Source organism: Glycine soja, chromosome 1 (assembly GCF_004193775.1).
Source record: "Glycine soja cultivar W05 chromosome 1, ASM419377v2, whole genome shotgun sequence".
Lineage (NCBI taxonomy): Eukaryota > Viridiplantae > Streptophyta > Magnoliopsida > Fabales > Fabaceae > Glycine > Glycine soja.
The window spans coordinates 27290410-27362498 of NC_041002.1; the positions used below are offsets into that span (position 1 = coordinate 27290410).

Here is a 72089-nt window from a genome sequence, read left to right on the forward strand (position 1 = left end):
CTCGTCAAATTTATTTGACAATAAAAATATACTACCCAAGTAATACATTGTAATGCTTAATTTAATTGCTACATATATAACTCAATTATATAGAAGACAAATGTTATAGCTTATAAGTTAAGTACATACATTGTTTTTAACATTTACTTTTTGTAATTGAGAAAAGTTTGTTAGCCACATTAAGCAGGCCTGTTTTTTATATAGTAAAATAATATAAACTTTTTCCATAATAAACATTGTATTAGTAACATTATATGTTAAGAAATATGCATTGTAGTAGGAATTGGCAGAATGACTTGCACCCTACTACCATATTTAAGGACCTTTGTTCTAGTATCATTCAAAACTTATGTTCTTCATTTAGGCTGCCATCCCCCCATTCTGCATGAATTGGCAGTTTTGCTTTGGTTTCTTTGAATGACACATTTGAACATTGAATGCAATGGTAACCAATACATTTTTGTCAATTTCTTCGAAAACATTCAGTTCAGGTCCCTTCCTTAATCCATCCATGGCTGTCTTAATAGCTACTTCATCATCTACTTTAGGCAACTAACCTGCTAAACATAAACTACCAGCTGCAGTGGCTATATAGTTGAAGTACGCTATAGTCGATACATATACATATATGAAATTTTGTGTTACAAATCATACCATTGACTGAGAATAGAGGTGACACATGCCTGTAAACATGTTGTATACTAAACCCCACCACAATCAGCACTTCCTAATGTGGAATTACTATTAGACATAGCAAACAAAAACACAGTTACTTTTATACACAATTTCTTCCTTAATGTGTTAATTTGAAAAGGCATATGCAGATGCTTTTGTGTCATATATTGAATTAGCTTACAGCCATATGTTGTATGTGTGTTTCAAATTTTCTGATTATTTAATAAATATGATGTACATTTCGGTGTGTGACAAATTTTGTTGTTTTGGTCCCTTAAAATGATCATTATAAAGTTCCGTATGAAAGTTTCAACTTGCTAACAATTTTATCCTTTGTACTTGTGAACTTCTAATAACTTCATCATTCAAGTTGAAAGGTGTAATACTAAAGTTATGGTTGCTTTGGTTAGTACATATTAGGGGTTTACCTTATAAATTAATTTTTTTACAAACTGTTGAGATCTCTTCTCTTAACTTACTGATCTGTAAGAAGCAATTGTTAATTGTCAGATAGAAGGAGCAGCAACTACAAACGGCAGAGGACCAAGTATATCGGACACCTACACTAAACAACAACCAGGTTAACACTCTGACTAAACAAAATAATTGGTTTGCATCACTATTTTGTCATATAATATCTTTGCTTTTAGAACATGTTTCAAAGCAAATTTAAGACTTTTTTTTTCTTTTATTGCATGGCATATGCTACTTCTGAAAAATGTAGATATGTTAAAGTTTTTAATTCAGTTTGCATCTTGACATGTTTCCTGATCACATGTAGCTTTTGATTTTACAATCCTTTGATAACCTTTCTATTTCTTTTTTCATCTTATTTTTTTTATAAGCATTTTGATTTCGTCTTATGATCATACACGACTATTAGTCCTGTTGCACTTTAATCAGGCATGTTTAATTTGGTATGCTTATGAATGTTGTCCTTATGATAATGTTGCCTTTTAGGCGCAAACTTTCTATAATAATTTAAATCTTTTGAATTAAATATATTTTTAATCCCTGTAAATTTATAATTTTTTTTTAAAATTTGGTTCTTATAAATTTTTATTTATTTTTTTAAGCTTGATATTTCATTCACAAAGAAAATGGTTGAAAGCCTTAGATAATAGGTTCTAACTGGTGAGGGATGTCCTTAATCCAAAATCTTTCTTTACACTCAAAAGAAAAATGAGCCATGAAATCTGTGACTCTATTAGTTGATTTGTGAACAAAAACCAGAGAATTGGAGAATCTAGAATTCACAAAACTAGAGCAATCCTTAACTACAATATCCAAATAATTATTCCCAACAACCTTTTCCCTCTACCAAAGCAATCAGATAAGAAAAATTCAGATTTATGAGTTTTCTTTTCACTTATCTATAGTGTTCAATTTTTCTATTTCTATTTGACGTGAAACCTTATCTCGCACTTATATTTTAACATGTTTGATAATTCGATTCAATTTGGAAGGAGAGAAAGGAAAGGTTAGGAACAGGCTCAGCAGCCCATCTGAACGCGATAGCTTCTGCAATGTGCAGATCGTAACAGTTACAAAAAATTCACCACAGTGATCCCACAAAACAAACCTTAAAATTAGCCTTTATGAAACCACCCCTTAAGAATCTGCTTGCCTTCTCCAGAGGATAATTCTTCTTTTAGAAAATACAATATGCTCCTCGTCAAGGAGTTACTTACAACCTACATTATTTTAAGATCAATCAGATTTGACTTAACCTATTCGGTAAAGAATTCATATTTTATTAATAAAAAATATTTATAGTAAAGTAGGCTAAACTATGGGCTTTTAGAAAAGTCCAAAGGGGTTAATAGACTAGCTTATTTAGAAATAATATAATTTATAATTGAAATATTAATAATAAATATATAATAAGGTTAATTATACTAAGTCTCTGGTAAGTTAATAAATTTTATTGAGTCACTAATTTTTTTTTTGCGTCCTTAATAAGGTTAATTATTTTGTCTTAATTCTTTAAATATATCTATTTTTATAATGTTTTGTTCATTTCTATGAGCTCCTTTGATAAATATTTAATATGGATTAATAAGAAATCATCGTCAAATTTTAGGGACAAAATTGCAAATATTAGAAGGATTAAAACAAAATAACAAAAATAAAAAATAATTTTTTATTTTATTAGAAACTTAACATAAAATATAAAATATATTAGGAAAGTAAAATCAATTTATTAATTCATTAGAGAAGGTACTTCAAGTATTACTTTTGGTTCATCCTACATTTTCCAGCAAAGTAAAACAATAATGATATAGACAAAAGGATCAGAACTAAAATGAAATTACACAGTAAACAATTGTGAGAGAATGTCCACATTTGAAACCTTTGATAAGATTTTATGCATGTGGTTGCACACATGGTTAGCATAACTTAAGTTTACCTCTTCAATATATATGAATTATGCATGACTATGGCACAATTTAGAAATCTATATTTACACATATTTCTTATAAGTAGGTATATCCTTTCTTAAAAACCTCAAAGTTTGTATCATCCATGAGTCTTTGACCACTTTGATGCTTCATGTTGCCACTCGTACCATAATGAAGTAATTCCCATATTTTGGTAATTCCCAGCCTTACATTGGTCCAATTCAGCCAAAAACTTCATATTATATGCCTGTTCTTTCAATCTCAGATATGAAGGCATCAATTTTTTGCTTAAACTCTACCTGAATTAGATCCCTGTCTGAGTCTCGCCTATCTTTTACTGCCCTATTTAGTTTATAAATGCCATGTATAGTAGTGAAACATGAAGACAAAGACCACTACTTTATTTACTCATCTGGAAGTGCTAAAACTGCATCCATATTGTCTTTCTTATTGTAGCTATCTCCAATCCATGAGAATGTGCAATAACTGGGTGTAAATCCAGCATCAACCATGCTGAACATTAACTCATTTGCCCTTTCTAGTTCATTCGTCTTGTAGAACCCATGAATTAATGCTTTATATGTAAATGGATCACGTTTTAGACCAGCTTCTAACAGCTTGTTCTTAAATTTCAAAGCTGATTTCAATTCTCCAAACTTGTAGTAAGCATTAATTAGTGTGTTGCATGTTCTGAGCTTCAATTTTACTTTCAGTCATCTCATTCAAGACTTTGTTTGCATCCCTTATCCTGCCATCTTGGGACAGCCTGCACAAAATTGATGGAAATGTAACAACTCCAGGGTACAATTAATCCCTTAGCCTCCATCAGTTTTATTAAATTTTAGTTACTAAATATACAATCAGTTTTTATCCTTGGCTTTTTTAAATTATAACTTTATAATAATTTTCTTTTTTTAAAAAAGAAATTTTATCTTAAGAATATATTTTATTAATTAGTTATTATATAATTGTTTTCATTTCTTGATTTTTTTTGTAAACTATAAAATCAATAGTAATCTTATATTTTGTTAGAAATATATAAATATTATATTTTATCAAATTTTAGTATAGACCATAATAAATAAAATATTTTTGCATGTGTAGTAAACAAACTAAGTTTTCATTTCTCCTTGTTTGAGAACAGGGAGAAGGAATACTTAGTGGTTGAAAGATAGTTTCAAAATACACTAAAAGATAGAGAAATGCCTGAATCTGGCAGAGAGATACATGAGAAGCAAAGCAAGCAAACATTCCTGACATGGTGGGGACAAAAGTTGACACAAGTCAATTTGTTTACATGAGCAAAGATGTACCCAACCATGAGTCAACAATAACAAATAAAATAATAAAACAACAAATCAAGCTCTTATTTCTCAACCAAAACTCATAGACAAAAGAGTATAAATTGAGTAAAAGTAGTAAGAAAGATCACAGTATTCACCCAAATAAATCTTATTATTATTACGCAAAATGATCAATCATTTAATTTTGATCCACCATAGATGTAAAACATTTCTACATTAAATGAGCCACATGATACTACCTATTGGGAACGATGATAGAAACATAGACTCCAAGAGAAACACCCTAGTTACAATAACGCAGGGATACTCATTCACTAATGACATTAACCAAACTTTAAAATTTCAACATTCAAAGCATAGCACAAAACTGCATATGTATCAGACTTGGTAGAAACTGACCTTGAAAGAGATATTGAATGTCGAGAGTGTTTTGGTTTCGGAGACCAACTGCATAAATTAAGACTTAGTCAATTCTTCGAAGCTACCAAAAATATAAACTGAATCATAGTTCACCAAGGCAACCAAAGTGAACCTTCTGCTCCTGTCACTATAGCTATGACTTCTGTTGCGGCTATGGCTGCGGCTTCGTGAGATATATGGACTACGGCTGAGGCTTCTAGAATAGCTCCTCCTTGAATCACGACTAGGACTTCTAGAATAACCTCAATCATATTCCCTCACCTGGACCAATCAGAGATGTACATTAACAAAAGCAACTAAAAAAATATTGAAAGCAGAATGTAGCCAAATATAATATCCACCCACCCGTATGAAAGCACGAGAAAAGGCATTGCGGAATTCTGAGTCATCAAGTTTCCTGATCTGTAACAGAATACAAAGTTAAAGAAGTAGAACAAAAGTACTAGTTAAAAAGACACCAAGGCAAGTAAAACACAGATCCTGATAACAATTACAAGATACAGGTTTAGTTGTTTAGAACACTTACAGCATATTTCATATCATCATAATTGGTATAATCAACTATCCCAATCATACCTGCATACAAATTATACTAAAGTTTAGAATTATGCTGTGAAATTAAAGGGAGCTGCAACAAAAGATATTTGTCATAATTTCCTAGACCTGTTGCTTCCAAGTTCCAAAATAAGTCATGCATCTACATCAATATCACCATTTGAAATTACCAGAAAAGTTAATTTTGTGATAAACATTTTAGTACATGTTTGGAATAGCTTATTTTGTGATAAAAAAAAGCTTATAATTAAAATACTGCATAGAGAACATTTGGATATAAACTCTCTTAAACTTAATTTAAACCAAACATGTGCTTTGTCTGAATGATTGGTTCTTATCACTATATAGCCCTTAGGAGTGCCCATCCATACATCAATTGCATCAACTTCCTGATGAACCCAATACTAAAGCCTTCTTATGTAAACCTTGGTTCTTAATAATCCAAGATCATAATAATAGTGCAGAAACTATCTCTGTACTTTTAAAAGTAAAGTATCCTAACTCTTACTTATAGATTTAAAAGCGATAACACTGAGAAACATGAAGAAAGAAAAGCTTTCCCTGTTCTACTTGTAATGTTATTCTCATTCTCCTTTAATCAAAGGACTGAAAGCACTGGCAGGTTGATATACTAATAGACGAACCTCATCTATCAAGGGAAGAAAATCACTGGCAGGTTGACAAAGGAAAGGAAAGGAGAGAAGAGGAAGTACATAATAAGAGCACGAAAATTTACTCTAACCAACTTCTGAATTAATATTGTACCTTGCCTTTGCATCTGCCGGTCACTATAGCAGTAGGGAAACACCTAGCAAGTTTCCTCATTGTTTTTCTCATCTGATACACACAACAAATTTTTACGTATAGATTTAGTATATAAGACATGAAAGCACGGTCAAATTCAAAAACATCAGTAAGTAATGAAACTAACCGAATCACACATGAAAGCACGGTCAGGGTCGTCGACTATAGGAGACAGCGTGCCATCATAGTCCAGAAACATGACAAATTGTTTTCCCTTTGACGCGTCAATAATTTTGTCAAACATGTCTAATGCTGATGGATGGTGAAGTTGTTTCATAATTTAAAAAAAAAACCACATTAATTAATTTGTGTGAAACATTCTCTGCCAAAGCAAACTACTACTAATGAACTGGATCTGGGGTTGACTGAGTTTGACGACATTAAGCTTCGCTAGGTCTAGTCTGGCCCCATATGGCAGAAGCCCTCTCCAACCGGCAACCACACCATCATTGATGCCTATGCTTATCCTCTCTTATCCTATCATTGAGATATTATTAATCAGTTGTGTTTCCTCTTTTGTTTTCTTGTTTAGGCTTCTGTTACTTGCCTGTACATTACAATGCTTGTGCTCTGATGTGAAGAAAGGTGCCATAGTATATGAATAATCATATTATAATGAACCAATTTTTTTTTTTTACATAGTGTTCTTGTTCTCTTTTTATGAATAATCATTTAGTTAAGATATTATTAATTTAATTTTACGATTAAGATGTTAGTATTTGAATTGGTATTACACTTATGTATAAAGCATACAATTTGGCACACCTTGTGAAGTTTTTACCATCTCATTCAGTTTTACCATTTGTTCCATCCCACTCTTGCCTTAACTATTATCAACAATTGTACTCTCTTTAGCTCCACCAAATCCATGCCCAAAAATCATTTCAAGTAAAACCCAAAACAGTAGAAATTACCTGTTATAGCGTTCAAAGACAAGGACAATTAAAGGGCTGGGATGGAAAGCAAAACTCTCCCACTCCAAACGGTTGATCTCTTCCACACACTTTTTTAAAGCCTGCTGATTTTTGTTTGGTTACTATTGTTCTTTGTTATGTACATTGACTATGTCTATAATAACTAACAAGAAATGACAAAGACATGGTAAATATACAGCATAATTAGCTAACACAAACAAGTCAATACCAAGTCATGTTATTTGCAATTTCATCTTACAAATCTCCTACCGTAAAAGTATGCACCTCTGTATATGGTTCAACACTTTATTATCATAAAATTTGTTTGTCAATTGAGTTAGCAATGTATGATTTTATTTAAATTTTCATCAACTGCTGATAAACGATGTATAATTTGTTGTGCTTCACAGCTGTCTACACATTGTTGTGGTTTCCGTGGCTACAATTTACGAGTTTTGTATTTGACAATTCAAACTTTGTTGGTTAACCCACGAGAAAATTGATAGTATTTGAAGCTTCCATTACCACAACCATCTATCTAGGTATGTAAGTTAATAGGAATTTTATTTGGATTGTAAGTTTGTTGTTCCATAAATTACTATTATTGTTCATAAAAAATATGTGCATTGTGAGTGAACCCTAATTTCCTGTTTGAGATTCCATACCATGATTAATACGGATAGTTTGGATTAGTTGTGGTATGGATTCTTGAATTGTCCGTTCGGGCAGTTTGGGAACTCTCTTTTTTTACTTCATTCATAGTTATAGGTTAAGTATGTTGTGGTATATTTGATTTGATTTTGGTTTATTGCGTATTGCTTTGTTCTCCGAGTGCATACTTGATTATGGTCAATTTAGGTGACCGCTTTCATTTTGTGTATTTGGAGACCAATGCGAAATGCTGCCAAAATTTCATCAAATTTAGCATAACATACTTAACTTGTACATATGAATGAAGCAAAAAAGATTGTTCCTGAATGGGATAGGACCCTACCTTCATATAAAAAAGTGAGACTGTCATGCATATGCCATAACTGACCCCCTCTTGTAGAACAAGAAACATGAATAGAAGTTGGATTCAAGCACCCCGCATAAGCGATGAGTATGAAAAGGGGGTTGAAGATTTCTTGAAGTTTGCAAAACAACATGCACCAACTGTGGGTGGAAAGTATTTCTGCCCGTGCGTAAACTGTGTGAATGGAAGGTGTCAGGCATTAGTTGTCATTAGATCACATCTAATTTGTGATGGCTTCATTCGGAGTTATACAAATTGGATATGGCATGGTGAATTGCCAGAGGTCTCATTACCTGCCGATAATGAGGCGGTACCGTTAGAAACCGGAGATCGAATGGAAGACATGATACGTGATCTTGGGCAAGAGGGATTTTTGGAAGCTCATGCACCCTATTATGAAGATTTGGAAACAGATTCCAAGTTACCGTTGTACTTGGGGTGCACAACCTTCACTCGGTTATCTGCAGTGCTAGCTTTGGTCAACTTGAAGGCTAGATTTGGGTGGAGTGACAAAAGTCTGACTGAGTTGCTTGTCTTATTGAAGAATATGCTTCCCAATGATAACAAGTTATCAAATAGTCACTACGAGGCTAAGAAGATATTATGTCCTGTGGGTCTAGAGTACAAGAAGATTCATGCTTGCCGTAATGATTGTGTGTTGTACAGAAAAGAGTTTGCCGAATTGCGGAATTGCCCAACATGTGGGGTATCACGATACAAACAAAATGACGGGGAATACACTGATGATGTAGCCACATCCAACCCTCGTCCAGCAAAGGTTTGTTGGTACCTTCCAATTATACCCAGGTTTAAGCGATTGTTTGCTACTGCACACGATGCTTCTAACCTTAAATGGCATGCAGTTGACAGAATAAATGATGGGTTTCTCCGACATCCAGCTGATTCTCCACAGTGGAAGACAATTGATCACTTGTATCCTGAATTTGGAGCCGAACCAAGAAACCTTCGACTTGGTCTTGCTTCGGATGGCATGAATCCATTTGGTAACTTGTCCACTAATCCCAGTTCATGGCCTGTGTTGCTAATGATTTACAACCTTCCTCCTTCGTTATGCATGAAGCGCAAATACATTATGTTGTCTATGATGATATCGGGTCCAAGACAGCCAGGAAACGATATTGATGTGTACCTTACTCCTTTGATTGAAGACATGCGCAAGTTGTGGGTAGACGGGGTTGATGTGTATGATGCAAATCAGGGTGAGACTTTTAGGTTGCAATCGATGATATTTTGCACCATCAATGACTTTCCAGCTTATGGGAATTTGAGTGGATATAGTGTGAAAGGTCACCAGGCTTGTCCTATTTGTGAGCAAAACACAAGTTTCATCCAACTTAAACATGGGAAGAAGACAGTTTATACACGGCATCGTAGGTTTTTAAAACATTATCACCCCTATCGATGATTGAAGAAAGCATTTAATGGTAGCCAAGAGACTGAAGAACCCCCAGAACCGTTAGCCCCCCATGAAGTGTATGATCGGGTGAAAGACATCGTAACTGTTTTTGGTAAGACACAACGGAAGGATCATGCTAACAAGAACATTTGGAAGAAAAGGTCAGTGTTCTTTGATCTTCCTCATTGGACCAATCTACATGTTCGGCATTGTCTCGACGTTATGCATGTGGAGAAGAATGTTTGTGATAGTTTACTTGGCACCCTTCTTAACATCAAAGGAAAGACAAAGGATGGTCTGAAATGTCGACAGGATTTGGTCATGTAGATGCAATTGGCTTTGATGTTTTGATGATGATCATGATGATGTGTTGTAATTGATGCAAATGGGCTTTTCAAGATTAAAATTCAAGACAATACTTCAAGATTACAAGTCACAACATCAAGATGATCACTAGAATATTAGGAAGGGAATTCCTAATTGAATTAGCAAAGGTTTGGCCAAGTGATTTAAAATAAAAAGTGTTTTTCAAAGGTTTTACTCTCTGATAATCGATTACCAGAGGATGTAATCGATTACCAGTGGCCAAATACGTTTTATAATAGCTATAAAAATTTGAATTCGAAATTTTAGACTGTGTAATCGATTACACAATTTTGGTAATCGATTACCAGCAGTTAGTAAACGTTTTAATTCAAATTTTAAAAGCTGTAATCGATTACACAATTACTGTAATCGATTACCAGACAGGAATTTCAGAAAAATAATTTCAAGAGTCACAACTTTTCAAAGGCTTTACTCATGACCACCAATGGTCTATATATATGTGACTAAAACACGAAATTGCTCAGAGATTTTCAGTACAACAAAGTGTTTATCCTCTCAAAGAGCAAATTCATTTTATCCTCTTAAGAATTCCTTGGCCGACTCAATTGCAATTCATTAAGGAATTATTTGAGTGCTCAATCTGTAAAATCCATCTCTTTCTAGAGAGATTTGTTCCTCTTCTTCTTCTCATTCTCTAAGGGATTAAGAGACTGTGAGTCTCTTGTTGTAAAGGATCTCTAAACACAAAGGAAGGATTGTCCTTGTGTGTTTAGAACTTGTAAAAGGAATTTACAAGATAGTGGAACTCTCAAGCGGGTTGCTTGGGGACTGGACGTAGGCACAAGGGTGTGGCCGAACCAGTATAAAACTGAGTTTGCATTTTCTCTTCCCTTAATCTCCTTTAGTTATTATTGCTTTATATTCATATTCAAGTTGCTTCATTTGAATTAATATTTAAGAAGATTGTCATTAAGGGAATTCATAACTTGAGTAAAAAGTGAAATAGATTTTTAATTAGGGGAAACAGTTTGGAATATCTTAATTCAACCCCCCCTTCTTAAGATATCTGAGGCCACTTGTCTAACACGTGGTATCAGAGCTTCATTCTTGTACAAAGTTTAGAAGCTTCAAGAAAAAGATGGCCTCAGCAAATTCCTTATTTCCAGAAGGGAATTCTATCAATAGACCTCCAATCTTTAATGGAGAAGGTTACCACTACTGGAAAACCCGAATGCAAATTTTTATCGAGGCAATAGATCTAAATATCTGGGAAGCCATTGAAATAGGGCCTTATATACCCACCACAGTTGAAAGAGTTTCAATAGATGGTAGTTCATCAAGTGAAAGCATAACCATAGAAAAACCTAGAGATAGATGGTCTGAAGAGGATAGAAAACGAGTACAATACAACCTAAAAGCCAAAAACATAATAACATCTGCCCTAGGAATGGATGAATATTTCAGAGTTTCAAATTGTAAGAGTGCTAAGGAAATGTGGAACACTCTTCGATTAACACATGAAGGAACTACAGATGTTAAAAGATCTAGGATAAATGCACTAACTCATGAGTATGAATTATTTAGAATGAATACAAATGAAAATATTCAGAGTATGCAAAAGAGATTTACACATATAGTAAATCATCTAGCAGCCTTAGGCAAAGAATTTCAAAATGAAGATCTTATAAACAAGGTGCTAAGATGTTTAAGTAGAGAATGGCAACCCAAAGTAACGGCTATTTCTGAATCAAGAGATTTGTCTAACATGTCTCTTGCCACTTTATTTGGTAAGTTGCAGGAACACGAGATGGAACTATTGAGATTGCACCAAAATGAAGAAAATGACAAGAAAAAGAAAGGAATTGCTCTTAAAGCATCATCCTCAATTCAAGAAGAAAGTGATCAGGATAATGATGCAGATGATGATGATGATCTAAGTTTCTTTGTAAAAAGATTCAACAAATTTCTTAAAGTAAGAGGAAATCAGAGGCGACCAAATTTTAAATCAAAGAGAAGAACAGAAAATTCATCCTCTACTCTAAAATGCTTTGAATGCAATCAACCTGGACATCTGAGGGTTGATTGTCCCATCTTCAAGAAAAAGATGGAAAAATCTGAAAAGAAAAATCATAGTGAGAAGAAACTAAAGAAAGCATACATCACATGGGATGAAAATGATTTGGAATCCTCTGATGATTCTGAAAATGAAGAGATAAATCTTTGCCTTATGGCAAAAAGTTACGAAAGTGATGAAGAGGTAACATCTTCAAACAACTTATCTATTTCTTTTGATGAATTGCAAGATGCATTTGCTGATTTGCATAAAGAATCAATTAAACTTGCAAAATTAGTTTCATCATCAAAGAAAACAATTTCAAATTTAGAAAATGAAATTTCAAAATTAAACAAAGAATTAGATCTTCTTAGAAATGAAGTCTCAATCTCTAAAACAAATGAAAAAGTTAATATCTCCACTATTAATGACAAGAAAATAACAGATTCTTGTAGTTGTTGTGATAAATATGTAAAAGAAATTAAAGAGTTAAAAAATTCACTTGCAAAATTTTCATATAGTAGAAATAATTTAGATGTTATATTAAGTAAACAAAGATATGTGTCTAATAAAAATGGACTAGGGTATAAATCTGAAAAACTACAAAAGGTTCATAAAAACTTTTCCACTTCCACACAAAAATGTAATTCTAATTCTATCACTTGTTTTTACTGTGGAAGAAGAGGACATGGCATATCAACTTGCTACTTCAAGAAAAATTACAGTAATATTAAAATGATATGGGTCCCAAAAGGATCCTCAGTTTATACTAACATGCAAGGACCCAATAAAATTTGGGTACCTAAGTCAAAAACTTGATTATGCAGGTATCTTTGAGAAAGAAGTGGTACATAGATAGCGGATGCTCAAAACATATGACTGGAGATGCATCAAATTTTACACACATATCTCCAAAGAAAAGCGGGCATGTAACATATGGTGACAACAACAAAGGTAGAATTCTTGGAGTGGGTAAAATAGGTACAAATTCTTCAAACTCCATTGAAAATGTTCTACTTGTTGAAGGCCTTAAGCATAGACTGCTTAGCGTTAGTCAACTATGTGACAAAGGCTATCTAGTATCATTTGATTCTCAGAAATGTCTTATAGAACATAAGCATGACATTAATATAAAGCATGTAGGACATAGAGTCAATAATGTTTACATGATAGACTTAAGCATAAAACAAGAAAACAATCATTGCTTTCTTAGTAAAGATGATGATCCATGGTTATGGCATAAAAGAATTGCTCACATAAACATGTATCACTTAAATAAATTAATTTCAAAAGATTTAGTAGTTGGTTTGCCTAAATTGAAATTTGAAAAAGATAAATTATGCGATGCATATCAAAAGGGCAAACAAACAAGAGTCTCATTAAAATCTAAAAATGTTGTTTCAACCACTCGACCATTACAGTTATTGCATATGGATCTATTTGGTCCATCTAGAACCATGAGTTTTGGAGGAAATTACTATGCTTTAGTTATAGTTGATGATTTCTCTAGATATACTTGGACATTATTTATTACACATAAAAGTGATTCATTCCATGCATTTAGGAAACTTGCTAAAGTCATACAAAACAAGAAAAATCTCAAGATTGCATCCATTAGAAGTGATCATGGGGGTGAATTTGAAAATAAAGATTTTGAATTATTTTGTGATGAACATGATATTGAACATAATTTTTCTGCACCAAGAACTCCTCAACAAAATGGAGTTGTTGAGAGGAAAAATAGGTCATTGGAAGAAATTGCAAGAACTTTATTAAATGATACTTCTCTTCCAAAGTATTTTTGGGCTGAAGCTGTCAATACTGCATGTTACATCATGAATAGAGCCTTGATAAGACCTATTTTAAAGAAAACCCCATATGAGTTATTTAACGGTAGAAAACCTAATATTTCTCATCTACATGTTTTTGGTTGCAAGTGCTTTGTACTTAATAATGGTAAAGATAATCTAGGAAAATTCGATGCAAAATCTGATGAAGGCATTTTTCTTGGATATTCTTTACAAAGCAAAGCATATATAATATATAATAAGAGAACTATGAATATAGAGGAATCCATTCATGTTACCTTTGATGAATCTAATGCTATATTGTCAACAAAGAATATGCTAGATGACATTGCAGATTCTTTAGAACATATGAACATTCATGAACAAGATTCCAAAGGAAATGACAAAGGAAACAATGAAGATCCTCCAGAAGAAGGCAAATCCAATGATGCACTCCCAAGAGAATGGAAAACTTCAAGAGATCATCCCCTCGACAACATTATTGGTGATATCTCAAAAGGGGTAACAACTAGACATTCTCTTAAAGATTTATGCAATAATATGGCTTTTGTATCTATGATTGAACCTAAAAATATAAAAGAAGCCATAGTAGATGATAATTGGATCATTGCCATGCAAGAAGAACTAAACCAATTTGAAAGAAACAATGTATGGAAATTAGTAGAAAAACCTAAAAATTATCCTGTCATTGGAACAAAATGGGTTTTTAGAAATAAATTAGATGAACATGGTATAATTATTAGAAATAAAGCCAGGTTAGTAGCAAAAGGGTATAATCAAGAAGAGGGGATAGACTATGAAGAAACATATGCTCCTGTTGCAAGATTAGAAGCCATTAGAATGCTTTTGGCATATGCATCCATAATGAACTTTAAACTTTATCAAATGGATGTTAAGAGTGCCTTTCTAAATGGCTTAATTCAAGAAGAGGTATATGTTGAACAACCCCCTGGTTTTGAAATTTCTGATAAACCAAACCATGTTTATAAATTACAAAAAGGCTCTTTATGGTTTGAAACAAGCCCCTAGGGCATGGTATGAACGATTAAGTAATTTTCTTCTTGAAAAAGAATTCTCCAGAGAATCATGATCTCTTCTTTATTTATCTGCTAGTAGACCTGATATTATGTTTAGTGTATGCATGTGTGCTAGGTTTCAATCCAACCCCAAACAATCACATCTAAGTGCAGTAAAGAGAATCATGAGATATCTATTAGGAACAATCAATTTAGGATTATGGTATCCTAAGAATTCAACATGTAACTTAATAGGATATTCTGATTCTGATTTTGCCGGATCTAAAACTGATAGAAAAAGTACAAGTGGAACTTGTCAATTTATTGGATCGGCTCTTGTCTCATGGCATAGTAAGAAACAAAACAGTGTTGCTTTATCTACTGCTGAAGCGGAGTATATCTCTGCCGGTAGTTGTTGTGCACAAATTTTATGGATGAAGCAACAATTATCTGACTATGGCATCATTCTTGATCGCATACCTATTAAGTGTGATAATACTAGTGCCATAAATCTATCCAAAAACCCAGTTCAACATTCAAGAACTAAACATATAGAGATTAGACACCACTTTCTTAGAGATCATGTCTTAAAGGGAGATTGTGTATTAGAATTTGTTGATACTAAGAATCAACTTGCTGATATTTTCACTAAACCTCTCCCCAAGGAAGTGTTTTTCTCTATTAGAAGAGAATTAGGTCTCTTAGATGTAAGAGATTTAGAAAAATAGGGATTGATTGGTTGATTGATTGGTTGATTTACTTTTTACTTTTTTGATTGTAGATTATTTTGTTTGATCTTGTTTGAATTCTTGTTTTTATGATAGAATTTATGATTTCTTGTGTATATAGTAATTGAATGATTGAATTTAGTGTATTAGTAGTGAAAATTAGTCATATAGGATGTATTTGAGCATAAATATAGATATTCTCTTAGAAACTAGCCTAGGATAGGCTCTGGTAATCGATTACCATCCAGTGTAATCGATTACACATGAACAGGCAGCCTGTAATCGATTACAACATCCTGTAATCGATTACCAGAAGGCTTATTGGGCCTGTAATCGATTACCAATACCTGTAATCGATTACAATGCGTCATCTTCTATAAATACTCACGAAATCAGAGCTGCTGCGCAGCCAAAGCTTCCTCCACGTTTTCCTCCATACCTAGAACTTCAAACCTTCGATTCTCACTCAATTCTTCACCAAATCACGTCCCGTAAAGCCCAATCTTCCTCTTTCACTTCCACCGATCAAAATCCAGAAAAACTTCATCAAATGGCAGAGCCATCAAAGAAGAGAAAGGGATCATCCTCCACCGCTACCGCTGCTGCCCATCGCCGTCACGGCCCATCCGGAGCACCCACAGCACCTATTCCTCCTTCTTTGTCATCTCCAAGATCATCAACACTGTTTTCATCCGATGATCAACGTCTACGGTACCTTTCTCAGTTTTCTTCTAGAATAATCTTAGACCCTAAGTACCTAGACGTAGAGTTCTTTAATGATGAAACGTTTGATTGTTATCAAGTGTTTCAAAATTCTGGTCTTGTTGATTTCATGTCATTAAAATTGCCATATTATCCTGAACTTGTAAAGGTCTTCTACTGCAATTTAAAAATTCAGGATGGTATTATTATGTCTGAGGTGCATGGTACTTCTATGGTCATTGATCAGTCACTTTTCTTTTTTTTGACTCATTTACCAAGTCAAGGTGCACCTTTTGAGGGCACCATTGTTGATGACTGGAAATTCGATTATTCGAGTCATGATGCTCGTCGCATGGTCTGCAATGATCAAGCTGACATGACCGGTAGATTGTTGGCCGGGTCATTAACTTTTGATAATCGCATCATGCATTATATCATTGTTAGAATTTTGCTTCCTCGGTCTTCAAATTTAGCACAAGCCTCTGAGGAGGATTTGATTCTTATGTGGGCTTTTCTAACCGGTCGTCAGATCGACTGGGCCCATTTGGTTCGGTACCGAATGCATAAGGCATTACGGGCCAATGCACCTTTTCCTTATCCACATTTGATTACTCTGTTTTTGCGTCATTTTCAAATTCCGCTTGATGATGAACCCTTTGTTCAAGTCAAGCGTTCCTTTGCAATTGGTGCTGGAGCAGTGACCTCCTTTGGGTATCGTAAAGATCGGAATGGACAATGGCTGAAGAAGGATGCACTCCCTCCTCAAGATGAACGTACTCCTTCACCTCCTCCTCAACGTGAAGATTCCGCACTCATGAATGAAGTCCTCTCCGAATTACGGGGTCTTCGTTCGTATGTTGGTGACCGCTTTGACTCGTTAGATTCACGCTTTGCCGGTATGGACATTCGTCTTACACAGCTTGAAGAGGATGTCGGATACATTCGTCAGAGTTTCGATCTTCCACCACCTCCTCCGTCTTCTTAGATTTTAGATTCTGATTATTTATCTTTTATAAGCCGTGTATTTTGGCTTTTAGTTTCTTAGAATTTACATTATTATGCTAAGTACTTTGCTTATTTATCTTGTGTTTTTAAATTTCAGTCTTGGATATTTTGTGGTTGTTGACATTTTATGTTATTTGAATTCTGGTTTGATTATTTCTTGATTATGAGTTTGGCTTATTGTATTTAATACTCTGATACTTATATCTTGCTACTCCATTGTTATAACTGTGTTGATTTCCGAGTTCTTTGGCTTTTTGATGTTGCCAAAGGGGGAGAAAAAGGTTGTAGCAAAAGCTTAAGAAAAAGCTTAACAAACTTAGAAATCAAGTGATCATGTATTCCGAAATATAGGGGGAGAAAACGGATGCACATTTTATCTATATACAATTGTTTGTTGCTTGCTTGAATCTTGATTTCAGGTATTGTATTGTCATCATCAAAAAGGGGGAGATTGTAGATGCAATTGGCTTTGATGTTTTGATGATGATCATGATGATGTGTTGTAATTGATGCAAATGGGTTTTTCAAGATTAAAATTCAAGACAATACTTCAAGATTACAAGTCACAACATCAAGATGATCACTAGAATATTAGGAAGGGAATTCCTAATTGAATTAGCAAAGGTTTGGCCAAGTGATTTAAAATAAAAAGTGTTTTTCAAAGGTTTTACTCTCTGATAATCGATTACCAGAGGATGTAATCGATTACCAGTGGCCAAATACGTTTTATAACAGCTATAAAAATTTGAATTCGAAATTTTAGACTGTGTAATCGATTACACAATTTTGGTAATCGATTACCAGCAGTTAGTAAACGTTTTAATTCAAATTTTAAAAGCTGTAATCGATTACACAATTACTGTAATCGATTACCAGACAGGAATTTCAGAAAAATAATTTCAAGAGTCACAACTTTTCAAAGGCTTTACTCATGACCACCAATGGTCTATATATATGTGACTAAAACACGAAATTGCTCAGAGATTTTCAGTACAACAAAGTGTTTATCCTCTCAAAGAGCAAATTCATTTTATCCTCTTAAGAATTCCTTGGCCGACTCAATTGCAATTCATTAAGGAATTATTTGAGTGCTCAATCTGTAAAATCCATCTCTTTCTAGAGAGATTTGTTCCTCTTCTTCTTCTCATTCTCTAAGGGATTAAGAGACTGTGAGTCTCTTGTTGTAAAGGATCTCTAAACACAAAGGAAGGATTGTCCTTGTGTGTTTAGAACTTGTAAAAGGAATTTACAAGATAGTGGAACTCTCAAGCGGGTTGCTTGGGGACTGGACGTAGGCACAAGGGTGTGGCCGAACCAGTATAAAACTGAGTTTGCATTTTCTCTTCCCTTAATCTCCTTTAGTTATTATTTCTTTATATTCATATTCAAGTTGCTTCATTTGAATTAATATTTAAGAAGATTGTCATTAAGGGAATTCATAACTTGAGTAAAAAGTGAAATAGATTTTTAATTAGGGGAAACAGTTTGGAATATCTTAATTCAACCCCCCCTTCTTAAGATATCTGAGGCCACTTGTCTAACAGGTCAATATGGGTATACGAGAACAGTTACATCCGCAATCACAAGGTCAGCGAACTTATTTGCCCCCAGCATGTTACACAATGTCAACTAAGGAGAAAAAACAATTTTGTCATTGTCTTAAAAATGTGAAAGTCCCACAAGGATACTCTTCCAATATCACGAGCCTTGTGTCAGTTAATGATTTGAAGTTGGTTGGCTTGAAATCTCATGATTGTCACGTGTTAATGCAACAATTGTTGCCAGTGGCTGTGCGTGGTATATTGCCTGAAAAGGTAAGGGTTGCAATCAGCCGCTTGTGCTTTTTCTTTAATGCAATCTGTCGTAAGGTCATTGACCCAAAACAATTGGATGATTTGGAGAACGAGGCAGCCATTATCCTATGTCAATTAGAAATGTACTTTCCTCCATCGTTTTTTGACATCATGGTTCACTTAATTGTTCATCTTGTACGTGAGATTCGGTTGTGTGGGCCCGTGTTTTTATGATGGATGTATCCAGTTGAACGTTACATGAAGGTGTTGAAAGGATATACAAAAAATCCATATCGACCAGAGGCTAGCATTGTTGAACGATACATTGCTGAGGAAGCTATTGAGTTTTGTTCACAATATATAGAAATGGCTACACCAGTGGGACTTCCTCAAAGTTGTCATGGCTCCACCATGGAAGGTAGGGGTACACGGGGGTTCAATGTTGTAACCATGGATCGCCAACAGCTGGCACAAGCTCATCTATATGTATTACACAACACAACTGAGGTAATCCCTTACATAGATGCTCACAAACAACATCTGTGTCGTATTCACCCAAAAATGAACATGATGAGGTTGTTGCAAGAGCACAATAGAACTTTCATATCGTGGTTAAGACAAACAATCTTCGCCGATGACAGTGCTTCAGACACATTAAGATTGCTAGCCGTGGGTCCAAATATGAATGTTCCAACTTGGAAGGGATATGATATCAATCAGTATTCTTTCTACACAAAGTCCCAGGATGATAAAAGTAGTGTGCAAAATAGCGGGGTCAGTGTTGATGGTCAATCAGAGCACTTTTGTAGTGCTGCTGACAATAATCCCATTGAAGCTTGCATGCCTTACTATGGAGTCATTAAAGAGATTTGGGAGGTTGATTACGGTGAATTTAGAGTACCTCTTTTCAAATGTAAATGGGTCAATGGAAACACAGGTGTGCGTAAAGACAAAATGGGATTCACTTTAGTAGACCTTAAAAAAGTTGGTTACAAGGACGACCCATTCATAATGGCAGTGCAAGCTTGACAGGTGTTTTATGTAGAAGATCCATGCGACTCTAGATGGGCAGTGGTTTTGCAAGGGAGAACAATTTGTATCGGTCACCATGTTGATGGATCAACACTTGATGTCACTGACATGCCATCTTTCTCCAAAGATATGCCTTCAAGTACTATTGAACAAGAAGAGGATGATGTATATGCAAATCGTACTGATCATGACGAGGGTTTATGGGAGAACATTCCTACGTAACTATGTAAGCACAACCATATAAGTATTACTTAACATTTCTAACATTTGTCATGCATAAATTGCTAAGTTGTTTTGAAAATCATGCACCCTATTACATCATTGAATTTGACATATTTATAACACTTGTTTTTTTCCGCAGGGCCATGGCAACACCACCACCGTCCCCGCCAAAATCAGAAAACCCTCCTGAGGTTACTTTGAAAAGGACAAGACAATCCACGAGGCTCAGAAGTTTGACGTCTAGATGCTTAGATGGCCCACGGCCAGTTGTGAACGTGAATCCGGCTACAGGTAGAGGGTCAGGGCCTCATAAAGAGAAATTTCACAGTTATTTAGGGGTTGTCGCAAGGGAAAAAGTTCCTATTGTACACGCGAATTGGAATGTTGTCCCCGACGATCTAAAGAGCTTAATATGGAAAGATATTTTGGTAAGTAATTCTAAATACACTTGTATTCATGATTTTGTTGTTAAGTTAATTTTAAAGGATTCATTTACATACTGTTACATAACTCCTTTTGTTGTGCAGCGCAAATTTGATATCCCTGAAGGTGAAAATGCAAAAAAAAAGGTGATGTCAATAGTTGCAGCAAGATGGAGACAATTTAAGTCTTCATTGACTTCAAAATTTGTCTTTGCTGACAATGAAGGTCAGCAAATATTTGATCCTGCAATCAAGTATGGCCTTGATCCAGAAACATGGGCGGAATTTGCAAAAAGCCACAAAACTCCTAATTGGCAGGTTTGTTTAAGTATTTCTGTATCTGCAATAATCGATTCAATTTTTGCTTTCGTTGTTTTGTAACATATATATGACTAGTACAAGCTTGTCTTTTTCAGGGTATACGAAAGAAGGCCCAGGAAATTCAAAAATTTAATGACTGCCCTCACGTACTGTCTTGTGGGGGGTATGAACTGCTTGACAAGAAACTTATGGAGGAGAAGAGCAAGCGTGGACATAAGGAACATTCGTGTACTGAAAGCCCAACGCTCAACATCGACCCACCATCCCCAGTTGCAAGACACTTGAAGTGGAAGATCGCCCGCACTAAGCGGCATGGCCAAATGACGTCTAAAGTGGCACAAGAAATTGCAGACAAAATTGTCAGTTCATATATTTTTTTGGTTACTGTCATTGGAAAATAATGGTTAGCTAACCTAGTCAAATTTGTTTTATTCAAATTCAACAATTGTATATGCATGCAGGATTCATTACAGGAACAAGCAACACAAGGGAGTTTTGTTCCGCATGGGCGACAAGACATACTCAACACGGCCCTTGGCCGACCTGAGCATCCAGGCCGTGTTCGCGTCGCAGGGACAGGTGTCACAATAAGCCAATACTTTGGCCAAGCCTCACGTGCTTCTAGCACATCGTCACCATCGATCAACCAACAACAATTGGCTGATATCATCGGTGTAATTAAGGATGACATAAGAAAGCAGCTACAAGATGAGATAAGAAAGGAGGTACAAGATGAGATAAGAAAGGAGGTACAACAAGAACACAAGCAGCAACAAGAGACTTGGATGAGGGCAGTTGAAGAAAAATAGTGGCAAAATTTGGAGATGATGAAGAAAGAGTTAAAAAAATCATTGAAAGTAGAGCTATCTCATATTGCATCACATCAGTCAGCCCCTATTAAGGCGCCAGAAATACAAGCTCTACTTGGGCGTGTTAGCACAAAGGGTAGCTGCGCTGGACCTGAAGGAAGCGGATTACTTAAAGAGCTTTTGAGTGGTGGTGACGATCTGATGGGCTTGTTCGTAGTTGTTGGGGAAAATACTGTGTTTGCGGGCTTGGGAAAAGTGTTTGAGAATTCATCCACCATACATAATGTTCATTATGAAAATGATGTTGTTAAGGTTCAGGTTGTCAGAACATACATGCCTCATGCTGAGGTCCCTATTCCTACATCAGAGGTTCATTATCTTGAGCAGACCGTTGGCACATTCGTCGCATGGCCGACCCATCTTGTTAGGGAAGTAACTAATGAGGTTAGTTTTTTTCTCCTATGAATTTGTTCTATTTGTTGACATGCTTCTTCATGCTGTACACTAACTTCAATTATCATAGGTGGTCGTAGGACCCGATAAGCCTCCATCAAAGTCTGTTGGACAGCTGAACAGGTTAACATCTGTGGCCACAGATGACCCATTGGGAGAATTGGTTAAGAAGTCATATGTGGTTTACACAAAGCCAATGGAGTTGGCATGGGACGAGGCGAAATTTGGGTTACCTAATGCCTCAAATGGTTTTTTCATTACACATGCAGATGTGACTGAAATAATTTTAGGTGACAAATGTTTAAACATATCTGTACTGCAGCTGTGGATGATGTAAGTAAATCATATTATTTGACTGGTTGTCATATCTTATTGTCCACTCCATATTTGTCTAAGAATATTGTTGATTGTGTTTAAAACAGGTTTATGAATGATTGGAGTACAAGCATTGGTTTTTTTCCAGTGTACGGTTTCCTTGAGCCCCAGTCTATACGCTGCACAAAGGACACGCGTAAAGAATGTCAAAAGTACATAGAAACGTGGGTCAAGGAGTCACATCGAGAAATCTACTTAGGACCTTACTTCAATCAGTAAGTCTATTCATGTGGTTGTTATCAATGTGTTTGCATCAGTTTGATGGTGAATTTCATGTTGTTCACTTCAGGGCACATTGGCAACTTCTTGTGTTGTGTCCACGAGAGAACATTATAGTATGGTTCTGTTCTGTACGAAGAAAGCCTGATGTTCACATTAAGTTTGCAGTGAACAAGTACTTCGCAACCTTATTCAATTTAGCATTGGTCATTACTTGTAGTTTACTACTCAAAACATTACATGTTAACTTCGGCTTTTGTTATTGTCAAATTTAGTGCAATGAAGAAAATATGCAGTAATCTCCAAGGCAAGGACAATGCACCTCCACCTCCACCTCAATGGATTGAGGCTAAGGTATGTTGTAGTCCCTGTTTTTTTTTTAAAATTTGAAATAAGTCTGATGTTTCAATTGGAATGATCCAGCATTTATTGAGCGCTTATATTGCATGTAGAGCCATGTACAACAAGGAGCATATGAGTGTGGATATTATGTGATGCATTGGATGTGGTGCATCGTTAGTGCCGGTTTGAAAAATGAACTCCACAACGTATGTCCTCTATTAGACTAACAAATCAATTTGTGTAGTATGAAATCGTACTTAAATGGCTGATGTACTAACTAAATTTTATTTTCTTCCCCTTGGTAGTATTTTTCAGATGGAACAACATTAGACACTGACACCATGACGACAATACGCAAGAAATGGGCAGCCTATTTTCTAGAAGTTGGAAAATGGATGTAAATTAGACAAATTTAGATGACATAGGAACATTAATCCCCTTTGTAACGTAAAATTTTCATTGCACAAGACACATCATTATGTCTGGTCATGACTTTTAAGTCGGCATCGTTACATGATTATGGGACTTGTTTACGTTATTAGTGTGCACTGCTTTTGGGTTGCATTTGGTATTGGTCCCAATATAGGATCAGTTTTTTTGTTGTGCAACTCTAATTGTATGCAGGTCAGCGTTTGACATGTTCCTGCTTGGGTCGTTCAGTCCGCCGCAACCTTCTCATACATTGGTCCAAGAAATCATCGGAAAAGCTCCTCAGGTGCTGCAATAATGACCTCTCTCCTTTTTTTTAATTTCAAATTTTATAAGTTTATAATTACAAATTGCCTGATGACTTGGCTTCTCAGATGATCTTATTTGATTTTTTTTAAGAGACACTAGTGATTTACTATGGTCTATATTTTAAAAATTTGCTTCTGATATCATTTAATGAGGATGCATTGGGTAACCAAGCAGAGCATGCATTAGCCTCTCTGGCATCGATGATGTTGGAATCTCCTTCCTTCATAGTCCAATTTACACATGGTATGCTTACAGTTCCACCATCACTTATACAATTGTTCCCTTGTCACTTAACTTAGTTTGTTGGCTCATCAAAAGTTCAAAATTTTCACAAAAGAATAGTATAAAAATGAGTGTGAGCTTTGACACAATGGAAAGGTTGCTACCTATAACTAGGAGTCTAGGAGGTCACAAGTTCAAATCTTGAAAACAGCATCTGTGCTTGACCCCACTAGGTGGGAGTCTCATGCACTGGGTTGCCCTTTATAATAGTATGAAGAATATCCTTTTCACTGAATTTTGATTTTGTAACTGCCTAACTGGGTTATTACTATATTGCCAGGTTTGAATTTGAGTCTAAGCTCTAAGGAATATACTCATGGAGTTGTGATTCGATTTCGATCCGGTGATCTCAGTCTCATGATCTGTAGCATTTGATTTTCTTTCACCAAGGTCTTGCTGACTGATACTGGTTCATGATGGCATTTCTTTTGCAGTTGAGGCATTTGAGATATTTATAAACAGCAAAGAGTACAAAAATGTAAGAAACCTTTTATTGTTTCTTACACATTTAGATTTCTGCACTTGGGCTGTTATATGCCATCCAGATATTGGTCTAAAGTAGTGTGAATTGTACTTTAGCAACCGATTCTAATTTCATCTTCATGCCACGTTTTAAATGGAAAATGTTTCTGAATGTATCCCTTTAGTAAACAATATTATTCTAAATTTTGTTTGGGTTCATGCTGTCATTTTCTCTCGGTAAAATACAATTCTAATTTGTTGTTTGACACAGTCATTTTTAGGTATGTTTGAGAGGGTAAACCTTTAATTTCTAATAAATATTCTCTAATTTAATATTTAAAAAAAAGACATAAAATGATAGATTAGTATAAATGTAATGTCCTAATCTTTTGTTTATTTTAATAAACATTATATACTTAATTTAAAATGATTTTTTTTCTCTCCTTTTCCTTCCAAAACCCCACTCCCAAACATACCCATTTGAGATTTTCCTTTTTGATCATATCAACTTATTAAGATGAACTTTTAATGAGCAAAATTTAAATATAATTTAATAGATATTATCTTTACAAAACTAAAATATTAACACTGTAACCATAACTTGGGAACATGCCCAGCTAGATTCTAAGTTATCTTTGAATTTGAAAAACAGGTATGGCATTCTAAGTTCCAGACTATTGTCCACAAATCTTTTTCTCTTCATTTCTCTGTTGATCCAGTGGGAAGTGAAATTATGTAGCGAGGATGGTTTATGGTAAGTTTTTACTATTTACTTACTAGGCATATGTGGAAGGGAGATACATATTTCTCATATTTTATGCGAAATGTTTGCAGGTTTTCAAGAAGAGATGCGGCTTGGTTTCCACATTTTAGAAAAAAGAACGGAGGTTATTTCCTGCTTTTTTATTTTCACTTACATGTTCTTTTGCCATGAATTATTAATATAATATATGTGTCCACTTGTTTTGGTGACATTCTGAAACTTGATTGTCTCAGGGTTTTTTTTGGTATATTGTAATTGTATACATGTAAAGTTGTATATGTTTGCCTGCACCTGCTATCTGTAATTCTGTATATTGATTTGGTTAAATATTGCTATATTTATGTTAAAATTGGGCCTACAAGGTTCTATTCTTTTTCCTTAAAAATTGTTGCATAATTGTAATTCTGATTTTATGGACATATGCTAAACTAATAGTTATCAGATCAACCACTACAAGTCCAACTAAATCCAACTACGTGGTGCAATCCATGTAGCCAGTCACACCTAATGAGTTAAGGCTTTCATTGTTGACAAATATTGAGTCAGTATTCATATATGTCTACTATTTACCTTCATTGCTAGCATTTCCCACCATAGAGTATCATCTATGTTGTAGCTATTTAAAAACATTGTTTGACCATCTGAATTGAGTATCAACACACAAAAATACTGACTTCAATATTTTTAGTAGACTGTATAAGAGCATAAATTCTGCTCCATGTTTCCTGTCACTAATGGCATAATTAAGCCAACTTTCATCAGTAATGTGCAAACATACTTTAGTTTGACTTGTTTTGAGGACCCTTAGTTCTTTTACAAGCACTATCTTTTATTTGTTGACTAAATAATTAAATATACTATTATTGCTTTTTTACATATAGGCCACTTACCCATGTTTTAACCTTGTCAAAGTCTTGCAAGGTTATTACCTAGATTGTTTTTAATATCATTTAAAAGGCAATTGAATGAAAGAAAAATAGTCACAGTCACCATTTTTTTTACAGCCACCTTATTATGTTCATGTTCCTTTCTTCCCTTGTTCATATTTTAATCAGAAGTTCCTTTCTTCCCTTATAATGATTTTTAATGATTTTGTAGCTTGAGAGATTATGGGATTTGAATAAAGGAAGCATGAATCAAAGAATAAGAACTTACCTTAAACTTGATTACCAATAGTTGCCATGAGGAAGTTGAAGAAAAATAAGGAACAAGAAGAAAGTCCAAAAAACAAGGAAGGGGGAATTCGCAACAGAGGGAGGAGAGAATGAGAGGGGGTGGCTGGGTTTCCTTAAAAAAAAAACTTAGTATTTTTTCTCTCTAATTTTTTAACATTTTGTTTTAATATAATTACAAAACCACCCCACTCTTTCTCTCTTTCTGTACAGTCAGAGAGAGAAAGTAAAAAAATCTCTAGCCTTAATTTTTTTGTACATTAAAAATTTAATAATAAAATATAAGCTCAAAAGTATCAAAACCATTAGATGTTGAATGCAGGACCCAACACAGTCATATAGCCACTGATAAAAAAAAAACCAGTCATATAGCCACCTGCAAGGAATCCTGTTTTGGTTAGATACAGAATAATGTTTTTTTTTACATAAATATAATTTCTAGTTACAAATGTCAAATGTTTTAGCAAGTATAAAAATGCAAAAGAATAGTGTCAGTTGAAGCCAAGTAACCTCATTTTCAAGGGTGTTTCTTACTTTCTTTGCCCTTACAAATGATACAGAAGTCTGTGTTGTGTTTATTGTTTGTATTTGATGGATTCTTTTGCCAGATGCACAGGTAGGTGAGACACTATGAAGCACATATCATGATAACCATTAGTAGATTAATTAGCTAGTTAATAAAAAGGTTTTTGCCAACATATTTATCCTTAGAAATCATAATACTGATAGTATAATACCTGAAATCCCCTTTCTCTCACACACATGAAACATCACCTTTGCTTCTTTGTTAGAATACGGTAAACAGTGAATTTTGGGAAAACTTTTTGACCTATGTTGTAAATCACATAAATTCTAGCCCTTCATGCCTGCATTTCTAAATTAATTTTGCATAGATTCATGATGCAAGTAGTAACAGACTTTAAGCTGATCTTTAAATGTCATATTGTGGCCATGCAGTTTTCATCTTTATCAATCCCTGTAAATATGCACATTTTAAAAGTTAATGTTAGGGGAATTGGCTAATTGGAGTTTGTTAATTTCTACTTTTGCTTACTGTATTTGCATATCATAGACACTTGAGTCCTGAAGTTTGAATAAATTGTTTATTATGTTACAGCATTTGAAGCAAGAGGCAGCAAACATGATGAAGAAGATTGGCCTTCTTAAAGCTGCAAAACGGTTTAATTTTTTTAATTTCTATTCATGTTAACTAATTAATTTTGTACATTCAATGTTTAATTCCACTCACTCACAATGGAAGAACATGGTTGCATTTGTAATTTCATTCCCTCAGGAAGTTCTTGGGGGAAGGGTTGGGGGCTTGTTCCATTGAGGAACTGCAATGGATAGAACAACAGTTGGAGAGGAGTTTAAGTAATGTTAGAGCCAGAAAGGTTAGAATGACTAATTAACATGCATGTATCATTTTAGGATTTGACTCTTCAAAGTGAAGGGAGTGTACTTCAGAGGATAAAATACAATAATAATGTTAATTTGAAGTTCAAAATATTATAATTAATTTTAGATTTTATTACATGTATATTTTATTGTATCACAAATCTCACATTTTTTAATTAATGGTTATTATTGTATTTTTTTCTTCTGAAGTGTACCTTCACTTTAGAAGAGCCAAATCCATCATTTTATTATTAAAATTTTGAAGTTAATATATATTTGTATCTCAACTTTCATTTCTTCAGATCCAGGTTTTCAAAGAACAAATCGAGCAACTAAAAGAAAAGGTAAGTTGTTTACATTTCATGAAAATGGTTATAACCTGTTTTGAGTCAGCGAGGAGGGTAGAGATCACTATATTTGTCATTGCAGCTTAGTGAAAGGAAAAACCGATTAAGTTATGGATGTTAGTTATGGTTTGCGAAGTTATGGTCTATTCTACTGGAAATGAGTGGAGTCATATTCAAGTTGGAGAAGTTTGATGTGCTTAGAATGTTAAACATGATTCAAATTTGACATTGGTCTTAGGTTTCTTCAAAAACAACTTTTTCCTAGTGCTTAAGGCACTAACAGATTTAAGACCTTTAGTCTCTACATATAGTTACATCTGAAAAAAAGTTTCTTTAGTTACAAAACCTTTTACTTAAAGACATTTCCTTTTACTTCTTAAACCTGATTAAAATTTGACTCTTGACAACAGAATTAGAAATTATGGACAGTAAAGTTCAAATATCTAAAAATAAGAGGGAGAAAATATAAAAATTCTAAATACATACTTCTGTATAATTCTGAGTTTATGATGCCATGAAAAAAATGCTTCAAGGTTAAATTCCTTTTCTATTAGTTCTGAAAGTTGAAAAGTTCCCTATAAGGATTACATATAAAAGATTCTGACTATTGTGTTTGTAATTTAATTCAGGAAAAAGTCCTACTTGATGAAAATGCCAAGCTCACTGAAAATGGCAGGCTCTTTGAGAAGGTGAAGTTACTGCTATTTGGAATTAATTTTGTGTGGCCTATAGTTCATTTGGATAATATTTTAAAGCAGATAGAAGCAGTGGCAAATTATCAAGGGGACATTTACATGGGCAAACCAGTGAGGATAAATTGTCAAAAGGCGATTCAGAGGATGAAATGCTCAGCTCTGTCCTCAAGTAATGTTCCTTTACCTTCCCGTTTATAGGATCACCACTTTACTGATCAACGATAGGATCAATAATGATGTTCACAAATTTACTTTGATGCTGATGCTGAAGGACCTTTGTCTACTAGCCCTAATCAGTTAGACGGTGACAAAATAACAGGAGCTACCAATCATAAATCCGTGAATTTGGAGGGAAGCCTGTTGGTTCAGCACCTGTAAGTTTATACTGAACTCTTATGCTTATTAATTATTACTGTTATTTTTTCTTCTATTAAATTTATGTTTCCTCTAGGAAATGAAATGTTGTCATTATTGTTCATCTTAATTTGACAATTTTTTTATATACATTTTGATGCATCGAATGTGTTTAAGTCTTCTCTAAGTTTGTGTTCAATTTCATATTTATAGGCAAAAAAAAAAGAGTCCAGGCTTTCAATAAAGATCAGGAAGCTCTAACCAAAGTTCTATATGAGCAGTGAGTACCACTTGGTTGCCTTGCATTTGATCTCTTTCTGCTCTTTGCTTGATGACTGCTGAATGGATAGTTAAATAAGAAAATTCAATGTTTTCTGAATTTTCTATATTATTTTGCTCAAGATGACAAATAGCATTTCAATTTACCTTTTGATTTTGCTGTTAATAGCTGGGTTGTTATTTCTGCAGATTCAAGGACCACAGAAGATGTAGTTACATGATAGCCAATGCACTGGATAAGGATGGTAAATTCACTACTGCCCAAGTCTCTCGAAAACTTAAGCAACTTGGTTTGTATCTTCCTCTGAAGAGTTCTGGAGGAAAAATGCACCCAAAGGGTGCAGATCTCATGGATCGTTCAAATGAAAGGATGGATGAATCTGATGATGAGACATTGGTATCACTGGTAAAAAGGTAATGTGTTTGGTCTGTAGTTTTGCAAAGCCATGCCATTAATACTTCTGCCTGTTTGCAAAATAATATTCACTCATTGACATGTGTAACTTCTTTCAAAATGCCTTACATTGTTTCAAATTTTATACATAGTTGAATTTCAATACTTTGTCAAATGCAATTTTATTGTGCTGTCCAGATGGATGAGTCTCTCCTAGCTGTCCTCCCTTTAACTATTATTTAATGTTTATATAAATTTAGGAAGAAAATGGAGAGTGGCAAATTATCAAGGGGACAGTTACATGGGCAAACCAGTGAGGATAAATTGTCAAAAGGCGATTCTGATGATGAAATGCTCAGCTCTGTTCTCAAGTAATGTTCCTTTACCTTCCCGTTTATAGGATCACCACTTTACTGATTAACGATAGGATCAATAATGATGTTCACAAATTTACTTTGAGCTGGTGATTCTTCCGGCTCCTGCTTCTATTTACTTTGACTTAAAAAATCATGAATTTGTCTCGTCCATCAACCACTTTTGTTTTATTTGTAATTAATTTTCTTTTATTTAATTTAGGAAAAAAATAAATAGTAAAGTATCAATTGAACAATTACTTGAACCCATTAATGTGGATTCATCGTCAAGAGATGATTCTGATGATGAAATGCTCAGCTCTGCTCTCAAGTAAAATATTCCATACTTTCACTTTTCTTTCTTGGATATTATTGATCAATGATAGGAACATAAATGTGCATATGACGAATTTAGTTTGAATTGTTTATTTTTTTTATGTGAAATCTTGCTACAATGTTAGTTAAGTTTGTATCTATGGAAAAATTCCTTTCTCTTGTTAATTTCTTAAAATTAATTACCCATTGTCTATATCACATGTAATTTTAGTTGTTTATTCCAGCACTGTTCGTACCAGATTTAATTTTCTTTGTATTGGTATAATTTCTGGATGCAGAAGAACTAGACGACCATCTCTTAAATCAAAGCAAGTTGAGCTTGAAAATATCCAAATTCATGAGAGAATAATGGGCGACGATTCTTTCAATGGAGGCATAATAGAGGTTTCGGAAGGGTATGCCTTTGTCGTCACCATCATTTTTATTTTTGGTTATAGAATTTTATTTAGTGTATAATGATGTCAATGAGATTCATTTTTGCTAATATAGACTAATGGCAAACTTTTACCACTTAATGGGAAAAGATTTCTTGTTGCAATAGCACACTTTTGCTAGTTTGATATGATTATTTAGGCTGACAATTGAGTTTATTAACATTCATGGGTATTTAATTCATTTGTTGAACTATAAATTGTAGTAACATTTATAGTTATTCAGATGTAAATATGAATCAAGGGGTGCTTCTCCTTAACTAACACAGCAATCGGCATTGATGTCCCTGCAAGGACTATGCAGGTATAGTTATTCAGATGTAAATATAAGCATACCAACTAAGATTTTACTACATTTTGATCCTTTTCTCTACTTTATATCTTATAAATTCAAGGTGTCTATAAATTCAGCATTGATGTCCCTACATTTTGATCCTTTTCTCTACTTGTTTGGTCAGAAAGATGCTAAAGAAAATGAAAAAGCAACCCCTCTTGTTTGTGGAACTCCTTTTCTGGAAGACTCGGAGGGAATGCCATTACATCAATGCTGAATATTTGTTGAGCGAGCTTGGTCATTTGAAGAAAGAAAGTGCCAATTGGAATAACACTCAGGGAGATGAAGAAATTGGTTCATCCCCAGCAAAGGTGTGGACACAGGATATCAAAAGTAAGATAAAACCCTCAAACTTTGCTTCTAAGCTTTTATGTATGATTTTGTACTTTCTATTTCTTTTGGGAAATTTTTTTGAAGCACTGAGATGACCATTTTTAGAATGTGGGATCAATTTTCAATTTATACTTCTTGATTGATTGGTTCATAATTATTCTTGATCACTGCAAAGAATTATCTACAATGAATATACTCTTATTTTTGTTTCTTTCTTCTGTAGAGACAAGCTTGATGTTATTAAAGGCTTTGCACCTACCTCTGGCAGTAACAGTGACAAAGATGATCATAAGTACGTTGACAACTTGACATCAAATTTTACTTGAGATTTTATAGTTTCTGATACTTGGTTTACTTGGACATAACAGTGGGGAGCAATTGATGGAAGACGAATCTCAAATTGCTCTAAGGAGAAGGAAGAAACTTGTTCTTGATGGTGATTTGGAAAGACAAATCAAAGATCTCCATGAGAAGTAGGTTTGACTAGATCAAACTTTTGTCTGAACTTTGGAGCATGATTTAAATTAGAGCCTTGTCAAAAAGAAATTCAGTCTTTTTTATTTTATTTTTTTTACATCATTGGTACAAACATTCTTAAAAGGAGTGAGCAAGATAGATCAATTCATAGCTTTTCAATATTTTGTTGAATTTCATTATTTGTATTGTATTTCAATTCATAGCTTTTCTTGTACTAATTTAACCTGAGTTTATAAATTTCCAAAAATTAAAAAAAAAATCAGCATATTCTACATCGGTTCAATTATAAACGATGTAGAAAATATCCTCATTCTACATCGGTTAGGAGATAAACGATGTAAAAACTCTTCAAATTCTACATCGGTTGATTGTAGACCGATGTAGAAACCTTTCCATTCGTGCCCATTCTACATCGGTTTTGGTGATAAACGATATAGAAAATCTCCTCATACTACATACGATAAACGATGTAAAAAGCTTTCATTTTCTACATCGGTTTTACGATAAACGATGTAAAAAGCTTTCATTTTCTACATCGGTTGATTGATAACCGATGTAGCCACGTTACCATATCTAGTCATTCTACATCGGTTGAACTATAACCGATGTAGAAACCTTTCATTTTCTACATCGGTTGACTGATAACCGATGTAGAAATCTACCCATTCAACATCGGTTTCAGCTTTAGAACCGCTGTAGAAAGCTACCCATTCTACATCGATTGTAGCTAGACAACCGATGTAGAAAAGTCAGCCTTCAAAGACGGTCATAAAACCGATGTTGTGATTCAACGACCCCGGGTTACCACCACGCGTCATAACCGATGTAGAAAGACCGTTAGAATCGATGTAGAAGGCTTTTTTTTTAGTAGTGCCAAATTATGGTTTCATCAGCAAGGGAAGCTATTTGGAATGAGAATCGTGGGAGGGTGGTGTGGTTTAAGAGTTTTTATGATGTAGGGTTTCAAACAAGTGTTGGACTGAGTTTGAAAATTGTTGATAGAATGAAATGAGAGCAAGAAAGAGTTGGATGGATTGGTAGGAATCAAATGGAAAGAGTTGAGGAGTTCGGAGGAACAAACGGTTGGAGGAAATTTTGCTGTTATGTGTTGGTGGAAAGTTTTGTATTAATGAGAATGGATAGAAAATTGGTGCTAAGTTAAGATTAATTACATGCACACACATTAAATTAGGTGCATGTGGGAGTGATTGTTTTCTTTTCTTTTCAACCGATTTGTGTTCTTCAATGTTTGGTTTTCTTATTCTAATTAAGTTGTTATATTATATACCTTTTATTTATTTTTTTATGAATATATATATTGGAGCACGTGTCAAAATAATAGTAACTTGACATATTTACTAATATGCAGTGTGTGCCAAAATTTATTTATTTTTAATCCAATCTTATAAAAATGATTTGCGATCATTTTAAACTATCCAAATATTTGTATTATTTTTCGATGACATGTTTTTTTACACATTATGATGATTTTAAAGAAGAAAAATAAAATCATGAATATGAAACCGATGATTTTTTATATATATATTTTTGCTGTTTTAAACTATCATAAATTATTTTTAAATTAAATTAAAAAACATTCCTCATACTGAAAAATTGCTATAAATTGTGACACTATTAACGTAAAAAATGAGAAGGAGTAAAAACAATTTTTTGAAAATTGAAGGACTAATAAAACATTTTTTATTTTGAAAGATTAAAAAAATAATTATTCAAATTTAAAGAACTAAAAATATATTTAAGTCATATTAAAATTATAAATTATAAATCAATAAGTCGTTAGTTTGAACGGTCTTGGACTCAGTCCTCTTAAGCAAGATTTCCGATCTAAGCGTTGTGGATGATAAAAAAAATGTGGATTTAGAAGAGAGATCCCACTAAAGATGATCAGTTAAGTTTATTAATCATTAATAAGACCGGTAGGATATTTCATATAAATATCGTGGTATAAAAAAATTATAAATTATAAAATTAATAATGATACGGCATATTTATCTACTGTTAACGTAATTTACTGTTTTAAAATATTGAAATCGGCCACCTCGGTACCTTAAGGCAACTAAATTATTTATAACACACATATATATATATATATATATATATATATATATATATATATATATATATATATATATTTCAATAACATTAATAATACTGGACTGTGTGGCTAGCATAGCATTCCACATTGTCCCGTCTTCATTATTGCAGTCTTTGGTGACTTTTTTCTGTAATATATTTCGTGTCAAAAACTTAAAATAAATATTAAACCATTTTTTATGTCCTAAATGTTAACGTAGCTTTAATAAATATTGACATAGCTTCAACGAACTCTAAAACAACAATTACAGAAACAAGTTAAAATATAAGAGAAATTTTCATAGATATTTATTTTAACTCTAATTCATGCTTTAAAGATTAGACTAACAAGATTGAATACATTGTTAAGCAAATAGCTCTCCCAAAAATAAAATACATAATTGTTGGAACTTGGAAGGCCCTCGTTGACATGTCAAACAACACCTCAAAAGAGTCAGATTTAATTTAATTATTAGCCATGCCTAAAAAAATATCCTGGTCAAAGACTAAAAAAGATAGAGTTTACTACATTAACTTGACACAATAATTTTAAAGCATATCTTAGATTATTCTTGATATATTTTAATATATAAAAATGAAAGTTGTCTCATTCTAATGTTGAGAGGTGCTACAACCCATCAACGATATATGTAAATGTTTTAGTATTGATATAATGTTTTAATGAAATTTATCACTTATAGCAACTTTAGCAGAGGTTTGTCTCGTAGTTTTTATATGGATGAACCTACCTTTTTCAAGTTCGATTGTTGGAGTGTCTCGAGGAGTTGACAAGGTGGAAGAACCGTTCTTCTGCTGGAACATGTTCTTATTATTAAAAAATAATAATTTTATTTATGAGAATGAAATAATATGTGGAGTCAATTTAAGTTTTTTTCATTGTTGGAGTAGAAAGTTGATAAAAAAATTTAAATCATATAATAGTGTAGGTGTTGGGAACCAATTAAAATTTGTAATTTCAAATTTATATGATAGTGTTTAGATTTACAAGATATTATTTTATTTTTAGAATTTGTTTAGATTTTAAAAATATTATTTGTAAATTATGAATTTATTTCCTTATTTAAGTTTAGGATGTTCGGCTTATAAATAGAATTTTTTTGAGATGAGAATAATCATCCAACTGAAGAGGGCTCACCCTAAGTGAGAAATTGATGGTCATATGAGAGAAAGTTTGCAAGTTTATCCTAAAATATTGTTGTGAGGTGGTTTGAACCACATTAAGCAAATTTGTTATCTTTCTTGTTTTTTTTCATGGTGTAGGCCTTTTGTTTTATGGTGTATTCTTACTCATGTTGTGCGCTATAAAAGAGATATATGTGTATTTTCCTCAACGGTGGGATAAAAAAAAAAAAAAAACCTAAGAGCCTATGTTTAGAGTTCACCATTATGGATTTCTTAATATATATGTAGGTGTGCATCATTATTGAATATGTAGTATTAATATTGTTGTAACATCCTAAAAATTACAACTCATTGTATATATGTTTTTAGTCTTTTGTGAGTATTTGCGAATGATTGAATTAGTTGTGAACTGTGATCTAATTAAAAATTACAGTGTTAAGTTATTTTATTGTGAGTGAAATGTCTTTAAAAGGTTAACTAAGCTTTTAGTCTCTGGACTTTTTTGATATTCGGTCTTTAGTTCTTAAACAAAAGTTTGATTGGTCAAAGTTTCTCAACTTTTTTGAAATTTAGTTTTTAATCTTTAAACAAAAGTTTGACTGGCCAAGGTCTCTCAATTTTTTTTCATTAAGGTTTACAGTCTCTAAACTTTTGAAAAACTCAATTTTTAATTCCTAAAATCATATTAAATAAATAAAATAATGGGTTCAAACTTTTGTTTAGGGATTGAAAATTGAAATTAATAAAAGTTTAAGGACCTTGACCGATCAAACAAAAGTTTAAGGACTAAAAATCTTAACGGAAAAAATTTAAGGGACTTTGATCAATCAAACTTTTGTTTAGGGACTAAAAAATGAATTTAAAAAAAGTTTAGGAACTAAAAACTTAGTTAACCCATCTTTAAATAATTGAGTTCTTTGTGAGTAATTGGCTATGAGTGTTTGTCCACAAATTATTTTGTTGTTGATTTAATCTTTTTTAAGAGAAATAAAATATATTTGATCATTAGGATTTATTTAATTACACACTTTAAGTATTATGTTTGATAACAATTTAATTGGTTAGATTTAATTCCTAAAGCTAGTACAAGATTTATTTCTATTGCAAAAAATATTTCAAGGTGCAAGGTTACACAATGTAAAAATTCAAATTGGTAATCATAGTTATGTTTTCACTCGCCAATGAGAGAAGGGACACACACTACCTCATTCTTTCTTTCTTTTTTCACTTGGTGACTTAGAAACACAATCCAAATGCCTAAACACAAAGCAAACCACCATTTTTCTCCCCTAAACAGCCCAAAATCGTGAGCACACCAAGGAGGAGAACCCAAAAATTCTACACCTTTGCATGCTTCCATTGTTGGAGTCTTGGCTAAACCTCAACAAGCTTGCACCCTTGTCTTCCTATTCTAATTTCCATATCCAGCTCTTCAAGTGTAAGGGGGAGTCCTTTTTGATGGACTCAGTCCATGGTTGCCTTTGAGAGGAAGCAACCACGGTTGGATGAACCTTCAATACATGCATGTTAAAAAAAAAGTATTTTTAGAGGTTTTTATGCAAACTATTTTAGAAAGATGTGGGCTTTTCCTTTGCAAGCATATCTCCTACCTTTCATTTTCTCTTTTTTGTGCTTTCGAAGAAATCCAAATACAGAGGAGGCTCTATCCAAATTTCCTTACAATATAAAAACAAGTTTTGATTTTCAAAATATGGGTTATGAGAAGGGAGAGACTGGCAAGAAGACTTTATTCTCTGGACCAGCCTTGGTATTGTGAGCCTAAAATAAAATTTACTCATTTTTTTCATGAAATTTGTCTTGTTTTACTCTAGATGAAATTTGAAACAACTTTCATGTAGGAGCCCTTGAGAGATGAAGTCATTTTAAGCTCTGTAGTTATCACCTTGAAATGTTGTTCACATATTATAAAACTAGAGAGAAAATTCTTTTGAAACATGTATATAAAAAATTGTTTCATTTTCGAAAATAAAAGGTCAACGTGAAACAAAATGGTTCCAATGAGGACATTTTGTGAAGTCTGAAAAAAAAAGGTTGGAAAGAAAATTTTACTAGGAACAACTCAGAATGAATATTTGTATGATTTTTACCTTGATAGAAAGAGGGTTTTGTTAGCTTTAAACTATATAAATTGGAAGTCAGTTTGGTTGTGGGAAGAGGTAAAAATTTACAAAACTTAGAACTATGTCAAAACTAGAACACTCTCTGTTTTTCTATCTTGTAGAATTTTTATGTATTTTTTTTAGATTTTTTCTAATGAATTGGTTTACCTTGTTGGAAAGATAAGAAAATTCTATTTAAGGCTATATAAAAAGTTTATGTTGATAAAATTGTTTGCTAAATTTTACAAAGGCTTGAATCTCCTCTATTTTCTAAAGTTAAGGTTTTTAATGCATGGTTACTTTGTTATGTTAAATTGTTATTTTAACTAAGGGTTGTTATGTGGAATTGTTAATTTTTTTCTTTGTGCTGTATTTTGATTTTAATTGTTATTATATGACATGAAACATGCTTTCTCATGATTAAAAGACTTGGGGAGTGTGAATCTCAGACAATTATAACTGTGGAATGTGTTGCTATACTTGGAGAATGGGAGGTGTGACTATGGACATCTATTGCATATGATATTTTGTGTGTGATTCAGTTGATTTAAAACTGGGGACTATAATTATCTTGTGTGTTAGAATTTGTTGTGTGATAGTTATAGGGACCCGGGCATGAGTCCTGGTGTTGACTAGAACCCCATTCTAGTGGGCATCATGCATCTCGAAGGATATGCAATGTTGTGTGATAGTTCACAGGGACTTGGGAACAAGTACCTATGTGACTAAGATTCTTTTCAGAGAAACTAATGCGCTTGAGAGACGTGCGCGTAAGTGTAAATACACAACGGACTACAAAACGTGCAACTTAAAGAGACTCGTGTGGGGTGTTTTGACTGTGTCGATTTTGATGAAGCAACATTGATGAAAGTGAAGCTCATATGATGATGTCACCTAGGGAGATGAAGGGGATATGGGTCCTCAAAACTATATGATTATGGAGCAAGCTCATGCGCCAGTTCATCGTCTCACAGTACTTGGGAAATGATCGTAGGATAAAATTGTCCTTACGAGTGAGGTGCCGAGTTGTAACTAATGTCACCGAGCCAACTTGGCAACCCTGACTGACTACGAGCAATTTTTAGTTGGTGAGAGTTTCCCATTGTACCATGGTGTAAAGGTATCCTCCCAATAGTCATCCAAAAACCAAATTTCTTAAGACCATTGAGTTTTAAGAGTTCCAGTGGCAGTTGGCCAGTAAGAAACATATGTTGAGATATTAAGAGAAATGCCTTATGACTTGATTAAGATTCGGTAGATAACCACATCGTCGTGGTTGATAGATTATATGTGTTTGTTCTTGTTTAAGTCCTTTTGTGTCTTATTAATGGAGTGAGAACACTCACCACTTTCGTTTTTATTTTAGAACTAGATGGCGGGTGAGGAGTCGATGTTCCATCTAGAGGATGAGTGCACTTGGAGGTGGTGGATACCCAACGTGATCAAAGGCATGGATCACTACTTGGGGTATCCCGGTTATGCGCGGATGTTTGCTGACTTATGTTTTTGTGTTGTTTCCACATTGGGTCAAGTGTTAGAGATAACTACTTTGAGTCTAGAGCCCTTTTTATTTTATATGTATTTGATATGGGTAGGACTAGGTTTTAGTACTTTTTCTCATGTGTATATTTAGTAATCTACTTTTTTTTTTCTAATACAGTTGTGCCTTGAGGTTGTGCTCGTTATTTTATTCGAGGAAAACACTTATGCATATTTATATATATTTTATGAACTTCATATGTGTTATTTCTTTCTTTATACTTTAATTATTATAAGTATTTTATTAATTATGTGAAGTTGATCTTAGAAAGTAAATAATGAAAGTTTTAAAAATTCACTAAAATTTTCATTCATGCTTTCTTAGTTTTATTTGATTGTGAAAATTAAATGGATTAACACACTATAAAATAAAGACATTAACTAATTAAGGTATAATCACAGGCTTAAAACCCGGGGTGTTATAATTATTGTTTCAAAAATTAGAATAAGTTTTGACAAGAAAATATACCAACTTTTAGAATTAATGTTTTTTATATTTTTCATAATCCTTTTATTTAACTAAATAAATGTAATTTAGTCCCTATTAAGATACTTTTAAGGATTAAAACATAATATTTTTATTATTTATGGACTAAAAAGAAAAAAAATAGTTCTAAAATTTTAAATTTTCGGATAAATTTTTTGCCTTAAAGCAATTTTTAATGTATAATTTTTAAATAATGATAAAAACTAAATTGATTAAAGTGTTTTGTATATTTTTATTCTCAACACCCTATCGAAAAAGATTTTTCTGCTTTGTCATATAATTTTCTATTTTATCTTTTTATGAAAAAAATTAACTTAAAATTTTATAATATAAAATATCAAGTAATTTCAAAAATAAAATTAAATTGAAGAAATTTTTCTTTTCAAATTTTTATAATTTTATTATTTATGAATAATCTAAAAAATAAAACGAAAGGTCATAAATTTGAAAATTATAAAATTCAAATAATCTAAAAAATTAAATTAAATTGTAGAATTTTTTCGTTGCATATTTTTATAATGTTATTATTTATGAACAAACTAAAAATTAAAAATAAAAGGTCATAAATTTTTTAACTAATTTGAAGATTAAAAATAGAGCCCTTAATCACATATTTAAAAAGATAATATTATTTTTTATATACTCCTTTTCTTTTCTTTTTTAAGGTTGTTAGGTAAAAATTAACAAATATAATAAATTTTTATTCTAATAAAATAGTTATGAGGTTTTCTATTTGATTCATTTTGCTTTCTACTTCATAATAAATGTATGTATAAAATAATTAAAAATTAAGAAATATTAGTTACTAAGAGTAGAGTATAAATGATAAATAAATAATTAATGTAATCTTAAACTTTACCAACAATAAATAAATAGTTTTTTTTTCAAAACTCGACAATTTAAAAATAGAAATAATATATACTATTATTAACCATTCCAGGTCATGTTAATTGTAAATCGATTATTTAATGCTCTTCCTAACTACTACAATTGCATTTTCCACATCATTGAATTGTCTGACATTTCATGAATGCCTGTGTTCGGGAATTAATCAAATCCACCATTATTTCACAACTCCCTATTTGTCTAACTATTTTTTGATGGGGATTCGGAGGAAAATTTCTTTTTAATAAGTGTTTTGAATGTGCTGATAAAAACATATTAAATAAATTCTATAAATAAAAGGTGATAGTATTTTTTTAGTTAATTTAAAAAAGTATTAAATAATTTTTTATATTTTTAATATAATAATAAATACTTTTAGTTTTTTTCTTTAACAGGTATTGGATAAATATATTTTAGTATTTTCTTTCTTACATGCTTTTAGGTTTAAATATCTTTTTAGTCATATTTTAATTTTATCTTTGTAAAAAAAAATTATGTTTTTAATTATTATAAATTATGTTTTTTATCCACATAATGTATTTTTTATTCTTTAAAGCGTTATCTAAAGTGTTTAAGAAAAAAAATATAATTTATAAGAATTAAAAATATATTTTTTTAAAAAGTAAAAAACTTTAAGTTATAAGAATTAAAAAATATTTAAATCTATTATCGAATTTATCCTCTAAATGCATGAATGAACGAAACCTGAAAAAGGTGTTCCTAATTTCCAGAGACATGGTACGTGGAGTAGAAGAAGGGTCGTCATGAAATGACTTAATTTCACCATCTCGTATGAAGAATAAGAGCAAAAGACTGAGACCAAAAGGATAAAGCCAAATCTTAAAAGCATAATGACGAGAGACACATCTAATTTGGATATTTTATTCCTATGATCATTATCATAATGCAACTAAAATAAATGATTAATATTTCACAGGCCCCACAATCCCGCACTAGCAGATTCTCAGACTAATTATATAGTATCAATCCTTTCAAAACCAACTTTCTCATGAAAAATAATACATAAAAATGAACGGCAGCATATGATTCCAAGAGAGTGTAGGAGACGGGACAAATATCACTTATTTAGGTCATATTTGATTTCTATTTCAAAATTATTTTTTATTCTGAAAAATAAAAGAAGTAAAAACGTGTTTGATGAACTTTTTTTCTTTTTTAGTTTTACAAATTGGTCTTAATTAGAAACACCGAACACACAAAATTAATTGATATTAACTATTTTTTTGTCTTTTATTATTTTCACATTTCCTTTAATTTCACAATAAATGTGGGAAATAATTAAAAACTGGTTAAAAAATATATTTGACAAAATTATTGTTAATATTATCTTAGTAAGTGTTAGACAAAAAAAATATTATTAAAGATCATATAGTAGTGTCTTATCTTTTAAAACTATAAATAAAAATACATTTTTTCAAAAATAAGTCGGCACTTAAAAAGACAACAAAAGCACTACAAGCAATATGCATGGTACTTCTTTGAATCTCTATCGGTTCTCTGAAAGCAACTGCATTGTAAATTACAAATTTAATGTATCAACAACATTAATGTTTGAATTATGTAAAAGGTAAATTTTATATCCATAACAATTTTCTTCCATTCGAATAAAATTATCTTGCATATAGAAGATATACATGTATTCTCTTAAAAAAAAATATTAGTGTCATGCTTTTTATACTGTGTGTGTTTTTGTGAACAAATTACCGTAATAGATGAGTGTACAATAATGTTGCTGAATGGATAATCGATCTTCTAGATGTCAATCATTATGAGCACTACAATCGCACCAAGTTGTCTTCAAAGTTAATAAACAAAGGCAAAAAATAAAATAAAACAGCTTGTTTAATCTAGAATAAAGGAAATATTTTTTAATGATAGCTAAAGTAAACACAATGTGAAAAATAAGCAGACATACGCCAAATAAAACAAGAAGAAAAAATCCAGACAAAGCTGCAACTTATATAGTTTAGTTAAGTTATAATTGAGTGCAACAAATATCTCATACGTAAGGCAGATATGCACGTATAAGCTTTCGATCTTATTGAAGAATAAGCATAAAAATTAAAAAGAAAAACTATGAGCAAATCATGCACTGTATAAAGAATATTATAAGTTTACATTACTTTTGTGTTTAAATACATTATTTTATTAGAGTTCATCATTCACTTAACTAAGGCCTACTTTATTTTGTGAACAATTGGGTGTGCCACAAATGTCAAATACCACTAATCCACTTTAGTTAGGATCCCCGTTTCGTCAGGTTTGCAAGAAATAAAATAATGTCACATTATTAAAAGGAAATAAATAAAAAAATGAATTAATAATTTTGCATAAATAATAATAAAATAATATAATCATATATTTTTTTATAATACAATAGGATAAAAGTAATTTTTATCTTCTACTATTTTTACAAATATGTAATTTTGATGTTCTTATTTTAAAATTAAAACATTTAGTTCTTTTTATTTTCAAAAACTTGTGATTTTTGTCCTCTCGTCCAATTGTGAATGTTTATTGATAAATCTAGTTACATTGACCAATATGTGGCATTGTGTATATGATGTGGCACAAGTTGATTAGATAAATAAGATTTGAGTTGGATTTTTTTTATTATCAATTTAAATTTTGACATTGAAAAAAATGTCTTTGTGGGTTGAGGATATTTATATAAACTATCATTGACCTTCACACCTAAGCGATATATGTAAGACTGTTGACAAATCCATCAAGGTTAAGGAGCAAAAGTGATCTAAGCCATTTTTCTAGTGTCGACGTTTTAATCTCAAGTTCGCTAGCATCACTAGGATCACCGCTTCCAATATATATTATTTGCTTTGATGCTCAATGTGACTCATCACGGTTTTGTTCTTATTAAAAGGAAACTCATGGGTTAAATGTGTATTTACTAATATAAACTAGTCCATTGCCTTTCTTCAAGGTTAAGTTTTGTGAAAATCAAACCCAAAATAGGCACACACATATTTAACTTAAAACAAACTTTGAGTTGAGACATTTTCAAAACTAATAAAATAATATAAAAATCAGGGACCTTGCAAAACAAGTATTTTTTCTTCAGCAAGATACTCCAATTACCAAAGAAAAAACATACATTAATTACCACAATACTTGATAAATATATTTATGTTAAATAACTTTTTAGGGGGCTAAAGTAAGAGTTTAAGTTGTCTTATACTAAGCAAAGTGACGTCCATTCACGTATTGGATTCATATTAGCTGCCATAAAACGAATATTCTTATTCGTATCTTGATGACATCATGTTGCCTCTTGTAATTTTGAATTTCAAGTGTACAAAGGCAAATACAAATTGGAAGGATATCACAACAGACAAAAATAAATAGTACAAGTAGGTGAAGGAGAGAATGTGCCTAGACAAAAAAACACTATACCTTTTGTCCCCTTCATTTATCCTCTCCATACTCCCACGTTGCAAGAATTATAGTTGTGAGACAATGGTCCTATCAGAGAAAGGCTTTAACCTTGTAATGAATACTTTCACTGAAGTCTATAAAAGAAGTCTTGAGGTTCAATACAAAAAAGGAAAGACTATGATAAAAATTCACAAGTGTTGAAATTCTGTCAAAAGTATTGGACGCTCAAACACCAGAAAATAGAAAGTTTATCCTTTGGTTAGCAAAGTTATATGCTTGTATTTGAGATTAAAAGTATATCCTCTCGTTGAGAGATTTGAATATTGTATTCGTTCAAATTGTTGTTTGGAAAGCCAAGAGTGGCTTAGTGATAAAAGAATACTTGGTTGTTTTTAATCTCAAAGGGAGCTTAAGGGTAAGTCAGAAGTGGCATAGAGAATATTTTTTGTAGTCATGAGTGGCACGTAAAAACTCATTTGTAATCAGTTGTGATTAGTGAAACCCTTTACAGTTTGTGAAAGTGAATTGGATGTAGCTTAGGTCGAGCGAACCAATATAGACATTTTGCTTTTACTCTAACTTTTACTATAACTTGTTTATCTTCAATTGCTTCTATCATATTTGTGGATGCACAAGTTTTGTGAAAAATATTTGCACGGAAAATTGTTTTTGACGTTCAAACACTCTTGTTAAGAGCATTCTTTTTATTTGATAAGCTTGTTCTGTAAATTTCTTTATCTTTCAAAAAGGCTTTAAGTTTTAACTAACACGCTATTCAACCCCCCCTCCCCCAACCAAGATTAGGAATGAAGCAAGGAAAGAAGATTCATGGTGTTCACTTTCATGGTAGTGAGAGTTTCTATCTATCAGTTTCAACATTGGTTCTGATGTCTCATACTTAGATGCCAATGATGAGATCTCCACAAACCTATCAACTTCATACATGGAAAAAGGACAAGAGAATAAGCATCCACACAAGGTGAGGTACCTGCATCCAAGAAGCAAAAAGTGACTACTCTAATGTTAATGTTCCAAGGTGTCCAAGAGTAAAGCACATTGCTCATAGAACTTGAGGTTCTATCTAGAAGGTTGAAGAAGATAAGACGCAAGTTGAATAAGAAGCTAGGCCTTAAAGAAAGGTAATCAGGAAGCTATCCATGCCTACTGAAAACCTTGATGATGATTGGACACCCCCACCTCCACCTTTTGAACCAATAAGTTATTCTCTAATCCAACCTCAATCTTCTACTCCTACTCCTCCCTCTAACCATGACCAACCTTCATCCTCTATCCAAACAGAAAGCCAAACACGATCAATCATCCACCAGCCAAGCCCAAACAGAACCTTCCTTATCTGAACACCACTATCTTGACAACTATTTAGTTATCAATCTAGGATCCTTCATTCTTAGTGAAGCAAGGAATCTCATTATGGATGATAAAGGTATTCCCCTTAGACATAAGCCTACCATTACCAAGCTCCTTAAACATACAACAAACCTGAAACCAAATCTCACCAAAAATGACAACCTTTTACTACCTAGGCTTCGAGAGTAAACAGTACCCTAGACACTTGAGAGATAGAGTGTATATCTTGTGAGGCTTAATCATTTTTCATTATTGAGTTGATTAACTATTTTGCCATGATTGGGTTGCTTGGATGATTTTCAGGAATGTCTTAACTCTTTGGATCTCTTCATGTTAGATGTTACCCATTCCTTTCATTCCTTGATGTTCATTGAGAAATATGTAAATGTTTTTGTTTGTCTCTCTTTGATATCCTTGGATTTTGTTCTTTATTTCATTTTGCCCAGGAGTGGAAAAGGCTAAGTATGGGGGGTTTTGATGTGCCATTATTTTCTCCTATTTCTTAACCCTTTTTGCACCATTTTAAATACTGATTAGTCTTAATTGTCAAATTTATGAGGCAGTTTTATTATTTGGGCTCATTCAACTAATTTGATGTTTTTAATCTAATTTCAGGAATTAATGAAGCATTGGGCTTGAATCTAGAATTGGGCTTGGACTTGAAGAAGGCAGACTAATTTATTCTACAAAATTAGATCTTATCTTATCTTATCTAGATATTATTTAGATTTGATCTCATCTAGATATTATTTCATCTAGATCTTATCTTATCTAGATTTGATTTGATTTTACTTATGGGCTTGGATTTAAAACAGATTTGTAAGCTTTGGGGCTGAAAAACTATATAACAGCACCAGGTTCTAGTTTAGCTCTCTCCTGTCTCTCTCTCTCTCTCTCTCTCTCTCTCTTCTATTTTTCGTTTTCAGTTTTAGTCTCTCTTCTCTTTCTCTTTTATTTTTGTTTTTTACAATTCCAGTTCAAACTTTTAGTTTTATCAATAAAATTTTGTTCTCTATTTGATTAATGGAAGGCTAAGTCCGCAGCGTTGTTTTCTCTTGAGGATCAAGCACAGTTTTCTTTGAGGTTCTATTACTATTGTTAAATTCTGTTCAGTTTTTCCTCTTCACTAATTACTCTGAATTTGTTGCTATTAATTCATGCATGCTTAGTGCTTGATTAATTGTCTCTCCGCTTAATTTACGTTCATGCTTAATGATCGTTTATGAGTAATTGGTGTGTGTGATGCTTATTCAGATAATGAATGCTTTATGTTAAATTTCGCTTAGTAATTTAATTTAGGGTTGGATTAAGTGGTTGAGCTGATAAAGGATAAATTCTCACAACCTAGGATAAGAGACTTGCTTGTGAATCAAGGGGAAGCAACGTATTTTAATTCTGATAATTTCTAATTCAATTTTACTCGCTGTTTAATTTACAAAAGCAAACAACCCCCCCCCCCCAATTTGTTACTATTTCCTACTATCTGTTATGAACATTTGGTGTATCATTGCTCGTTGGGAAACGACCTAGGATCACTTCCTAGTTACTACATTTTAATATTTATTTGATTCGGGTACGGCCTCGATCAGTATCTTTCTGCCTTTTGAATAATAACTTTTTGGGCCTATGTACCTCGTTTAGCTATGGTGGCTGGCTTGTAGTCATCACAACAATTTCTTTTGCTTTATTTTTCTTTATATATGGTAGCAAATAATATTTCTTCAAGTATCTTGCATTAATGCTTCTACTATGCTCATTACCCTGTATATCCATTAAGCAATAGACAACTTCTGAAAATTTTTGACTTATGATGAAGGACCTTTCCCAGATAGGCAACCATTTTCCCAACTTAGTATCCTTGAACCCAAGAGGCAACATTGTTTTCCAAACCAAATCACCTTCTTCGAATTCCTTATTGTGAAAATGCTTATTATAATGTCATGCTACCTTTTCTTTATTTGGCTTAATATTTTCATAAACCATCAAGCTATCCTCATCAACTGATTCTAATTCCAAAACCAATGATCTTTGATGATCATCAGTTGACAAGAGGTGTTGCTTAGCCACCCTTAGGGATTTGACTTTAACCTCTAGACGTAACAAAACATATTGACCATACGTTAGCCAAAATGGTGTCATAGTTGTAGCATTATTCTTAGTATTTATGATAGCCCATAATGCTTGGGATAATGTATCGTGCCAATGCCTGGGTTTCTCTTCAATGAACTTTCTAATTAAATCTATAATAATATTGTTAGTGGCTTCCACTTGCCCATTATCTTGGACATTGTAAGACACAAAATGCAAAATCTTGATGCCAAACTTTTGAGCGAATGCCATACCTTGTCGCCTATGAAAATAGTATCCCAAATCTATATACTATTTTGTTCTAGAAGAATTTGATGATGTCATTTTGAGTAAAAGAGACCATCAGTTGTGCTTCCACCCACTTTGTGATGTAATCTATTGTCATAATAATAAAAGTGTGATGTTTAGAAGAACTGGGGTGGGTTTTTCCTATCAAATCCTGTTGGACCTTGTGGCCTCAATAACTTACGAAGGGGTGAATTAATTTTCCACTAACAAACTTTTAACCCCCCTTCTAAAAGAGATAGGCTCAAAATGCAGAAGAAGTAGCAATCAATTTAATAATGTTCTTTAAACGTGCAAGACACAATTGATTGCAACAAAATAAATAAGATAAGGGAAGAGAGAATGCATACACAGTTTTATACTGGTTTGGCAAATTCCATGCCTACGTCTAGTACTCAAGCAACCCATTTGAGATTTTTCACTCCCTTTGTAAAAACCTTTACAAAGTCTAAACCACACAGGGACAACTCATCTCTTGTGTTCAGCATTCCTTACAACTTAAGAGACCCTCGGTCCCTTAAACAATCTCTTTGAATGAGAAGAAAGAAAGAAGAATTCTCTCTTGAAGAGAAGGATATTACAATTAAAGTCCATGGAGAAACTCTTAATGGATTTGCAAGTGTTTGCCCAAGAGTTTCTTTTGAGAGAGCATTTGGCAATGTAGTTCTCTTGGAATCTCTCTAATTTTGTTTTGAGAGGATAAGACATTCTGAGCAAACAAAACTCTCTACAATTTCGTCCCAAGTCACACATATATATAGGCCTTTGATGGACATTCAAAATCCAAATGATAAGATGTGACTGTTGGCGATATTCCTTGAAAATTCTCTCTGGTAATCGATTACAGCATTAGTGTAACCGATTACACAGTTATTTTTCTTGAACAATTGTGACTCTTCATTTAAAATTTGAATTCCCAACGTTCAGAGTCTCTGGTAATCGATTACATATGATGTGTAATCGATTACACACTTTCAAACTATTGGTAATCGATTACATGTGCCTTGGTAATTGATTACATGTGCCTTGGATGACTTGAAACCTTTCGTTTTGAGGCAAGGCTTGATCTTGAAGAAATCTTGAATCAAGGCTTTGTTTGTTGAAACAATCTTGTATTAATCTTGAAGCAAATGAGCCTTGGTTGATTCTTCTTTTGACATCATCAAAATCATGTATACATACATTCACATTCTCCCCCTTTTTGATGATGACAAACTTGTGATTTCTTCTTGACACCATCAAAGCTTGCATGATTTACAAATCCATGGCCCATCCTCGAAATGGCCACAATTTAATTACATTATGAAGTTCTTCTCATAGGACTTTCTACAAAGGTTTGTGCCATTGACACCCTTCGCATCCCTTGGAGTACTTCACATAATCGACTAATATGATAGGCCAAAAATAGTCATGCCTATGAATCAACCACTTCACCTTTGGCCCTGATCTATGGGAGTCACATATCCCCTCATGTACTTCTCCCATTACCCTTAGAGCTTTAGTCGTACTTATACATTTCAATAGTAACCCCATCGATTGTCCTTTTGAATAGATCACGTGGAAGCAAAGCTACCATAATGATTCACCAAGATGTTTTGATGATTCCAAAGCTTAAAGAGTTGTTTCAAGATTAAAGAATCAAGCATTCAAGATTCCACTCAAAGATTCAAGAATCAAATGAAGAAATCAAGAAGCATCAAGCCAAGTCAAAGTAGGTAGTAAAAAGTATTTTTCAAAAAATATCAAATAGCACACTTTTTGTTTTAAAAAGGATTTTCTAAAATCTTCTAAGTTACCAGAGTTTTTACTCTCTGGTAATCGATTACCATTTGGTAGTAATCGGTTACCAGTTACCAGGATAGTTTTCAAACTGGTTTCAATGCTTTGCAACATTCCAAAATGATTTTCAAATAGTGTAATCGATTACACTATATTAGTAATCGATTACAAGTGAATTTGAACGTTGGAATTCAAATCCAATTGTGAAGAGTCACAACTTTTCATAAAATACATTGTGTAATCGATTACACCATTATGGTAATCGATTACCAGTGAATGTTTTTGAAGAAAATGTTAAGAGTTATAACTCTTAACAAAGTTTTCTCAAAAGGTATCAAGGTTCTATAAATATAAGACCTTGACGCGCATTTTAAATACACAATACAATATACAATAACACAGAAAAATCTTTGCCAAATTCATTCTAAGTTTTTGTTCAATCTTTCCTTGAAGAAAGGAAAATTCTGCAAAAACAAAAATTGTGCTATCCTTCTGTTTTTCTCTTATTCTTCATTCCTTCTCCCTCTTGCCAAAATATTTCAAAGAACTAATCGTTTGAGAATTCTTTTGATTCCCTAAACAAAGAATTCAAAGAACTAACCATCTGAGAATTCTTTGCCCAAATACTGAATTCAAAGAACTAACCGTCTGAGAATTCTGTGTAAGAAGCGGGTAGCTTCTTGGTTGTAATAGTGAACACAAGGAAGGGTACATCCTTTGTGGTTCGCTTCAAGTAGAGGGTACATCTACTTAGTTGTTCAAAGAGAACAAGGAAGGGTACATCCTTTGTGGCTCTTTGCTTGTAAAGGATTTTTACAAGGAAAGAAAATCTCAAGAGGTTGCTTGAGGACTAGATGTAGGCACGGGTCATTGCCAAACCAATATAAAATTTGTGTTTGCTTTCTTCTTCCCTACGCTCTTTACTTTTACGCTGTGCACTTTTTATTTCCGCTTTACTTTTGTCTAAGTTATTTTTTCTGTTCTTTACTTTCTCATAACTTAGTAGTAAAGCCTAATTGAATTTAGTTACATTAAGAAGGATAAATTTTTAATTAGTCAAGACATGTTCATAATTAATTTAACCATCCCTTCTTAATTATTTCGAGGCCACTTGTTCCAACATACCATCTTCTCATAAAGTGTATTTTAGAGCCTTTCTTTTTAACACCGCACTTACCTTGGCTGACGGCTCCTCTAAGTTTATCAGGTCGTATCACCAATCAACCGTTGGTACATCTTGGGCAACCACATTAGGCCATTTGTACTCATGCTTTTTGACCTCTAATTATTAGTACTTGGAAGCATGTTGGGCCAACTCGTTGGTTTCTTGGTTTTTATCTTGTGGAATATATAAGATTCCGGTGTCCATGAATTTCCATAAGAATTGGACAACCAACTCATAAATGAAATCAAATTCGAATGACAATATTTATATTGGTCGATTAACTACTTAATTATTAGTTGCAAATCACCCATAATTTGAACTGATTTGGCGTCTTCGACTAATAATATTTTTAAACCCAGGATCAAGGATTCATATTCTACCTAATTATTGGAACAGTCGGTTGATAATTCACTTGTGAATTTCCTCATTCTTTCATCTAGGCTAGTTACTACCAACCTTGCAACTGTAGCTAATTGTGCTTTTGATCCATCAAATTACATGATCCATGACTTAATTCCTATGCAATTTGTTTGTCTGTTAAATGGGTTTGGAGAATTTAAACATGGATGTGCGCTAGGAAGTCAACTAATGTTTGATCCTTCATACCCTTCAATGGTAAATTTGGAAACTACTTGAATAAAAATTCCATCTGTAGCAAAATTGCACTGCACACTAAGCAATAGTGTAATTTAACTCTCTATGAGAGTGTTCTCTATTTGAGGATCACTCTGGATACATGTATTCCTAGGGAGATTAGCACAATAACCTAGGTGATTAAAATAAAATTTACTAGTTTTGGTAAAAAGTGAAAATACCCATTTTTGGTTATTTTGCAAAAAAAAAAGGAAAACAACCTATTTGTGGTATGGCTTGGCACGCTCAAATTGGCTGCCAAGGGGGTCATTCAAAGTGTCAACAAGACTTGCCAATGAGAGCCTACACCATAGCTTATTGGCTTTTGTGAAGAAAAAAATCTTTTGGAACCTTATCCCTTCATTTTGCACAAAATTAAACTTGAGGGAGGGGAGTTCAATTGTGCTTCTTCTTCTTCCAAACTGGGTCTTTGTGTTCTTGATCCCTTGAGTCACCAAGTTTAGGTAAATGAGCCCCATTCTTCATCCTAGACTTGATTCCTCTTCATTCTCTTGTTCTAGTTTCTCTAATAACTTGGACTATCATTTGGTTTTACTCATGAATGGAAACTTTGAAGAACCTGAATATTCTTCATTCTCCTTCAAGATCTTATGAGTTCTTCAAGAGGTAAGGGGGGTCTCTCCAACTCTTGAACCATGTGCTTGTTGTTGAACTTCCTTGAACATGTTGCTTTGAAATTTTAAAACTTGTTGTCATGTCCTAAATCTATGTGCTGAGTTGTTTTCCTTGAGTTTTTGATGCCAAGAATGAGTTCTTTGCATTTTTAAACATAGATTTAGCCTTAAATTTCACCCAAATCATAGTTTCCTAGCAAAATTACAAATAAAACAAGTTTAAGAACCTCTAGTAAAATGAAAAATCTGTTACAAATTTGAATTGAGTTGCAACAGCATGGATTGTTTTTATTAAAGTTTTGACCTCAAAAATGAGTTTTTTAGGTTTAAAAATTTTGGGAAGCATATAAGATTTGTGAAAATACGACTTCCGGAGCATTAAAAGCGCTACAAATAAGTTAGGAGCAAAACTGTGAAAAACCGAGTGACAATGATTTTAGACAGTAAATAACTTAACTTTGGAATTTGTGCCTTCATATAAATTGTCTTAGAATTATTTATTTTCTAGAACTGCTCATTTATTTTCTATTATATGGCTAAGATATCTACAAGATCTGATGACTGATGCATGTTCTAAATTCTCTACTGATAAAATTACTTAAATGTGTGTCTGTATTCTATTATGATTATTGAATGATAAGACTAATAGAGTGCAAACTACGACAATTATATCTGTGGCATGGGAATTTATTTTATAATATATATATATATTATCTGCATTCTATTATGATTATTAAATAATAAGACCGACATAGTGCGAACTACGACAATTATATCTGTGGCATGCAAATTTATTTTATAATATATATATTGTCTGCATATTGTCATTTTTATCTGTACGCACTGTGGTTTGGGTCCGGGGGTGTTTGATCCTAGGTAAATTGTTTATTATGATTGATTGGATGACTATAATTATAGTTGTTATGTTGTCAGTTTGTTTGTGTGGCAAGTGGTTTCTACTACTTAAGGGATCTGATTGGTTCCCTTAGAGTAGTACATAGGCTTAAGCCTCGTCTCTCTTTCTTGTTTGCTTCTTTGTACACGTTCGTTGATGTACGTGGTACAAGAACTGCACACGTGGTACGATGACAAGATTCAAGAGGACTGGATCGAGAGTAAAAAAACCACTGGTTCTATTTCCTTTTGTGAGAAAGTGAGATTGCGTTGAGCAAGTGGATGATGGACAGAGATACACTGGGGTGTAGTAGGCCAAAAGATTTGAAGAACCTAGGGGAATTAGCGAGTGGTGACTACTTGACATTTGGTGCACTCATTTAGCGCGGGTAACTAACAAGCCTCACTTTGCTACTCCTGACAAGCCCCAAGGCTACGCTTTTTGAGTTGGGAGATGAGGGGTTGGTGTACGATGTATCTGTTTGTAGTGATCGCTCTTGACTATCATCCACATGATTTTGTAGGACCACCAAGACTTGAGAGGATTGGTGGCAATGATTGGACCCAATGGTGAATTAAGTGTGATACTTATGCACTTAGTATGTGAGAGTGTTGTTTGTTTAGATAACCACACCTAGTGATTATGTAGATTGTATGTTTTAATTTTGTTTTATTATTGCTTGTTGTTTGTGGCACTTGAGGAGCAGAGGACTCACCCTTACAACCACCAATTTCAGGTAGAGGTCATGGAGCATCAATAGAGGATGCTGAGATGGATCAGTAGCTACCGCTACCACTACAACTACACGATGGAGGAAGAGGCACACTTCCACACACATTTTGGATACATCCGGTGCCATATTTTGTTGTTAGACATGCCCTATGTGCCACTGATCACCATGGAGGAAAATGATTCATATCATTACCCATTCGAGCATAACTTTTAGTGTGATATTGCCCATATCATTGTCTACTACGCTTACTTTGGACTTGCACGACCAAACAACCCATTGCGATTTGTGCATCAGTTCTTCAGGCACGATGTCAATGGGAAACCTACTAGATCTACTTTCCACTAGGACACAGCCGTTGGAGTTCACGAGGATGTGGGAGATTTCAGTGATGATGAGGATCTCACCCCTCCGGGATTGCCTTCTATTGGGATGTTATTGGTGAGGAGATACTTGAGGGAGAGATGCTTTCATCCAATGAAGAATGCGATTCCTTGGGAGACGAGAGCGACCCTTCCGAAGATATGACTTCACCCTAGGAAGTTGGGGGTCTTGTGGGTGATGTTTTTTTTTGGGGGGGGAGGGGGGGGGGGCAATGATGTTTATTTCTTGTTACGGTTGTAATGATTCTAGTACACTTATGTTTAAACCTTAAGGGTCACTAAGACTCGATATGAATGTTTATTATTCCTTCAAGTTCTTTTCATCATTTAATTTTGTGAAAGTTATTTCTTTATAATTTGTGCTTTATTATAGCATTGCGTAAGGACAGAAGAAAAATTGCAACAACTTTTAAAATGTTTATTTTTTTTACGCATTTTGACCGTACCTTTTATTCACTAGCATTTAATTATATGTACACGTTTTAATCAAGCACAATATATATATATATATATATATATATATATATATATATATATATATATCTGTGTGTGTGTGTGTGTGTGTGTGTGTGTGTGTGTGTGTGTGTGTGTGTGTGTGTGTGTGTGTGTGTGTGTGTGTGTGTGTGTGTGTGTGTGTGTGTGTGTGTGTGTGTGTGTGTGTGTGTGTGTGTGTGTGTGTGTGTGTGTGTGTGTGTGTGTGTGTGTGTGTGTTCCTTCTTTTCCCTAAAGAAAAAAAATATATTAAGATATTTTGTCAACTTAGAAATAGAAACTAAAATTTAATGATACGTATTCCACAATATTTAGTATTTAAACGATTTTAAAGTTATATTTCACCAAAACAATTTTAAGGTGTTACAAAGAACAATAGGGATTTTAACGAATTAATCAATTACCAAGTTTGATAATCGATTAAACTAATTTTGTCTGTTAAAATTATAAATACCCTCGCTTGTTCTTTTCATTAGTGACTCTTGATACATTTTTATCTTTGAGAAAATATTTCAAGAGAGTCAACTAAGGGATTTTTACTGCATTTCTTCTGGAGATTCAAGTTTGATGTAGCTCCAAGTAGAGCTTGTAGGCCTTGGATCTTCTTCATCAATGGAATCCTTTGATTCTTGAAGATCAATGACAACAGAATGAAGAAGGATGAAAGGTGATTGGAGACGCCACTTCAAGGAGAAGATGAGTCACGAACAAGCTCACCACCATAGGAGGCCATGGATCAGAGCTTGAAGGTAGGAGAAGATGAGTGGAGGGAGAGGAAGAGAGGGGGGCACAAATTTTATGCCTCAAATGAGATCTGAACTTTGAAGTCTAATTTCTCAAATGATCAAAGTTAAAAAAATGCACACACAAGGCCTCTATTTATAGCCTAAGTGTCATATAAAATTGGAGGGAAATTTGAATTTGTATGGGAAGTATGGGAAGTTAATGTTAGCCTCTTGAGGCTTTCTTTCCTTTCCTCTCCTATGGGAGTGAGGTCTAAGATGTGACCTATGCCTTCCTTCATAATAGTCACGAAGTTCTTCACTTTGGCTCTTGCAAGAGTCATGACTACTAAAGAAGGCATGTTTTTCTTTTCTTAACTCTTTTATTTTCCTTCTTTCTTCTTCCCTTATTTGTTCCCTCTCATCTTGATTTATTTCTATCCTCTCTTTTCCTTTTTATTTTCTTTCTAGTTTTTCTTTCCATAACTTGAGGGAACTTAACTCATCTAAGATTCTAGATAGAGGGTCCTTATGACTAGTACCCTCACCATTAACACTAGATGAATGATGATTCATGTTGGTTCCTAAGTTGTGGTTCTTTCTTATTGGGGGTTTGTAAAAGGTAAAAGCTAGGGTTCAAAAGAACTCAAGATAAGCGTGATAAGTAAGAAGAAAGTATTATGTAATAACAAGATAAACTAGGTGTGACTAGTAAAAAAAAAAAAGCTATGAAAGTAAGCAAGAAATTAAAGTGCAAGAAATGTAAACTTGGTGGATCCTAAGAGTGTTTGGATGACCACATTTAAGGTTCCCAACAAAACACTCACTATCCTAAGGGAAAATTGCCTAAAATTATTACACACAAATGGAAGTTTGCTAACCCATTGGAGGCTCCCAACACACTTTCAATGAAAGACCTTTTTGTTACAAAATTTGAAAGCAATCAAGGTATGTAAATTGCCAATTACAAAATTACTAAAAGGTCCTCAATTATGGTGGTTGTTCTCTCTTTGGTGATTCACTCAATTTGGAGCGCTTCTTAGTCCAATAGCTCTTAAGGTGGTTGACCCCTTGCTTCTTGACTCAAATCTTCAAGGGATGACACCAATCCTCCTTTCTAATTCCCTATATGGCAACTCACAAACAAGGAAACAAAGAGACAAGCAATAACCAAAGACCAAAAAAATGAAATGAAAGCTAAACAAATAGAGTTTTAATAAGACAAAATTTCAAGGATTATTCAGCAATTAAAGCAATGAAAAGCACATAAAAGCAAGCTAGGACTCAAAGAGAAACCTAGAATGGCTCTAAAGTAGAGTAGAAAAACAAAAAAAAAAGACTCAAGAAACCTCTAGTTTTGGCTCTTGTTTTCACACTACTTTTCAATTGGAATATCATAACTAAGATTGATATAAAATAGGCACCAATTATAGAACAAATTTTGAGCCAAAACAACAAGCACACTTCCCTTTCACTTTTTTTTCCTGGACACCGATTTTCCTGCCAACTTGTGTGATTTTTCTTATTTTTCCTTTTATCCAAATCACTTGGTTCTTTTTTCATAATTTTTATCTAGATGTCTAGAAAATTCAGTAAAAATTTCAGCTCAAAATTCATAGTGACCAATTCCCAGTAATTTTTACAAGTTCGTATGTTCAAGCTACCAGTACCGGCGATTTCAGACTTCGAATTTTTTTAAGCATGGTATATTGATTGCCTTAGGCTTACTTTCAACCTTCCTATGTATGTTGAACTCACTAGGCTTGTTTACCACATTTTTAGGAGTTCAATATTCACTTGGGATCAAAATTTCAACTAGCAATTCAATCACAAAAACTCAAATTCACAATAGACACAAGTATAAGGAAACCTAAAAGTTCAAGAAAAGGTTCACAATCAAAGACTCTCTAAGAATTTTGCATGAACATGTTAAGGACTAATTAACATGCAAGATTTGACTCAAAATTTAAATGATAGGCTAAGAATTGCAAGAATACATGAACAAATGTATCTAGAATTCAATCAACAAAATTAAAATTCAACATAAACTTAAAACATAATGTGACAATCATTATGACTAAACATGACTCTATGACAACATGAATGAAGTGATTTACACTTAGATTTTTGTGTTTTATTTTCTAATCAATATTTTACTAGAAAATTGAGATCTAAAGGTTTAGCACAAGAAGATTATGACTGAAAAATGATAGAACCTAAAATCAACACAAAAACATGATTCAAGAGTAGATCTATAAAATTTGAACCATAGAAATGCAAGAACAAGTGTAGATCTAAGATTTAATCGATTTATTTTTTTGAATCTACTCTAAACAACACCAAACCACATGACAATGGAGAAGATACATGGAGAATAAGATGAATAACAAGGAATTAAAGTGAATTGACCGAACAAAAAGATAGAGGAAGCAAAATAACATCACCTAGATGAAGATGCTCTTGATACCACATGATGTAGCTCCATGTAGAGCTTGTAGGCCTTGGATCTTCTTCATCAATGGAGTCCTTTGATTCTTGAAGATCAATGGCAATGGAATGGAGAAGGAGGAAAGGTGATTGGAGACTCTACTTCAAGGAGAAGATGAGTCAAGAGCAAGCTCACCACTATAGGAGGCCATGGATAAAAGCTTGAAGGTAGGAGAAGATGAGTGGAGGGAGAGGGAGAGAAGGGGGCACAAATTTTATGCCTTAAATGAGGTCTGAAATTTGAAGTCTAATTTCTCAAATGATTAAAGTTGAAAAAATGCACACACAAGACCTCTATTTATAGCCTAAGTATCACACAAAATTGGAGGGAAATTTGAATTTGTATTCAAATTTCACTTGAATTTGAATTTGAATTGGTGGAGCCAAATTTTCACTAATTATGATTAGTGAATTTTGGTTATGGTTCAACCCACTAATCCAAGATCAAGTTCAAGATTCTCCACTAAGTGTGCTTAGGTGTCACGAGACATGTAAAACATGAAGGACATGCACAAAGAGTGACTGTATGATGTGACAATGGGGTGTAGCAAGAAAATGCTCATTTCCCCCTTAAAATGGTCCAAAATTTAATTGGATTGGGCTTCTCCCAATTTAATTAAATTTATCTCCCAATACACACACATCAAATAGTGCACTTAATGCATGTGAAATTACAAAACTACCCATAATACAAAAACTAGACTAGGTGCCCTAAAATACAAGAGCTGGAAAATCCTACATTACTAGAGTATCCTCCATACACTATGGAGCCCTAAATTCGAGACCCAAAAATAATGAAACCTTAATCTAATATGTACAAAGATAAGTGGGCTCATACTGAGCCAATGGGTCCAAAATCTACCCTAAGGCTTATGAGAACCCTAGGGCCTTTTCCTACATCTCTGACCCAATCTTCTTGGAGTTTTCTATCCAATGCCCTTGTAGGGTAGGATTGCATCAAAGTGGATCAAGATTCATTCAATTTTCATCATGATTTGATCATTCTTTGAAGAAGAGCTTGGAGATGTTGATCTACACATAAAGGTGTATTCAATCCAACTCTGATTTCTTTCTTGTTTTTGATCTTGGTTAGGGTTACCAAAGGTCTGTGTAAGTTGATAGGGTTTCAACTCCCGTTTTCTCCCCTATATGGTTCAAGGGAAGAGTAGAATTAGGGAATTGCATGTGCATAATGTTTGTACTTGATTCTTTATTAGTGGAAGTTCTAAGGAATCTTAGAACAACTAGATGTAGGTCTTATTGAGGACTGAACCAACATAAATTCTATGTGTGATTATCTTTTTCTTTAACCTCTTAGTCTTGTATTTCAATCTTGTTAATGTAATTGATCTTAAAGGGCCATAAAACTCTGCTTTTTCATATGATATTAATTTCATTGTTTCTTGATTGTGATAATCTTTTTCTGACAAACTTTTAAGAAAAAATTGATTAATCAAAAGGAGTCGTTTTAATTGAATTAAGAAATTAAGCGGTAAAGTTTTTGTAGGTATCTATTCAACCTCCCCTTTTAGATTCTCGACTAACCCAACGATTCTTTCTTTTTCAAATCTAAAACCCTCTAACCCAAATGGAGTCTCAGCTTCAATTGCCTTGCAATCTCCAACGATCAAGCCACCTCTGCCAAAAAGTAAGCCATCACAAGAAGGTCCTCAACGAATTCAACCTCCGCATCTTTGGTTTTTCTGTTTCCCCTCCAACACTCCCCATCTTTGGTTCCTTCGTCATCGCGAAGCAAGACCACTACAAAGAAGGACCTCCGTGAACTCAACTTTCATCTTCGATTTCTCTTTCATGGCCACCTCTAACTCAACCCCCTCATATCCAATTCCCGTACTACCTTTGAAGATGATCTTGACAAGGAAATTTTTTTTTGAATGTGATGACTGAAATTGTGGAAAATAATAAAAGAATCAAAATCGATCAACAAGAATAAAAAATAAATCATAATTATAATTCAGTCTTTTATAAAAAAAACTTTCATATTTTAAAAAATTTTTTATCACAAAATTTATTTCGGTTCAAACACACTTAATTTTTTAACATTGACAAAGATTAATAACAAATGAAAAAAGTTTATTAGGGATAAATACAAATTTTATTAAGTTATTAGGAATTAAATATATATCAAGGATAAAAAATAAAATTATTATTTTATTTGAGACTCAATACAATTTTTTATCAAAAAATCAAAACAAAATTAAATTATTTATTAAAGATCCCAAACATATTTTAACTTAAAAAAAATATAATTCTAAACTTAAAAATAGATCTTGTTATAATTAAAAAAAATATCTTGTTAATAAATTTCTTCTGAACACCACTTCTAGATTCAAAACACTAACTACTTTTCATTCCATTATTCTCAATTTTATACCTTAACATGCCACTTGACCAAATCCAATTCTGCACGCACCCAATTTTTTCTCTTAGTCCAATTTTGCCTAAAGTCAAAACCCGCGTGTTTTCTTATCTATTTTCCTCCCATTATCGTGTACTTGATAATTACTCTATTAATTTATTTCTATTTTTTCTTATATTTATTATTATTACACCACATTATTGTTAATATTATATAAAATTAGTTATTTACTTGGTTGTTTCTTCTTGTTCTTCAATGCATTAATTAGCTGTGAAGTTTCCTAGAGAGAGACTTGTCCGACACCATTGACGAGCTTCATAGCTTTCCCGCGAAACGGAGAAGAAAACATAACAAACAGAACTTTCTCTTTCTCTCTTCCTTCGTTTTCATTTCACTTTTTTTCTTTATAATTTTAATTTTTGATTTTTTTTTTTGAATTTTCTTTCCCCTTCGTTGAACTTTTTGGATGCCCCATTTTCCCATGACACTGTGGAAAAGTGGCGCAAATTTGAATTCTTCTGAAGGGTAATGCGCGTCCAATGAAAAATGCGAGATCCAATCCTAGTCTTTGTTCAACATTCTTGTTACCATTTTCACCATTACCGTGTTCTTCTGAATGTGTCATACTTTGATAAATCATTACCAAAAATGGTGAATTTTCGCTCGCTGTCTTTGTTGGTGTCGTTGGCTTCATCGAACATTCTCTTCCCAAGTTGATTCCTTGACCGGTTTTCTAGGCACCCTTTGACGTGTCTTCTTCTGGGTGTTTTTTGTTTTCTGCAAATATATATAGTTGATTGTTTTCTGCAAATATATATAGTTGATTCTTTTCCTCAACAATATATATACGTACATATTCTAGCATCTCTGAACCTTTCTGTTATTTTGTTGTCAGCTATTGTAATCTTCTTCTTCTTCTTCTTCTGTGATCAGCCTTTTTTTTTTATTTTTTTTTATTTAGTTCTGGGGTTGTTGGTTTGATTTGTTTTCTTCAGTTTTTCTTTGACCCTTAATTGGGTAGAGGGGTTTTGAGTCTTTGGGGTTGTGAATTGTGGTTGAGCTTGAAGAGGGGGTTGTGGTAGGGTGCATTGAGGGTTTTATTTTATTATATTTTGAAATTTGAGGAGTGAGCTTGGGTTTGACAAGGACTTGGTGAGGTTGTTAGTTTTGGTACTTGTTGTCTTTGGTGGCTGGTGTTTAGGTGTGTTGGAGCAAGTAGTGTTCTTCTTTCTAAGGGTTTTTTACTTTCTTTTTCTTTGTGATTGTGGATATTGGTGGATTGAATGGTGAACTTGGGGAGGAGGAGAATGAGGGGTGAGAGGAGAAGGAAGTTGCATCTTAGTAAGATCTATTCATTTGCATGTGGGAAACAATCACTCAAGGAGGACTATTCACAGATTGGAGGGAGAGGGTATTCCAGGGTGGTGTTTTGCAATGAGCCAGAGAGCTTTGAGGCTGGGATTAGGAGTTATGCTGATAATTCTGTGAGCTCCACAAAGTACACTCTTGCTTCTTTCTTGCCTAAGTCACTTTTTGAGCAGTTTAGGAGGGTGGCTAATTTCTATTTTTTGGTAACTGGAATCTTGGCCTTCACAAAGCTTGCTCCTTATACAGCTGTCAGTGCTATCCTTCCTCTTATTATTATTGTTGGGGCAACTATGATCAAGGAGGGGATTGAAGATTTCCAAAGGAAAAAGCAGGTACTAGATCCTGTCTTCTACTTTATCCTCATAGTGGCTTGTGAGTGTAGTTTCATTTTATTAAATTAAAAGTGAGGTTGTTGAACCTTTTAGTCTTCCACCCTGCTGCACAATTGTGTGAATTATAAATGAATCTGATTCTCTTCTTAAATTTAATTTGATTTATATTTTTTAGCAACTTATTGTATCTGTAAAATCTATTGGGGGATAGATAGGACCCCCATGGCTTGATGAATATCAATAATTTTTGAAAGAAAATTGTTGTTTTCTTGGAAGGCGGAGGGAGGTTATAAATGATTCTATTTTTCCTTTTATGGAATGGCAGTCAGTTTATGGAAGATTCCAACTTTCTTGTTCAGATCCTTGCTATGTCTTGTTTGAAAAGGATGTAGTGCTATTATTAAACTCTTTGTTCATAAATCCAGTACTTGTTAACATTATCTCCCAGATTCCAAATTAAATTTAATACTGGAGTTGAAAAGTCTTAATTTGATAAAATGACTGTGAGGTAAGAAACCAGAAAGTTCAAAATAGTATCTATAATATTTTTTTCTGCTACAATTTTCCCTACATTTTAAGTCCTGTTGTCTACTAATATAATTGTGATTTTCATTTTTTTTCCTGTTTAATTAAATATCTATACGAAATTAAAGTAATAGACCATTAGTTATTTATATTAAGAAAAACTAAAGGGATACGATAATCATTTAGATTTGTTGTGGTTTATAACCTAGCTAGTGGAATCCTGCTGCAGGATATTGAGGTGAATAATAGAAGAGTTAAAGTGCATACAGGGCATGGAACTTTTGAATATACTGAGTGGAAGAATCTGAAGGTGGGGCATATAGTGAAGATAATGAAGGATGAATTCTTCCCTGCAGACCTCCTACTGCTCTCATCCAGTTATGAGGATGCATTCTGCTATGTTGAAACCATGAACTTGGATGGGGAGACAAATTTGAAGTTAAAACAAGGGTTGGAAGTAACTTCTTCCTTACATGAGGACTTTCATTTCGGTGATTTTAAAGCTACAATCAAATGTGAAGACCCAAATGCAAATTTATATTCATTTGTTGGGGGCATGGAGTATGAAGAACAACAGTATCCCCTTTCTCCTCTGCAACTTCTTCTCAGAGACTCTAAACTTCGTAACACGGACTACATATTTGGCGCTGTCATCTTCTCTGGTCATGACACGAAGGTCATTCAAAATTCCACTGATGCCCCTTCAAAGAGAAGCAAGGTTGAGAAGAAGATGGATAGGGTTATCTACTTCTTGTTTTGTATTTTGTTTCTAATGGCATTTGTTGGATCTATTTTCTTTGGCATTGCTACTGAAGATGACTTGGACAATGGATTGATGAAAAGGTGGTACCTAAGACCAGATGATTCTACAATTTTCTTTGATCCTAAAAGAGCACCTGCTGCTGCTATATTTCATTTTTTGACAGCCTTAATGTTATATGGTTTCTTCATTCCCATCTCATTGTATGTTTCAATAGAAATTGTCAAAGTCCTTCAGAGCATCTTCATCAATCAAGATATCCACATGTACTATGAAGATGCAGATAAACCAGCCCATGCCCGTACTTCAAACTTGAATGAGGAACTTGGCCAAGTTGACACAATACTTTCAGATAAAACTGGAACTCTGACCTGCAACTCGATGGAGTTCATCAAGTGTTCCATTGCTGGGGTAGCTTATGGCCGTGGTGTTACAGAGGTTGAGAGGGCAATGAATAGAAAAAATGGTTATCCTTTGGTTGATGACACAAGGGGCTCTACTGTCAGAAATTCTCCCGTCAAAGGATTTAACTTTTCAGATGAAAGGATAATGAATGGAAAATGGGTTGATGAGCCTTATGCTAATGTCATCCAGAATTTTTTCCGCTTACTATCAATCTGTCATACAGCCATACCAGAAGTTGATGAAGACACAGGAAATGTCTCATATGAAACTGAATCTCCAGATGAAGCAGCATTTGTGATTGCAGCGAGAGAAATTGGTTTTGAATTCTATAAAAGGACTCAGACTAGTTTATCAATGTATGAATTGGATCCAGTTTCTGGTGACAAAATTGAAAGGTCAGTTTTTATTAATTGGTTTGTTTCTTTAGTAGCTACAGATTTTTAATGCTGCATTTTTTATGGGAATCAGCCCTATAGGTTTGGCAAGTTTTATACTTGTAGGCCCAAGAGGGCAATTATGTCTAACCATTAGTGGACTTTTGAGAGGAGAATAAGTTAGTTTGAGGAGAGAGAGTAGTGGGAAGGGGAATTACGGTTATATGTAAGGTAGTCATGATTGTAAGGGGGGTTATGGATGATACGTTCTGCATCAAAGGTCAGATGAGAAATAGGAAGCAAGAGAAAAATAAAACAGAGAAGGCACACAAATATGATGAGAGCAATGCTCCCCCAAGTCAGAGAAGATTCTCTAGACTCCAATTTTCATTCATAATCATCCATAACTCCCCTTACAATCATGACTCCCTTACATATAACCGTAATTCCCCTTCCTACTACTCTCTCTCCTCTAACTAACTTATTCTCCTCTCAAAAGTCCACTACTGGTTAGACATAATGGCCCTCTTGGGCCTACGAGTATAAAACTTGCCAAACCTATTGGGCTGATTCCCATCAATTTTTCAGTGCTAATCAACATAAGAAGTTTAAAGTTGAATTCTAACTGAAAAAGGCACATGCAATTACATATTACAAGTCTTGTAATAACAGCAGTTAATTTCAACAAAAAGTGCTTGGAAGTAGCAGCTCTTACCTTCTGCTGCTGATCTTAGTCAATAAATTACAGTATTTTTCAACTCCTAGAATGACTGACCAAGTAGACCAAATCTGCTTATAGAATAAGTGAACTCGTGTTTTAGATCTGTGGACCCCAAAGATGTTTTGATATTGTTTTACAAGGTATAAATGGAGGAAAAAATTTCTTTTAGTTAAAATTAAAAATGGGCTAGGCCTAACATGACCGCATAGCTAGCTTGAGGTTAGATGATTTTCCAAGCCGTATAAGGAGTATTTTGGCTATATTTCTAACTGATGTGGACATCTTCATAGTTAATATGGATGAAAAACTGGTTAAACTTTTGGCCTGGTCATCTTTTCCACCTGGCAAATTTATTTATAATTTTGTGATGGTGTTTGAAATTGGGGATTTCACATTATACATGATTACAATTGTTGTGTGTAGCTTCTAAAATAACTTCTATAATGCAGTGTGCCTAATTCAAATATTGTTTATGGGTACTTCTTTTTGAAATCCAAGTAATGCAGAATGCATCCAATATACACTAACTAATTTATTTTTTCAGGATGTACAAGCTTCTTAATGTTTTAGAATTCAATAGCTCAAGGAAGCGAATGTCAGTGATAGTGAAAGATGAAAAAGGGAGAATTTTCCTACTCTGTAAAGGTGCTGACAGGTTTGTGATATACTAGTCTGTAACCATAACATTTTGGAGTTCTTACAATTGCATTTAACCCGTCATATTTTCATGCAGTGTCATGTTTGAGAGGCTTGCCAAGGATGGGAGGGAGTTTGAAGAGAAAACCTTGGAACATGTGCATGAATATGCTGATGCAGGTCTAAGGACCTTGATCCTAGCATATCGTGAACTTGATGAAAACCAATACAAGGAATTTGACAATGAAATTTCTCAAGCGAAGAATTTGATTAGCGAAGATCGGGAAACACTGATTGAGGAAGTATCTGATAAGATTGAGAGGAATCTAATCCTCCTTGGTGCCACTGCTGTAGAGGACAAGCTCCAAAATGGGGTGAGTTAGGAGAAAGAAATGTTTACATATGAAGATTTATCACCTGTAACTGGACTTGAAATGCGCCTCATTATTTTTCTAGGTTCCTGATTGCATTGACAAACTTGCTCAAGCTGGAATTAAGATCTGGGTTTTGACTGGGGATAAAATGGAGACTGCTATCAATATTGGGTATAATACAGTGATTGTGCCTTTTTAACATTGGCTTCAGCATGATAAATACTTCTCAAGATGTCTGACATCAATATACAATTGCAGGTTTGCTTGTAGTTTACTTAGACAAGGAATGAAACAGATTATCATTCATTTGGAAACTCCAGATATTAAAGCATTGGAGAAGGCTGGAGACAAGGGTGCTATTGTCAAGGTAAAATAAATTTCTATATTTCGTTTTTATCTAAGATGATGCAGTTTACACTTTGCATACTATGTGTAGTTTGCATGTTAACAAAATGGTTACTTGTTATGATAAACCAATATGATCTTCTTACATGGTGACTTGATGTGTGCATTGTATTTGCTTTACATTGCTGATGATTTGAACTTATATTTCTTGGATTTTTCCATTCAAGTTTTGTAAACAAAGAATCTTGACAGAGTGATTTTAATAATTCTAAATTTCCAATAACTGCATTTGCATGACATTGTTCAAAAGATGCAAGAAGGAAGATGAATTGGTTCTGTAATTCTGTTTCTTTCCCCTTTTTTTTACACATTAAAACTTTTCTTTGCCTGTGTAATGTGTTTGAAGGGATTGTTTGATGTGTAAGTATCTTAGTGAAATCAGAATTAAAAATTGAGTTTCTGATATTTTTATGCTGATTCTTGCATTAGGCTTCAAGAGAAAGTATCCGCCATCAAATATCTGAAGCTGCTCAACAGCTTACTGCCTCCAGAGGAACCTCTCAGCAAGCATTTGCTCTAATTATTGATGGAAAATCACTTACTTATGCTCTAGAGGATAATATGAAGAACATGTTTCTAGACCTTGCAATTCGTTGTGCATCTGTTATCTGCTGCCGTTCCTCACCGAAGCAGAAGGCACTGGTATGTTTCGATCTATTGTGTTTCTTCCTCTCTATTTAACATCACGTCCTCTTTTTTGTTGCAATTTTGATAATGATTCTGGTTAGCATTTAAAATTAATGTTTTATTTATTGGTTCCTCTCTTAAAGGTCACTAGACTAGTCAAATCTGGTACTGGTAAAACTACATTAGCTATTGGTGATGGAGCTAATGATGTGGGAATGCTTCAAGAAGCAGATATAGGGATTGGAATCAGTGGCGTTGAAGGAATGCAGGTACTCAGCAAATTGTAAATTATTTGGATTTTGTTTTTCAATTGGTTTTTGTTTCCTTTTTTTTTATTACACAACTTTTTTTTAATTCTTTCTGTTATCTTTCCTGGCAGGCGGTTATGTCTAGTGATATTGCGATTGCACAGTTCTGTTATTTGGAAAGATTACTTCTTGTACATGGACATTGGTGTTACAGAAGGATCTCATCAATGGTATTGCCACTCTTATATCCACTTCTCAACATTCTATAGATTTAGGGGATGTTTGGAACTTTGAAAAAAAATTATATATAAAGCAATGGGTCTATTTTTTAAATATAAGGTGTTTGGTAACTTACAATATTTTAAAAAATTGGTTCTTATGGAAGCCAATTTTGAAATAAAACTACTTAAATCTTCCAATTTTCCATTTCTCTAGTTCAGCTAGATCTAGGGGTGGTTTTTGATTAAATAATTTAGGAACCACTCATTCGTCCAAAGGTTAATAAGCATGCTAGTTTTTTGAATTTAAATTAGATTAGAGAAGATCTAGTTTAATGATAATTTATCTAAATTGTAGTTAAACAACTAGTTTAAAAATAACATAAATTTATGACTAGATTATCTTAAACAATTTTAAACCTCTAAACCAGTTTTACGAGTTGCCAAACTGACCCATAGGCCATAAAAGATAATTTGAAACCTTTGGTATTTATATTAACTCGTTCATTCTTCTTCCGACAGATATGCTATTTCTTCTACAAAAACATCACCTTTGGCTTTACTCTATTCTTATATGAGGTGTATGCATCATTCTCTGGGCAACCTGCATACAATGACTGGTTTTTGTCACTCTATAATGTCTTCTTTTCGTCACTTCCGGTGATTGCTCTTGGGGTCTTTGACCAGGATGTGTCTGCTCGGTACTGTCTAAGGGTAAGCTTACTGTTCACCCTACAGCAAGCTATTGTTTTCTCATAATGGTTATGAAATTAAATTTTTCCTTACTCTGGTGTAAAATAGTGTGCTGATTGATTGGAAAAGTAGAGAGAACACAGCATGAAATAAGAAAACAAAACCTTGCAATAATTCGTATGATTACATCTACATTAGACCTAATTCAGCCCGTAGACCTAATTAGCTTTTACCCTTTCCTATTGGCTTTTAGTTGCATCATGATTAAACACATTGTCAAGGGTAGCAATAATGTTAAAACACAGAAGCCAGCACTAAATAAGCCCTCTTTTGGCTGCATGCAATGTAAACACAGTATGCATTAATTTACTTTATTTGGGGTTCCTGGTTTACTTCTCTGATGATCATTCCGTGTTATTTGCATTTCACATGGCAGTTTCCTATGTTATATCAAGAAGGTGTGCAAAATGTCCTCTTTAGCTGGCGTCGAATTTTCAGCTGGATGCTTAATGGCTTTATTAGTGCCATAATAATTTTCTTCTTCTGCACAAAGGCAATGGAGATTCAAGCCTTTGATGAGAAGGGAAGAACTGCTGGGAGGGATATACTTGGAGCAACGATGTATACTTGTGTGGTTTGGGTTGTGAACCTGCAAATGGCTGTTTCTATAAGTTACTTCACCTTGATTCAACATATTTTCATCTGGGGCTCCATTGCTCTATGGTACCTTTTCCTCATGGTATATGGAGCATTGTCTCCCAGCTTTTCCGGAAATGCTTACAAAGTCTTCATTGAAACTCTTGCACCATCTCCTTCCTTTTGGATTGTGACATTGTTTGTTTCCATCTCAACACTTATCCCATACTTCTCTTACTCCGCAATACAGATGAAGTTCTTTCCCATGTATCATGAAATGGTACAGTGGATAAGGCACGAGGGAAAGACAAATGATCCTCAATTTGTCGCTATGGTGCGGCAAGGATCATTGCGGCCAACAACTGTCGGTTCAACAGCTCGCTTAGCGGCCAAGGATAATGACTTTAGAGACAGTGGCACTAACCATAGATAGTATATCTTGACATATTCTTGTTTCAACAGTCAATGGTGTGTGCCAGCTTTATTGTGCCTATAGTTATGGAATTGCTTACTGGCTCCTCTCAACCAGAAATATGATGTTGCTTACATCCACTTACATGGTAATGGCATGGTGCACACAACCAAACCATCATTTGGCAGTGAAGTTGGACAGTCGAATAAAAATGTATACCTATTTTTTTGGCTATTTGAGGCTGTATAGCGTTAATTTATAGTCTGCTTTTTGTATCATAGATAGTAGCCGTTACTGGGTATAGCTTGAATTCTTTGTAGGATTATATAGCATAGCTTCATATTATAGAAATCAGTTCCTTCATTCCTTTTCAGTAATTCTTTTATTGCACTTGTCATCTTAGAAATCCCCGCGTTACTCCTTTATGATTTTCTTCATTTCTGTTTTCTTCATTTTGTGGAAATAATTGAGAAATGAATTGTGTGAAATGCTCCTCACCCTTATATCACTACTTTTGGGGAAGCCTCAAACAAGAATTATATCTTTTGTTGCTGACTAAAATTTTAACATTATCAACTGTGGCTTGAACTACTTGAATTTTTATTATATTTATCATTAGAATCGTTGGTTGATTAATCAGAATTATATGGAACTAATCATGTGAAACAAAATTATCTAGAATCTGTAACAAGAGGCTTTTTGGTGTTTTCAGGAAAAACCTATTTGACTACGAGCCAAACATTATACATCACTGTTTAGCAAAATAATATGCATGGTGGAATGACCAAGAGGAGGTAATTTCTTTTAAATTTAATAAATGATGATAAATTTTGAATTAATATCTAATTAGGGATAAGTCCTAAGATTTTTTATAATTTTTGGTGATGAAGTCATAAAATAATAACAAAAGAAAAAAAGAAAAATATAAAGTCGTAAAATCTTTTACAACTTTAAAGTTATTTTTTTTAATTAAACTTTAACGACTTTAAACTCTTTTTAGTTTCTAGTGTTTTTGTTTCAATATTTTTAATAATAATAACAAATAATATTAACTTAAAATTTATCAAATAATATTATATTATTTTTAATTAGTTTTTACATTTATCATTAAGTAAATTAATAATTTCATACAGTATTATTAATTAATTTTATTTGATAAAATTATTTTAATATTAACAACAGAAAATAATTTTGTAATAAAAGTAGTTATTAAAATAAAAACAACATAATATATTAATATAAAACGAATAATACAATTAAACACAAACATAAAATTGAAAAGTAGAAACAATAATAATCGTTAACTTGTTTATATGGATAATTACTACGATTAAGTTCTTTAATTCTACACAATAAGTATTTTTTAGGCCTATTTAGAATTGATTCATCCATCTACTATTGATGATTGACCTTCTTGCTATATCTTGTCGCTTCGAATGATTTGAACAAATATGTGTACTTTTTATTTTTTTTATTTAAATTTAAGTCTTTTATTTACATTATTTTTTCTAATTTACAAAACAAATAAAAATCCTTAACATTAGTAACAAAAATATATAAAATATTAAATAAAACAATATATAAAAAATATAGATAATATTAAATAAAAAAATACAAAAACATAGAAAACATTAAATAAAATAATATACAAAAGTATAAATTAAAACTAATTTAGAGTTATTCAATTTTTTTTTTAAATAAGCACGACCTTGAAGTCGTTAAATTTTATGACTTGAAATAAATAATTAAAAAAATAAAACGACTTTGAAGTCATAAAATATAAAAAATCAAAAAAATTGAAATGTTCAATTTTTACGACTTTATAAAAAAAAAAAAAAGTCATGAATTTTGTGCCACTTCATCACCAGAAGAAGTCATAAAATATCCTATAACTTATCCGTGTTTGCATATTAATTCAAAATTTGTCCCATTTGATAAATTTCAAAACGAATTGCCCCTTTTGATCATTCGGCCTTACCACTCCCATTTGCAATTGGTTTCATATGTGTGCTTGTATCGTAACTAGTAAGTCAGCTACATTCTCTTCAATACCAACACAAAACAGCTAAATCCAACCCCGGTAACTTTTGTTTGAATAACATCTACAAGACTCCAAGTTCTCCAATGTTTCTATTTTCCTTAAAAAAGATCTTTTCCACGCCTTTCCTCACGAACATAATGGTTATATTTGAGAATAAGATTTTAAGGAAAATGAAAACGAAGATAACTATTTTATTTTAAAATTAAAAATCTATGAAAGGTGTGTAAAACTTAAGGGTTTCCTAGTTTAACAATGATAGGAAACAAATAGGATCTTGAAATCTATTATTTTCACAGATAATGAATAAACAGTGTGTACCTTTTTTCTATAGTGAGACTTTTCTCCGATACACTTTGATTCCTTGGAAGAAGAGAGAAATAAGATTTCATTCCTTTGACTATTTTTTTTGTGTCTCTATGTTTGTGATGACTAGGGGTTAGAAAGAATACTTTTCTATCAGGAAGAAAACCTAATTTAACGTTAGTGAGTATTAACCCCCTTTTATAACCACTACTCCCATCAAGTAGTAGTTACCTCTAGAAACTTCTCCTATTTAACTCAATTACAGTTTAGTCCTTAATTATTTATTTATTTATTTATTAATCCCTACATAAATCACATGTCTCTTAGATGACACATTAATTATAACATTATCTCACTTGGCTCATTTGACATTACTAAACATTATGGACTAAATAAATAAATAGACTAAACTAACATAATGCATATTAAAATAACTAAATTGTTCTATACATTGGGTACATCATAATTTCATGATTAAGAATAGGAACAAATTTGAGTCATGGCAGTTGTGCATCACTTAATCGACATAGTCCCTTCCATGTACTACAAATTAGTCTTCTCCTTAATATGACCATTAGTTAGGAGTACATAATTGGTCAAACATAATGTCTATATTCAAGACAAAACCTGTTAACACTACTCTAAAACAAATATGCATGCAAACATAGAGAACATGTGATCAGAAACATATAATAAATGAGCTCAGAGTGTTAGTAAAATAAATAAGGTAAATTACACTTAATTATCATCAATAATAATAATGCCCATATTTTCAACATGTTCTATAAATGTCTTGGGCGATAATCCATTTGTCAAAGGGTCAACTATCATAAGGTTTATGCTAATATGTTCTATTGACACTCTTTGTTTTCGAACTTCTTCCTTCACGACAAAGTACTTCAATTCCATATGCTTAGCACCCTTAGAGTAGTTGTCATTCTTAGAGAAAAATACTGCTACGAAGTTATCACAATACATTTTTAGCGGCCTAGTAATACTGTCGACA

The 72089-nt window shown here is 33.2% G+C and overlaps 4 protein-coding genes and 2 long non-coding RNA genes across 6 annotated transcripts; 5 read left to right on the top strand and 1 right to left on the bottom strand.

Annotated features, from left to right (window-relative positions):
• Positions 1–5028: 5028 nt before the first annotated feature.
• Positions 5029–5371, bottom strand: LOC114414294. Its single transcript, XR_003667178.1, has 3 exons — positions 5328–5371; positions 5147–5203; positions 5029–5062 (listed from the first exon to the last, which is right to left on the bottom strand). It is a non-coding gene; the product is annotated as an uncharacterized LOC114414294 (long non-coding RNA).
• A 2764-nt stretch (positions 5372–8135) lies between these two features.
• Positions 8136–9515, top strand: LOC114420107. Its single transcript, XM_028386005.1, has one exon. The coding sequence runs from the start codon at positions 8136–8138 to the stop codon at positions 9513–9515; it is 1380 nt and encodes a 459-aa protein (XP_028241806.1).
• A 14932-nt stretch (positions 9516–24447) lies between these two features.
• Positions 24448–25359, top strand: LOC114414301. The gene is made up of 3 exons (XR_003667180.1): positions 24448–24496; positions 24588–24631; positions 25268–25359. It is a non-coding gene; the product is annotated as an uncharacterized LOC114414301 (long non-coding RNA).
• LOC114420194 (MADS-box transcription factor 29-like) lies at positions 25360–29368 on the top strand. The gene is made up of 7 exons (XM_028386118.1): positions 25360–25369; positions 25450–25502; positions 27668–27729; positions 27845–27944; positions 28251–28292; positions 28925–29159; positions 29262–29368. Exons 1-7 carry the CDS (start codon positions 25360–25362, stop codon positions 29366–29368), a joined length of 609 nt encoding a protein of 202 aa, XP_028241919.1.
• Positions 29369–29814: 446 nt separating this feature from the next.
• LOC114414283 lies at positions 29815–30404 on the top strand. Its single transcript, XM_028378576.1, has 2 exons — positions 29815–30037; positions 30278–30404. The coding sequence occupies exons 1-2, from the start codon at positions 29841–29843 to the stop codon at positions 30390–30392; spliced, it is 312 nt and encodes a 103-aa protein (XP_028234377.1). The 5' UTR covers positions 29815–29840; the 3' UTR covers positions 30393–30404.
• A 29858-nt stretch (positions 30405–60262) lies between these two features.
• On the top strand, positions 60263–69145 carry LOC114414308 (putative phospholipid-transporting ATPase 9). Its single transcript, XM_028378591.1, has 11 exons — positions 60263–61705; positions 62460–63790; positions 65035–65145; positions 65224–65500; positions 65583–65671; positions 65759–65867; positions 66335–66547; positions 66676–66801; positions 66912–67010; positions 67521–67712; positions 68128–69145. Exons 1-11 carry the CDS (start codon positions 61289–61291, stop codon positions 68758–68760), a joined length of 3597 nt encoding a protein of 1198 aa, XP_028234392.1. The 5' UTR covers positions 60263–61288; the 3' UTR covers positions 68761–69145.
• The last annotated feature ends 2944 nt before the right edge of the window (positions 69146–72089 follow it).

Excerpts from the sequence above, each read along its gene's own strand:
- LOC114420107 (XM_028386005.1), top strand. The coding sequence starts at position 8,136 with ATGAATAGAAGTTGGATTCAAGCACCCCGCATAAGCGATGAGTATGAA.
- LOC114420194 (XM_028386118.1), top strand. Across the intron at positions 27,730-27,844 it reads CTTCTTAAAGCTGCAAAACG|GAAGTTCTTGGGGGAAGGGT; the intron begins GTTTAATTTTTT and ends TCATTCCCTCAG. Across the intron at positions 28,293-28,924 it reads TCGAGCAACTAAAAGAAAAG|GAAAAAGTCCTACTTGATGA; the intron begins GTAAGTTGTTTA and ends AATTTAATTCAG.
- LOC114414283 (XM_028378576.1), top strand. The coding sequence starts at position 29,841 with ATGATAGCCAATGCACTGGATAAGGATGGTAAATTCACTACTGCCCAA. Across the intron at positions 30,038-30,277 it reads TTGGTATCACTGGTAAAAAG|GAAGAAAATGGAGAGTGGCA; the intron begins GTAATGTGTTTG and ends ATATAAATTTAG.
- LOC114414308 (XM_028378591.1), top strand. The coding sequence starts at position 61,289 with ATGGTGAACTTGGGGAGGAGGAGAATGAGGGGTGAGAGGAGAAGGAAG. Across the intron at positions 65,501-65,582 it reads AGGACAAGCTCCAAAATGGG|GTTCCTGATTGCATTGACAA; the intron begins GTGAGTTAGGAG and ends TTATTTTTCTAG. Across the intron at positions 67,713-68,127 it reads CTGCTCGGTACTGTCTAAGG|TTTCCTATGTTATATCAAGA; the intron begins GTAAGCTTACTG and ends TTCACATGGCAG.